Raw genomic sequence first — 69,047 nt, forward strand, 5'->3', positions numbered from 1 at the left:
CACCCGTTCAGCTATATTCAACGGAAACAGGCACATCTCTGTGCTGCGCTGATAAAATGGAGGGGTTTGTCGGATTTTTTTTTCCTTCCAACATTTATTTTCCTTAAATGTACTACTGAGTCCTTGCTATGCATTTGTTTAAAAACAACTGTACAGATATTTGGCGTATTTCTGGATTGCTGCTCATGCTTGATTCGTTGTAAACCACCTTTCCGATTTCACTGGTAAGTTAAATGAGAGGGTGCTGGAAATTCACCGGCTGTAAGTCACCAAGATTATTGCTCAGGGTCGTTATCTTACACTTCTGCAAGTGTTTGAAAATCTAATATAAAATCATGGAAACCAAGATTATGCGGAGGTTAGGAATCTAAGCTTTCAGGACAATTCCGACCTGCAGCAAGAGGCTTGTTGTTCAAGACTTCTTCGACGTCAGCCCTATGCCTCATATCTTGGTATTCTGAAAAATCTATGTTCTGCTTAAGAAAGCAGAGAAGAGCACAGGGGATAGATCCGCAGCTATGCTGAGATGTGTTCAGGGTGATACTCATTTGGGTACTCCAACCGTTATTCTGAGTCAGTGCATGGTTTACCAGCTACTTGTCGAATGGAAAGGTTGGTAGCACAAAGGACTAGCTACTTAAAATAGCGCGTGTGGCTTGTCTACGTGGTAAAGTGTGACAATACAGAACCTTATTCGAAAACTATGAAGAGAGACTGTTTGAAATCACACAACAGATTTCATCACATCCTCGAGGAGGGTTTGAGCACTCTCATAAAACACGTCTGTATCGCAGCGTATGGAGTTATTTGGATTAGACCAACTCACGGGAATGTCCTCATGTTGCCTTTTCAGCAAGATCCTGTAAGAACCCAGTTCCCTTTTCACTAAATGCAAATCCAGTCTGAGTCTGTGATCGTCCACCCAATTATTTTAATGCAAAATCAGTCCCTTAATGTCACAACAGTTTTGGTTTCCTTTCAAAACAGCTAGAAATGTGTAGTTCAAGGAAGCTGTACAAAGAACAGGAGAAATGGATGGAGCAGAGCCTGAATGTCTGCAAGGAAGCGCCGGGCCTGAATATGCATGGGAAAGCCAAGCCCAACCTAAGGAGATACCGACACCGAGAAAGTGGCAAGCTTGATCTGACGGATAATGTTGCTATCAAGCAGCAGCTACTTGTCACGAACGAGTTGTCCCAAAGGTGTCTCAGGGTTGGGGTCCTTCAGGATGGTGCTGTGCCCTGAACCCAGGGCTGAGGGCACAAGTCGGAGCTGTTGCAGGGCAGCGGGGATGAGCAGTGCCAGCAGTGCCCAAGCTCCGTTACAGACCAGCGCTGCTCCTGGGAAGTGCCAGAGAGGACAGGACCTCCTCTGATATGTGGCGGGGAGTCCCTCTGCAGACAGCAGCATTGGAGATAATTTTGGAATTGGGGTGCCTGTAAAGAGATGGGGAGCTCTGGGACCGGAGAGGCAGAGGTGGGGATCGGCCAAGGACTAGATCCCCATGGAGGAGCAAAGGAGACGCTCTCTGGGGTCTGAGGATGAAAGATGAGGATTTTCTGCTTTCCCTCCACAGAAATCAGTAGGAGAAAAGGAGGGCCCTGCCAATGTGTTTTCTCTGCCCTTCCCTTTCCCATCAGCCCTCCCCGGGCCGATGGCCGTCAGCACGGAGGAGCCAGTGCCGGGTGTCTGCCCAGAACGCGTCAGCACTGTGGGCACGTTGGAGGAGACCAGAGGGATGAAAGGATGGTGTGTTCATCGTGCCGTATTGCTAGTCTGCCAACAGTAACAGCGTGTTAGAGAGGTTTAAAGGGCAAGGTAAACATTATCTGGCAGTGCTGCTTGGCACCTGTCCGTCACTTGGACATACTTCGCTTGGGAGTTTAGCGCTGAGCTGGACTCAGCGAAAGAGCTGCAGAGGCTCTGCATTGGTGGTGGGCAGCCCGAAGGGCAGTGTGGGTGCACGCTGCTGCTCCGCCGCTCCTGGGGGTTGTGAACTGCTTCTCTGCTGCACCATCCCAGGACTCCTGCCTGCTCCTGGAGAGGACGCGAGGCTGCCCGTTGCTCCGGCCCCGACGCAGAGCCAGCGCCAGCGCCGTGCCAGGGGAAGGCTGGAGCAGAGCATCCTTTGTGATCTCCCCAGACACACGTGAGCGGCTGCCAGGGGCAGCAGGCTCTGACTCGCGCTCCCCTTCTGCCTTCGGCTCCGCTTCGTGCGGCGTCAGGCATGGCCAGCAGTTCAGCAGTCGGCCCGTGACGGACGGGGTGCGCGTGCGGGGCACGGGGTGCATGGCTGGTGCAGGGGCGCACTGCATCGCCCAGGGGCCGGGGCAGCGCCTGGTCCATCGGTGCCGCTGCGGAGGGTGGCATGGGGCTGCTGGGGCAGCAGGGACCAACGTCCCACCGACATCCCGCTGTTTGCTCTGATGGGACATTTTATTTGTTTCTCTTCTCCGCTTTTGTGGAGATGAGTCACTTGGTTTCAGAAACGTAAAAGAGGGTTGCCTGAGGAACTGAAATGCGCTTTGTTTGTTTTCAAAGGCACTTAGCGGGGTGATTGTGAGCTGGAAAAGGGGAAGAGGCTTTGAGTCACTGTGGTCCCTGCATTACTCAGCGTGCTTTAGCAAGTAAGCAGATGCCATCCCTGAGATACAGCTTACTTTTCTCAGGAAATAAGGCGAGAGCTTCCCCCCTGTCGAACATTGCTTTTTTAACTTCTTTTTTCTGAATGAGCACCACAGAGGAGGTGAGAGAGACATAAACTGTGCCAGGGTGAGTGCCACCCCTTAATGCAGAGGGGTTCCCCGTGGATCTGTCTCATTCCACTTCTTGGAGGCGAAGGATGCACATATAAAATCGTCCCCGTTGTGCTGCTGTGACATGCAACACATCTGTCCCGGTCTGTCTGCCAGCAGAGGCAGGGGGACCGCAGGGACTCGTCACATGCCGGCCACAAAACTTCCTCCAGCTGTGCGGCCCAGATGTTTTCTGACAGTGTTTCTCTGTTGCAAGATGCTGGTTTTTTGAGGGTTGAACACTTACGGTGGGAATGTACCAACATTGCAGCAATCCAGGGGAACGAGCCCCGTGCCAACGTTTTCCTGGCACCAGGAGTTCCTCCGCTCTGGCAAACGCCTTCCCGAGCCGGCCAGGAGGGCAGAGCATGGGGGAGCTCCATGGTGGAACAGCAGCAGCAGCAGTTTGGTGTAAAGAGGGAACATTAACTGGAAATGCGAACTTCTGTGGCACTCCAATAGCACTTACAGACTGAAATAGTTTGAGCTTGGACCAGAATATGTGGGTTTTTTTCCCACTGCAATTGATGAGTTTATAAATACCTGCCAAATAGAAAAATGTTTCAGTGGCCGTGTTTTAAATTGGTTATACTAAATAATAGATAGTAATGCTAACCCAGCCTTTGGCTGAAGAAAGAAACGATGTTCCTCAAGATCCCCAGGAAGATCCAGGTAGGCAACGTCCTTGAGGCAAACACCCAACCACGTCTGAAGGCTCACTGCTGGAGAGTTACAGACCCTTCATGGCAAGACATCAGGGCTGCTATGAAATGAGAATAAAACCAAAGCCCCTTTCACTATTATATCCCAAAGCATTGCCAGTGCTTCTTTAAAAGGGGAAAATACTCTTTTCCTGCCTGCTGTATCACCAATATCTCCTGCAAAATCTGGGGTTTATCTGGCTTTTGTCAGACTAGAAGTTGGCTATCAGGAAGCAGAAGTGTCGGTCTGCCAACAGTCTTGTCTTCCTGGGTCGAAAGGAAAACCCACTTCTAAAGCCAGGAGATGCGCACCCGTTTGGCTGGAGAAGCCCGTGTGAGGACCCAGGAGGGTGAGGCGCAGGGCTGGGGCCGCCCGCGGCTCGAGTCCAGCAACCGCCGGCACCCTGCTTGCCTCTTTTCTTGTCATCTGGGGTCTTGGAGCGCAGAGGGGAAAGGCTTGGTGCTGCAGATCGGGCTGATCGGTGAATGCCGTTTACCAATGGAGTTTATAGAGCTGAAATAAGCTAACGTTACTTAAGTATTACTTAAAATGAACTTTACTGAAGTAATGAGTTAGAATGGATTGTAATCTGTACAGGCACTAAGACTGTTCTCCTTTCTGCATCTATCACACTGGGTCATTGTTTTGGGGTTTTATAATCGCACGTTGTGTTATGGGGTTTTATAATCGCACGTTGTGTTATGGCTGAGGACTAGGATGGCTTGACTGAGACTCTGATAGAAACCTTCTCACTACAAAAATCTGAATGACGTATTTTTTCATGCAGCCAGGTGCTTCATGCAGATGCGGGTCCGTCAGGCTGCAGGAGGCCTCTGGGTCCATACTTCGGCTGCTTTGGACGGTGAGTGGTCAGTCTCCCCGGCAGTGGTGAAGCTGCACCCAGACAGGGTCCCCCGACAGCGTGCCAGTGGCGACTGCTGCCAGCCCAATTCTGCGAAAGTTCCTTTTCGGTGAAAATTTGTGATTGACTTCTTTTAAAAAATTGTCTGTGAGATGACAACAATGCGGAAAAAATTCTGTGATTCTCATCAGATGGAAAATCATCCTGCACAGTGCGTAACTATCTGCCTGCTTTGCAAGGAAAGTATCCTGTTCGCTGTCGTTCGTACGGAATATTTCACTTTGCTCCTAAAATTATTGGTAGTTTTGCTTGATGGCAAGATAAGGTGTCACAAGATTTAAAAAAGAAACTGGTGAGATCTTTACTGAACAACCAGTCAAACTACATTGAAATATGTGTGAAAACAGTCGTCCTTTGGGGCACGGCAGAGCACCTGGAAGGATGGGGGATGGACAGACAGACATGGTTCCTGGCACTGCGAGAGGAGCAGCCGGTGGCTCTCCTGTGCCGGTGCTGGTGCCGTCACCAGGTGTGTGCCCGCCGGCAGTGCAGGGAACGAGGGACGGCAGCTCCTCCCCAGTGGGCTGGTGCAGAGCGGGGCTGGGCAAGTAGGAGGAGGAAAATAAACTTGATGTGTCAGAAATATGATGAAAATCAACCATGTAAGAAAAAGCAAATAAACTCCCCCGCTGTGCTAGGAGTTAAATTTTGCTTATCTTTTAGCTGAATGGCCCATCCCACCGTGCTCACAGTTTTACTTTGAGTTTCTGCTGAGATCACGATGTGATCTACAGTGCTCTGCAGTCCAAAAACAGACTTGTTTCCTGTGTAAGAGGAGACACAGGTTTCTTTTTTTACATGACACTCATCTTAAAAACTCATTCTGCTTCTTTTGCAGTCCTGTACTTAAAAGCTGTTGCCTTCTCTGTGGGCGGGCGCTCGTGGCCACAGCCGGATACCCATCCCTGCGCCTCCTCCACCGCCATTTATAGAGGCAGAGCCGTTATAAAAGGCATGCAAATCAGCTCTGAACTAAACTGTTGTGACAGCACATACCAGACTGCATTGAACTTCCACAGGGTTAGCAGAGGCAAAACCTAACAGCCCTCACCCCACGGTGCTGGCTGCCCCCCTCCTCCCCGTGCCGCCTGCCCCCCTGCCCGCCTTTTCTCGCCGAGCTGGGTGTGCAAGGCACGTGTAGCGATACTTCGTAAAGGTGCATAAAAACTCTCCGCTGAGAAAACCAGATGTAACTTGTACATTTCTATTGCTTCTCCGTTTTGATAGCAATAGCCCTGCTTTTCCCTTGCGAAGGTTCAAATGCCAGCTGGGGTTAATTGTGACGAGCTCTGCTTCCTTTATACAGTTATTGTCCCCGGTATTTGTCCAGCCATCTCAACTGACAACGACAGCGTGTTTCAGGTCCCCCATCGGGATGACCAGCCTTCTTCAGCAGCTGCTCCTGGCCAGCGGTGGCTGGCAGTGCCGGCTGGCGGGGACACCGGGCTCCGGCCATCAGCTGCAGAGCTGCCTGGTGGCAGGGGTGGCTCCCGGTCCGTGTGCGTTTGGGACTTGGCTGGGGTGAGGCTGCCAGAGCTGGCAAGCTGCGCTGCCCGGGGGCTCGCCCGCGGCTCGCCGCTCCTCCTTTTGCATTGCTTACTGCGGCCGAGGGGAGTGGGGACAGGCAGCCCTGCTGCCCCCCGCGCTCGGGGCTGCTTCCCCTGCTTCGCCAGGAAACCCAGGAGCAAGTAATCTGCCCAGAGGTCATCAAAACCTAAAGGTTATTAAAAGCCACGCTGAACTGGACAACAGGTCAGACAATAACTGGAGTGAAAAAAACAAACCAGCCAAAAATTCTCAGAGTCATGAATCCTCCCAAACGTGTTTGCTGCTGGGACAAAATCCTCTGGAAGAGAGGAATCCCCTGTAAAGCTTGATTTTAGAGTGACAGCTGGCTGCACGGGTCAGTCCGTGCTCTGGCTGGTGCAGACTGGGGCAAGATCCCACTCGGGATCACTCTGCTCCAGGGTGGGCTGACCCTGGCTGCTGGCACGGCATGTCGGGCGGGTGTGCAACGCTGACGCCTTGGGAGGGTCCGGAGGGCACCTGGGGTGTCGCTGGCAATCGCGACCGCTCTGCCTGCCCGGCCAGGTGGGCACGGTGCCTGGCACCCAGCCGGGCACAGCGTGGCTGCCTTCCTCTTCACCTGCAGGCAGCTTGCGCCGTCTTCCTCCGGCCTCGGCCAGCCAGGAAAGGTGCAAGGATGATGCTTGGGCAAGGCTCTCCCTGGCACCGTGCCCCTGGCTCTGCTGAGGCAGCCCCTCGTGTCCCTTCCTTCAGGCCCTGCATTTGTGTTGCTGTTTGCTCCCCAACCTGCTTTGCTGGGTAAGTCGTTGCTCCCCACCGAAACGCAAACCCTCTGCCGAGGGCATTGCTCTGCCCTCGCTCTGCCATCTTTTCAGCTCCTACTCTCAGGCTGTTGGCATCCAGTTCTTGCTTCCCTCCCTGCAGCTGGGAAGTCACGCACTGACACCGTTACCCAAAGAAAGCGTTCTTTCCCCATCTTTGCCAGAGGTAATCTGAGCAATGCAAGGCATGCCGAGCAAGTGGGAGAATGAACAACTTGAATTCAGGCAAGTGTCTGAAGCAAGTAGTGCTTTAAGGACAAATCATTGCAGAGAGAAGCGGCTGTTCAGTGAGAATTGTTGTGTGCAGGAATGGAAAAATTAAGCAGATTTCTTTAATTGCCAAGCCTAATTCTTAACTCTCCTACAAGCACAACACATACCGAGTGCCCTGGTGATCTGCTAGAAGAGATTTATGTAACGTGCACCTAAACCACAGGTCACGTGGCTGGCTTTCCGGTCTCCTACTTCTTGATCGCTCGGAGGGGCGATTGTGTTTTAGTTTCCTCAGCCATGCCCCAGCATGTAGCAATGCCCTTTTAAACGCCCTTCCACTGACATGGCTCTAAGAAGGCTCATTCAGCAGAACCATAACGCCAACTTCATAGGCTTCGGTGCCGGCCCCGCTGGCGGCGCAGGCGGGCAGCAGGCTCTGCCGATGGACACCAGGAGGATCCAGCACCTGGCCAACACGGTGGGGACGCTGCCCCGCGGGCGCAAGCAGGTACGCGGTCGCTCCTGTGCTCCGGGAGGCTGACGGCTCCCGTCTGCCCAGAGAGCCGCTTGCTGCCCGCGTCCGCAGGTGCGAGTGGAAACTGTCGAGTTTCCCCAAGTGACCGCACAGGTTTGCTGCGGCTCCTGGTTTTGGGGTGCTAGAAGGATTACCGCTGTAAGTTTTGGGATTGCAATGAGATCTTTGCAACACCGGCAGTGTGGGAAGCTCCCAAGAGGAGCGCGCAGAAAGGCGTTCTGCCTACGGGGGCTTGGGTGCATGAAGTGCTTTTGCAGCCGAGATCCTGCCCCGGCTGTGTTTCTTCTCCATTTACAGCAGTGCTGAGTCAAAAGAGGCTCTTGCTGTCTGGGTGTTCCTTTAAACTTGCGTTTACTTCAGTATAGTGGCCTGGCTGGACTGTTCTTTGTTCTGCAGTGCTGACAGAAAGCACCTACTGTGAGTTATTTCCATCCGGATTTTGGAGTATTTTTCTACACCTGTTGGGGCTGGTTGGGTTGTCTCTCTCATCTGGGCTTTTCCCCCAGAACTGAACAGCATGTTTGTGCACATTTCTGCTGTTTGCAACTCAATTGCCACAAAACTCTCTCATGCGGTTGCTGTAAACTGCCAGCTGGGCAGTTCCAGCTTCGGTCTATGTGTCTAGCATGAAGAAGCCTAAAAGAAAATGTTTGAGACACATCATACTCTGAAAGTATTATCAGAAAAACTGGTGCGTAATATCTGCACGCTTAAGGCTTTGCTTTGTTCAGTGGTGGAAACGAGCTTAATCCTTTCCTTTGTACAAGTGTGGGGAGATAAAGGAAAGCCAGAGCCAGACTAATCTTGGGAACGCTGCTGCTGGGTGGCATCCGTCTCCCACAGCTGTGGTGGAGCATCCCTTTGTGTGGCAACCGCTGCCGGCACAGGGGGAGGCTGACAGTAATGGCCGTGACGTGGCTGTGTCTGTTAGGAACGTGTGGACATGGCACTGCGGGACATGGTTTAGTGGGCATGGTGGGGTTGGGGTGATGGTTGGACTTGGTGATCTGACAGGTCTTTTCCAACCTTAGTGATTCTGTTAAAGATGAATTACAACACGGGCCTGAGGACCACTCCGCACAGACCATACCTAACACTCGCGTGCCGCAGGGGCCCAGCAGCCCGGGCGTACGCCTGCCATCAGCTCTTTCGCCTGGTGTGTGGTTTATTATTATCATGTGGTCTCTGCCTCCTCTCCTTTGCTGTCCCCAAGTAAACGCATGTTCATGAAGTAGGCTGTTTCTATAGGTGGTCACGCTGTGGCATAGTTCTATGCTGCTGAAGCCTGAGACGTTTGGCTATAATGACTACAAACATTTCAGTGAAAACATAATTTCTTATTTGTGGCTCATTTTTATGGGAAGAACCAATGTTTAACACCGGTCCTGGCTTTTTCCAGAGACATCTTCAGGCACAGGTCTACCTAGCCTGAAGCAGGGATCCCGGATGCTCATGGCCATGACCACGCATGCATCAGCTTGGAAATGCTGAGCAGCTGCCCCAAGAAACCGCAGAGATAACTGTCTGCTGTTACCTTAATTTATGTGTACTTTCTGCCTTTTCTGACAGGCGTTAAGCTTATAAATGCCCACAGATTTTTAGGGGGAAGATACAAGAGAAAGGTGAGGACTTGGCATAACAGAGGTGTGATTTGGGCGCTGTATAGGTAATAGTTACAACGTTAACAGGAATGACGGCAATCCCTGGCCTTCAAAATCTTGGAGCCTCACCCATTTTAGCATTTTGAAGGGTCCCCGCTGTTGGAGAGATGCCCCGGTGCTGTGTGCCCATCAGCCCCTCGTCCTTCCACAAGAGCACGAGTGCCTGCGCACCCTGAGGACAGAGCAGCCCAGCCACAGCCCGGGGCACGGGCTGGCCACACGCCGAGCCACGGACCCCGCTGGCCCCTGGCTCCCCGCAGTGCACCGCAGTAAGGCAAGGCGATCAGCAAAGAAGGAATATTCCTGCTCTTATCTGAAAACACAGGGCTGCCATGTAGGTGGGGTTTTTTTAAAATTATGCAAAATGAGCCAACAGGGTTGTGGACATCGGAAGGACCAGCGGGAGGTCCGTCTCCCGTGCCCTGTCAGATGCAAGGGTTTTCTCGAGCGGTCGTGCCTCTTGTCTTTCCCGTTTCTACAGTCCTCAGAAATTATACCTCCAGCAGTTTTTGGGAAGAGTTCCCTGCTCCAAGCACTTTTGCCATCACAAAATTTTCCTTGGGATTCAACCTGAATTTTTCCACTTGTTCTCATACTTTTTCTCAGCAACCTCTATCGCCCCAGCGAGCACCTCCCTGCCTTCCCCCTGGTACTGCTGCAGGGGTCTCCCAGCCAACTTCTTCTGCCTCCAAACCTCTCCACCCCTCCAGAGTGGGTGTTCGTCAGTTTCTGAAAGCTAATTGTGAAGACGTCGAATTATCACCCCTGCGCAAAAAAGGCCTTCCCTTGCTTCATTTTATATTGGCTGGTGGTAGCTCAGCTCTCAATTTTAACTTACTGCAGGGAAGATTGGATAGCTAGCAGGAGGCCAATTTTTTCTAATGAAGTTGGAACGGGTACTGCATTGCCACCTCCCAGCGAGGGTGCCCAGGCGTTTTCTGGAGGTGAACAACGGAAAAAATATTACGATGTGCTAAGAGTACCCATGTTTTTTTTTTTATTTTGGAAATACTCAACTTTATATTTAAAAGGTTTGGAAAAATGAAAGAGCTGACGCATAGCCAGTTTTCCAGGGCTTAATTTCCAGCATAATAAAAACAAACATGAATTCCTTCAACAACCGCCTCTTGCAGGTTAATGCCATCCTTCACACCAGAATGTGTCGCAGTTGATACTCTGTCTTGCAGCAACACCAGTTAATGGTCCTGCACAGGCGTTGGTAGCAGACCTGGTACTGTGTCAAATTACTCTCTAACTCACTTGGAAAGGAACTGTAGGGTGGAGGGACGGCACAAGGAGGGAGACTTCTTGGGCAGGAGAGAGCACCTTTTCCAAGCTTTGCAGGGAGCGGTCAGCGCGTGCGGAGGTCATTGCTGTTGGCTGCTGACGCTGCCTGGGCCCGGCTGAGCTTGCTGTGAGCATCTAAAAGGTGGCTCTGAATGTGATAATGAGTTTTCTTGCACCCTGGACCTAGCTGCTCCTCCTCCTGGTCTGAAGGTTTAAGCTCTCATTTGACTGAGGGAGAGGCTGCATTGGTGCAAGCTGGTGGTGGGATGGATGCCACCAGCTGTTTTTTAGTTCTTCTCTAAACTGCTGATTTTAGCCATGTGCCTCAAAGAACGATGAACCTACTGACCCTTTTCCACTCCCGTTTCTGGTTACAGCTTGCCTTAACCAGATCCAGCTCCTTGGATGACTCCTCCAGACCACAAAGGTATGAAGATGTTCTTTTATAATCACAGTTATTTACTTATTCTGCGTGAAATGTGTGTCCTGGGAATCTTCCCATTTAGCAGCCCTAGCGGGATAAGGGTGCAAGGCAGAGACCAGTACCCAACACCGGGGCCGTGCAGGTGAAATTGTGTCATTTAGCTTGAGTAAGAAGAGAGCAAGCACCACCACTGCAACATCTGAGGTCAGGCGTGCTGATTCCCTGGTAGCACAGAGGGGGGGCAATGACAGGGGCATGATCATTTTGGTTAGAAACACGGAGTGCATGAAGCGCAGCACCTCAGCATTCACATGGAATTCTGCCTATTCTTCTTGCAGGCACCTCATTGCTATATTAAAAGAAGATAAAGAGACGTTTGGGTTTGAAATCCAGGTAAGACTTAAATGACAAGTCAATTCAGTTAAAAATAAAATATAATGCAAACTCTTAAGTGTCACATCCTCAAAATTAGGTTAAGACAGCATAGGGCAGAGAAAGATATCTGTCAGTTCCTCATGAAATCTGAAGAGCTTACAGTACTGATACAGAAATAGGATGCATTTCCAAGGATTTTTTCATAGCGAAGGTCACAGATCAGAATTTCTGGCCTTCTCACAAGTCAGAGCATTGAATGTAGGAGAAATCTCATCCAAATCCAGGTATGAAGCAATGGCAATGCCTTCTTACCTCCACAAGTGAATATTTTTTGGTAGAACTGTATATGAGAATATTTTCATATAAAAAGAAATCAAAAAAACTCCAAAAAAATACCTTATACTAGCTTTTTACTACCTCCTTTAACATATATAGAGACATAAGTATTTTTGAAGTAGATGTACAGTATTGGTATGTTTTTTAATAAATAACTGCTAAGCATGACTTTTTTGGGGGTAAATCATATAGGAAGAAAATCTGTAGATGTAGAAGTCCGTAAATCATCAAATAGGAAAACCAGAATCTTACCAGGAGTACTGCTAATGGGAGATTTTTGTTCTGTGGATTTTTGTGAGAAAGGTAACTCTTGGATCAGTAGGCCCGCTAAAATCCCCCTTATAAATAAAAAATAATCCCAGGGATAAACGGATGTTGTTTTGGGGGCAGCGGGTTGTGGCAATACTGCAGACCTCTGCCTGTTTCGTGAGGCTCTGACCGCAAGACCCTCCCATGTCGCCCCTCTGTTTCATTTACTGAGGCGGCAGGGCATCTTCAAAGCACTTGGTGCATCTCCGCACAGAGGGAAAACAGTATTTTCAGTGAAATTAGTGTATTAGGAAAAGCGTAACTTTTTCAAATCTGGTTCTGTGACTAATGAGTGGGTAAGTGTTCAGCTCATGAACAGCGGAGAGCTTTCAGAAGGGAGGATAATTGAGTCAATTATTGGGCTTTTATATAAATTGTCAGGGCAGATTTTCATTATCTGTGACATTCTGATTAAAAATAATTGTTCTTGGCACATTTTCTTCCTGAAAGTACGTTCAGCATGAGCACTTCACTAGAAAGTCCGGGCTATGGAAAGGCAGCATCTGTCTGATACAAAGGATAAGCCATTATTTAAAAGCTGTAACTTCATTACTACAAGTTAAATTTAGGCAAACCAGAATAAGATGATGTGAAACTCTAGGTCTACCATCTGCAGGGAGCTCATGAGAACTGCAGTGATGGCCGAACGCCAGAGCTTCTTGCGCGTTACCGCTTCTCCGACTTCCCACTCGCGGACCAGAGCCTGGGGGCGAGACGGAGGCCGTGCGGCTCCCGAAGTGCCTTAGGTGTTTGCAGAGCAGACGCTCTGGTAGCATGTCTCTCCCCTCCAGATGGCTCCAGTTAGGTGTGACGAATCCCATCCTGCTTGTCCAGCTCGTATTGCTCGAGCTGGCCCAATCTTTCAGGCTGGTAGGTGAGACCCACCACTCTGAAATAGGTCAAAAAACCAAAAGGCAAGTGTGACCTGCAGTGGCATGTCCTCCAAGACCCTTATGTTTCACTTGGCGCTCTTAGTTTAGCCAAAGTTTTACTGTTGGATTAAGGGCTGAAATCGCTGCACTGGTGTGATTTCGCCAGAGAAGCCCTGAACTCACCCGGTCTTCACCCCTATTTGTACCACGCGGACTGAGAGTTGACAGGACGAGAGGAAACGGCCTCAAGCTGCTCTAGGGGAGGTTCAGGCTGGATATTAGGAAAAATGTCTTTCCTGAGAGAGTGGTGAGACACTGGAACAGGCTGCCCAGGGAGGTGGTGGAGTCCCCATCCCTGGAGGTGTTCAGGGAACATGTGGACGTGGCACTGCGGGACATGGTTTAGTGGGCATGGTGGGGTTGGGGTGGTGGTTGGACTTGGTGATCTGACAGGTCTTTTCCAACCTTAGTGATTCTGCGATTCTGTGATTCTGTGAATTCTGGGAATCTAACATGACTTTGTATATCTGGGTTAGATGTGGCTGTCATAGGTTTTCAGGAAGTTCAGCGTCGGTCTTAAATTTTGGTAAGAAGATGTGGCTAAATACTGATATTTGCATGTACCAAGAAGACATTTCCTGTCATTGCAAGGTCTGGTCAGGTTGCATCGCCTACTTTTGCATTTTTCTAAATATATGTCAGCACTGATAGTCATATGATGGATTTATACTTAGAATTACTTAATGTATATTTAAATGTATAAGTCAGGAACAAAAAGCACTTTCGAGAGGCTGTGGGGACGTGTGTGGATAAGGAGTTCAAGAGGTCAAAGGAGCAAAAGTAGGTTCAACTCTTCTTGCTTTTCAGTCTCATTGCGAATCGATCTATCTGGCAGCACTAGCTGACTTCCCGCGGCGTTCACAATGAGTAGAGTCAATCACTTGAAAAGCCCAAGTCACACCCTGCCATGCTGTGGCCAGGAACATGAAGTATCCTTCCAGAAAGTATCTGCATCCATGCTAACAGATATTCTCGACTGAAGTTACTGAGTTTTTGACAATGAATGACCAACTTGCTTTAAAACTAGTTTTTTGCAAAAACAACATACAGGCACCTGCCAGGTGTCTGCTGTTCTCTATCATAAGAATGCAATTTCTGATTGTTAGGTTATAACATCTTGGTGTTCTCACATGCATGATAATATACCTTGCTCACCACAGCCTTCTCATTGAAAAAATGTGTAAAAAGACTACTAATTTTTAAATTGTTTTCATGGCTTCCATATTGGTAACACTGTCCTTTGGTATTAACAGACTATCAGATTTCCGCACCAAAATGATTACTCCCTGGAGGTATGCACTTGCGTCTGCAAAATTCAAGAAGAAAGTCCTGCCCATCTTTCTGGCCTTCAACTTGGTAACTATTCATGGTTTTTTCCTGCTGTGGGTGGCTTTATCTTGCTTTTCTCCCAATTACTTTTATGCAGAGCATGCGGAAGGTGTGCGTGTGCTGCAGATGCTAATTTTTGCCTCTGTGTATCTCTAACAGGAGATATTCTCGCCAGTATCAACGGCGTGAACACTGATGGCTTTAGTCACAAGCAAATAGTAGACTTGATAAAGTCTTCGGGGAACTATTTAAGGTAGGCATCCTTCAAATGGTTTTTAGCTTAGTAGTATCTCCCGTTGGAAGCCAAGAAAGTTTCTCATGCCACCCCACAGTCCTGCGCTGTCTCAGAGGCAGAAATCCCTGTGGATTTGGTTGTGCAGAGCCGCGCGCTCACTGCAGCTGAGGGTTCGGGAGGGAGAGAGGAGCTTTGGGAAGGTGCCCCAGTGTTGTCCTCCCGACCCTTTTTCTCTCGCCCCCGCGGCTGCTTCCCGAGGACCCTGCGGCACCGCACGCTGCACTGCGCCATGGTGAGCTGCGGTGCGGGGTCCGGCAGCCCTGGCAGTGCTCGGTGCCCCTCTCCGCTTCGGTGCTGACATCGCCTGTTCTTTACAGGTTAGAGACTGTCAACGGGGCCATGTTTCTGCGGAAAATGGAGCTCGAGACCAAGCTGCAGTTGCTGAAGGTAATATAATTAATTAGTTAATCCATTGTCAAATGCAGAGTGCTGTTGTGGGTTCATTGCTAACGGGGGTAGGTGGGTGTCCGTGGGGCTGGGTGTCCTGGCAGGGGGCAGACACCCGTGTGTCCCCTGCTGCCACACCCCCAGCCGCGGTACCTGTAATATTTCCTGTGTATTTTTTTTGGTAATATTTTCCCCCACAATGATTTCTGTAACTCTCTAAATATTTCCATCTCTGGCTGTGTCTCAGCTGTGCCCAGCTAGTAGGCAATCCTCCCCTGTAAGAACAGAACAGCGTATTCTAATGTATTCTGCATTTAGCGAAAAGGGAAGGCAGCTTTCACAAGCAGAGCTCAGGCTCATTAGGGATGGCACGCTGGCAGCACCGCCAACTTGTAAAACTACTGTTCCCCCAGCTGAGCCTGAGGGGGCTGGCCAGGAGCCGGTTTTTGGGTGCCGGCACCCCGGCGTGCCTCTGTGCTCGCCCCACTGCAGCCGCAGTGCCGCAGGCGCCAGAAGGGCCAGGGCTTTTCCAAAGCCGGGACTCGGTCGACCTGAGTGAGAGGTTTTTCCTTACGGCAACTCCATGCCAAAACCCTCTGCACAGGAGTATGGGACTTTAAAAAGTGCATTAAAAATTAATGTGGCTGGAATAAACCTCATGCCAAATGGGTTAGGCTTGCCAGAGCTGAGCAGCAGGGACAGCGTTTGCCATATGTGCCGTTGCCTATAAAATGTAAGTCCTGCCACGGGGGCGATTTCATGTTTAGTATTTAGCATGTTTAAAACAATGTTTATTTAATTTGGTTCGTGCTGCCTTTCTGAGAGTACAGCACAGGGCATTGTAATTTTCTGCATGAAACTGATGCTGTAGGTGATGAAAACGGTAGCCGGCGGGGCTGGAGGGTGAGGAAAGGGGGGGGGTCCCTCCCCACCTCCGCTGGTCTGTGGCTGGGGGGGTGCCGAGGGCAGTGCCTGGCTGTATGGGCGATATCTTGGTCACCGTCACTTCAGCCTAGAAGACGGGCAGGGGCGAGGAGACCAGGGCGAGGCCCCCATGAGCTCAATTTCCCCTCCAAGGCTCGTTAAACTGACGGGGGCTATGGAGGATGCTTTTGGAAACAGCTGGGATGGTTCTAGGCCAGACCCCAGAGCCAGACAGTTCATCACTATGTTAATGAGAATCCAGCAACAGGATGCTTCCATCCTGGCCATGGTCAGTGCTCCATGGCAAGCCATTCACAGAATCACAGAATCCCTACGGCTGGAAAAGACCTGTCAGATCAAGTCCAAACATCAACCCAACCCCACCATGCCCACTAAACCATGTCCCGCAGTGCCTCGTCCACATGTTCCTTGAACATTTGGTCTGGTCCCTTAGAAATCTGGATGAAATAACCAGTAAAATCACCAGAAATGGGCCACCCCCCCACCCCGCCCCTTTCCAGGGAAATTATAAAGCCAAAACCTCAAAATCTGCTGCGAAAGGTTCTGTTTCGAGAGGGGGGTTTTTAGATAACAGCTGTTCCCCAGAAGTGCCAAACCCCTGCGACAAGCGTCGTTACAGAGTAAAACACGGGTGTGTGCCCGGCCCTGCGCTCTCACGCCAGCGTGGCTGCGGTGGAAAGAACCTAATTCTGTTTATAACTGTCTCTGGTGCCTTACTGAAGGGTGTGCTCCGTTGCTGCAAACCCTTGTAACCGCAGAGAGACGGTGATGTGCCTGCGAGTGCTGAGCGTCGCAGGTTTGGACCTGCAGTCACACAAGCATGTCCTGCCCTCGGGACGCAGCACGAGCAGAGCAGCCCGTGCGAGGCACCGCAGCTGGGACACGCACCCCTCTGCACCCACCGCCGCCGTGCCAGTGTAACGGGCATCCTGGCAGCCATGCGTGGATGCCCGCTCTGTGCACCAGTTATCCTGACAGCCCTGCCGCTACTGTGGTTTAATTAGATGGGAGAAACCAGGACTAGGAGGTGGTTGCTCTTTTGGTTGGGTCTGGATGGGGGTAAAGCAAGTCTTTGGACAACTCCCCAGCATCTCTGGCATACAATTTCCTAGGTTTAGTTGAATTATAAACTTCTAAAAACTACTTTATTCAGCAGTATGTTGAGACTGTAGGAGCAAACTTCTCTGGTCTAACTATCCTTAAAAGCGGTCATTGCTCGCATTCTACAAGTGAGCCTGTTGTAGTGCTGTAGGAAAGGCAGCTGGGGGGAGCTGGAGCCAGCCCGTACCCCTGGTTTGGGGAAGGCTGCCCAGCTGAGGGGCGCCTGTCAGACCCGATGCACCAGCACCCCACCAGATCACGTCCAAATCCGCTGGGAAGGGATTCAGCATGAAGAGCAGCTGGGAAAAGGCGAGTTTCCCGGTGCCCTCGTCAATGGCTCCTGCTCAGTGCATTGAGGGAGCCCCAGGAAAAGCCTCCGTGCTGCCCCCTCCTCCTGCTGCCGGGGGCCGCCTGGCCTCCGCGGGGTGCCGGGGGCTTGTCCTGCGGGAGCTGCCGTGGGGCATCCCAGTGCCTCGCCAGCCTGCAGCCGGGCCGTGGTTTTCATTCTGTGATTGGTTTTTCCGAAATGTGGAAAAGAGAAAAAACGTGAGTGCAGTAAGAGGGTTGCCCACGCAAGCTTAGCCTGGCCAGCTGCGGGGTACAAAGGCGCGATCTGCCAGGCGGCACGGCCGCGGGTCTGCGGTGCGCTGGCTTCACGCGGATTACTGGGGAAGCATCTGCTGCGACTGCCTCCCGGCAGAGGCTCACCTGGTGGTGTGGGGTTTTTTAATCAACTACGCAATAGTTTATTTTTACACCGAAAGCTGACCTGCAACAGAGGGAAAGAAAAACGTTGCTCGCTGTTGGATGGCACGTAGCACTCGGAGTCTGTACGGGTGCCCAGGGCGGTGTGTTCTGAACACAGGCTCAGGATGGTTAGCTGTGCCAAGCCCGCGCTGTGCTGCCGGACCCAGGAACGAGGAGCGGGCTGCCCGCTCCCGGCTGGTGGGCTGCGGGGCTGCGGAGCTGCGGAGGGCTGGAGGAGGGCAGCCTGCGGGCTGCTGAGGGGAGCTGGGGTCTCCCTTCGTAGCTGAAGGCAAGACGCACACCCTCCAGATTTCAGGCTGCTTCTTTCCAAACCAGATGCGTACAGTGCCTCAGCCAAAGCACAAGTGGACTTGTGCTTTCTGGAAGAATTTGCTAAACTCCAGGAAAATTGTCTCGGTGAAAAGAGTGCTTTCTGTACGTGACCTGTACTTTCTAGATAGAGAGTTTTCTTTTTGCAAGTGTTTTATGCTTCTGCAGAAGGGTGTGAGTGACAGAGCCCTCTTTCTCCTCCACAGCAAACTCTGCAGCAGAAATGGGTGGAGTTGCGCTCCCTGCTCTTACAGGAACAGCGCTTGCTGCACGGTACGTCCTCGTTTCCGGGTAGGAAACCGCAGCGCTGCCGAGTCCTTCTGCGGAAACGCTGTCTGATCAGTAAAAAGCAATTCTTTAACCTGATTTTCATTTGCTTTCTTTCTCCCATGTTTATGAAGGCATGGGACTGGCCCTGGGAAAGCTTTTTTCCTGGGAGTAATGAATTTGGATGCTGCTTGACTAATGCAGACCACACACCCTTTTGCATGACTTCTAGGAAAGGGGTTGTTGTGGGTTGCAAGGTTTTTTTCCATTCTTGTTTTGGGCTTCTCGGAGGAGAGTTTTGTTTGTCTGTTTTACGGGTTGCCCAGGGAGCAGCTTTGATTCTGCATGGGGGGGACGGCAGGGGCAGAGAGCACCCCACAGCCGGGGAACGGCTTCCTCCGAGGGAAAGGGGCTGCTCCCTGCGCAGGGATGCTGGGCATGACGTTCCCGGTGCCGCCACGGCACAGGCGTCCTGCTCTCCGGCCTTGAGCAGACGCCCGTAAATAACGCTCCTCTTTGGCTTCTGCTTCCAGGGGAGGTGAACGACAACGCGCTGCTGGGCGTGCTGGAGCTGGAAGAGTCCAGCTTGCTTGGTGGCTGCAGCACGCCGGGACCCCTCTTTCCGATGAAGCCTCGCTTCTCCAGCGAGAGCAGCTCCCGCAGCCGGCTGAGCTCGATGACCGTGGACAGCGAGGACAGCTTCTACCAGAGCGGTGCCTTCGAGGATTCAGCTGCAGAGAGCCTGAGCCGCCAGTCAAGCATGGATGACGACTGCTTCTTCCCCCGGGACGGGGACGGCGCTGCCGGGAGGTCCTCCCTGCAGAGGAACCGCAGCATCAGCCTGGCCAGCAGCGGGTCCATGTCCCCGCTCTGGGAGGGGAGCAGCTACACCAGTAGTTTCGGGACCCTCCCACGGAAAAGCAGGAGATCCAGTGTCCGAAAGCAGCTTTTGAAATTCATTCCAGGCCTTCACCGGGCGGTGGAAGAGGAAGAAAGTCGGGTCTGACATCGCACGTGTCATCCTTGACGTCTGGGGCTCGGCACGTGGGACTGCTGCCTGGCCTGGGAGCGAGGGCAGCAGCTCACCCAGAAGCACGCAGTGGGTGAAGTGCGGTGGCACTGCCTGGCAGTCCTCCAGGCAACAGTACTGATGATATTTAAAAAGCTCTGGGTTTTTTAATTATTTTAATTTTTAATCAGAGCACTCTGTGGACCTCTTCGTTAACGTGAAAAATGACTAACTCTGACATGTGAAGAACCTTTGCAGAACTTCCTCAGCATACTTCAGTGTTAATAACAGTTTTTAATTGAACGCAAAGTTGATATAGCTATTTATTTCCTGTTACCGAAGTCGTAGTCTCCCAAAGGTCTTTAATAAAGCAAGTGCTTCTACTAGAACCAGTGACAGAGTCCCGTTAGAAAGAGGCTGGAGCCCAGAGCGTACGGCAGAGAGAGACCCGGGGCAGTAACGTTTTGCAATGAAGGGCAGAGCTTTACCTGTGGTTTGCAGTGGGTGTGCTGGAGCGGGCCGGGAGCACACTTGCCAACTCCCCCGGCACGTGTGTGGCTGTCAGGACCCGTGCCGGCTCTTTCGCTGTGGGGCTGCCCACGCCGGCTCCCGCTGGCTGTGCGAGGCTGTTGCCCCGAGACGCTGCGGCTGGAGGACGTGCGCGCTCGATCTGTGCGTCAGAAAAAGAAAGGGTGAACTCCACAATCCACTTCCCAGTCTCCAAAGCAGGGATCGCCTCCTCTGGTCAGCCGTGCTGACAGCCTCGATAGACAGATTTACAAAGTAAACGCCAGCTGCCGTCGCTTTCGCATCTCTTAGCAGCTGTTGTATAAGCCCTGCAGAAACCTGGTTTATTAGTTGTGATCTGACCAGCTGCAATCTCTGTGGGTAGCCAATATCCCATGTCCTGCCAAACCTGTCTTTTTCCAGGGGATTTGGAGTAGAAAGGACCCTCCTGGGCACGCACGCAGCCCCGGCTCTTCTGCTGTGCCAGTGCACGGGAAGCCGGTGATGTGTGTGCGCTCGTCGCCCTGGGCAGCTCCCCGTGTCCGGAGCAGGGTGCACTGGTCACCACGCGCCCGTGTGGGCTCCTGTGTCAAACACGGGAGGAGCGCAATGGAGAGCACAGGCAGCATCGGGCAGAGGTGCGAACAGGCTGGTCGCCCCCTTCAAGAGAGCGCTCCCCAAGGAAAAAGGGTGAGGAACGTAGGTCTGCGTGGTTCAGGAGGGAGGCAAGGGGCAGCGGCTGCCGTGGGGAGGGTGCAGGCGGCGGGCAGTGGGGAGCCAGCGAAGGGCAGCGGGTCTCCGTGCGTCTCCTGCTTCCCAGCGCAGCTCTGCAGTGCCCTGCCGAAGCTGCGGCACTCCTCTCTGCAGTGCCGGCCAGCCTTGCTAGAAACAGCGTTTTCTGCATGGTGTCAGCTCGGCAAGAGTCACTGGGGTGCCGGGGTCTCACTGCACCCCGGAGGGCACGGTGCTCGGGTCGCCCGGCCGGTTTGTTACCAGGTTTGAGAAAATGTCTGCTTACAATGTTGTAACTGTATAGCTCAGCTTGATTTGACCTCTTAAGGCGAGAGAAGTAAAGGCAGAGGATTGTCCTGCAGGGACGAGCAGGATTGTTCCGTGCCTGGATGCGGTGGCAGGTCACGGGTCACGCTCCGGGGACCTCCTTAGAGGGCTGTGCCTGGGAGCCGGTCCCTCTGTGGTCCCGGGGGCTGCAGGAGGTGTTCGCACTGTGCGTCGGCAGGAAGATCATCAGCTGTCCACGTTTCTTCAGGAGCAGAGACTTCAGGCAGTAAGATTAACTGGATAGCTTATATGAAGCGATTTAATAAATACGGGCATAGAAGTGAAGAAAAAGAGAAATTTTATTTCCCTCTCAGGCAACACAGAAATAGGCTGTTTGTTCAGCCCAAGCAACCTAATTATGTTTTTCAAATGCAATTGGAAGAATTTTAAATGTAATTTAAATACCTTGTGTGACTCATTCATCTTCTGACCGAGCAGACCATGCTGTTGTTTACCATTCAGGTACTGCTGCGGCAGGATTTCCTGGACTCTTCAGAAACCTCAGGCTAAACCCAATAGCTTCCCTCCGAGATGAACCCCAAATAAAAACAACCTGTTCCCGATACTTCTGTAATTAATGAACGTTGCTAAGCCAGCAGAATCTGTACTGGCGCCTGTAATTTCTCCTAAAAGGATTAAGTAGATGGTATTATGGCAAGTCTCCGGGAGAGCTGGAGGGCAATCAGGAGAGCAGCTCAGGAGTTTTTTACGTGTGGGAATGATGTTCTGTCCGCGCTGCTGAACCGAACACCTGCAGTTCAGCCCGTGAGCCCCTCGGCTGTCGGTTCATCCCCCAGCCCCTGGGGCCGGAGGTGGGCTTTGGTCTGACACCTGCCAGGAGCCAAAGCCGATCTGTCAGCCCAGGCTGGGGCATTTCAGGTGCTGGTCTGGGCTCTGGAACTCATTGCTAGGCATCAAGTTCTTTGCCTGTGATTTGCTGTCTCAAGATAGAGTTTTACTTTTCTTTGCCAATAACAGTAGCTGAAAGGAGAAAAAAAAGTAGAGATTATCTCTATCTGGACAAACTGTGGGGTTAAAGGCGGATATACGGGTGTCCGAAAGCAACTGTTCGCACAATAACCAGAAAACCTGGTGAAGGTTGTCGTAGTGCCCCAAAGAGAACAAACAGCTCCAGCACTTAGAAAGGGACCTTAAACTCAGTCACACGTTGCAGTTGGGACACTGCGCCCCAGGTGCCAGACCCACGGCCGAGGGAAGAGCGGTGTCCATCACGCTCACTGGCAGGAACACGGGGCCGTTTCCAGCCGAAGTCCGGCGCGTTGCTGCACGTGGCCGTGGGTGGCCAGTGGTGCCTGGCTCCTCAGGAGCGGGAGCGCTCCTCTCTCTACCTGGCCAAGGCGTATTTGGACCCACGACTCTTGCATGCATTTGTGTCAGAGGACAAAGTATTCCTAACCTGAGGTGGGTTGAAGCTTTGCCCACGGGCTCTTTCACTTGCGTGAAAATCAGTGCACGCCCAAAGCCAAGCCAGAGCTCTTTGCCTTGGAGCGTGCAGGCTGACTGCTCTGCAGAGACCCATAAAGATGCGTCAGCCTGACCGGGGCCTGCTTCGCTTTTCCCCCTACAGCTCCTGAATTAAAGTCTCTCTTTGCCTTCATTGCAGCTGGTTTATAGAGAACCGGTGGCAGAGGTGGGGCTGGACAGGGTGCCTTGGTCACAGCCTACATCCTCCGCCTTGTTTTATAGAGGGGGAAAAAAGGGTATTTAAAACACTGTATGAACTCTACTCCCTAAGGCTGCGTCTCTGGTGGAAATTAGTGCAGCTTTATGGTCCAAAGCAGTGATTCCTTTTGGTATGGAATGTTAATTTGACATACCTTGAGAGATACCTGCTTGCCTTTAGCGCAGAAAGGCTGAATGAGGAAAGGCTGGACACCCAATAAGATTAAGAAAGCCCTTAAGAAAGACCAAATAAATGATGCTCTTCCAGCGGCAGCAAGAGCATGCTTTGGTTGCTACAAGACGACAACATGACATGTTCACGGCCATGACCAAAACAGGATGTGGGTGACAGGCGGGCTCTGCGGGGCCGCTGCAGCCGGCGTCGAGCTCAATGGTGCCCCAGCCTTTGAGGAGAGGAAGGAGCTCGCAGCCAAACCAAATAACTCAGAGAGCAACATGAAGGAGAAACCTCTTTTAAAATGGCATTTCTCCTTGCAGAGAGCCATCCGGAAGGATCCCTGCTCCGCCTCCCGGGAGTCGGGGCAGGAGGCGGGCGGGCGTCTGGGCAACGCTGCACGGGGACGCCGTGGTTCACGGGGTTGGGGCTCCGAGTGGCGTGTGTGGAAGGTGCTCTGGACCTTCAGCAGAGGAGGTGTTCTCACTGATCATGGGGTCGTTGAAGGGTTTGCTTATTTTCCTAACGGCCAAGGGATTGCCTTCTCTCCTTATCCCCCGTAGATAAAGGGGGCAACACGAGTTTACTGCCCAAAGAAGTGTGGCTGCTCTGAAGAATGCAATTCCTTTTTAAACTTAAAACTTTAATTAATTTGCTGAATGCTACTGAGCCTGATCTTGTAAGGGTTCTTAACCGCTTAACCGGGTCTTGCCCAGTGCCCAGATCTAGACAACCCCTTCCTGAACTCAAGACCCTGCGTCAAATACAGGCAAGAAGACACAGTTGTGGCACTCAGCCCTGGGTTAGCAGTAAACAGGCAGAAAACCCACTTGAGGTGAGCGGAATATTTGGGTCCTAAATCTTTTGGCTTGATTTAGTGTGGCACAGGGTGAGCTGAGGCGTCTCCAGCGCAAGAGCTGGCAAAACCTATTTGCTTTAGCAGCGCAGCCTCGGGGTGCTGGCTTTGCACCGGCGAAGGGGCAGGTGTCGTCCCGGGGGACGCTCGGCTGCTCCTGGGGCGCAGGCATGGCCCCTCTGCCGAACGCGCTGGTTCCTGCGGCTCCAGCACTGATCATGGGGCATGGCAGCATGTTTTCCAAAGGGCCTAGAAGTGCCTCTTCTGCTGCCCGAGACCTATTCACCTCGTTGACGCTGGCTTGCAGCTCTCTAGCCAGCCTTGCCCTTTTTTCATGACCTTTGCAGTACCTCAGGGGTTTTTTTTCTGGGCTCTCTTGGCCTGTAATTTCTACCGCCGAAGTTTTTTTCCACAAAACCATGAAACAGGTTGTGGCTTCTGCTGGGAACATTTCAAATCCAGTGGAAAATCATTCTGGCGTCAAGGCTGTACTACCCTGCAAAAATCCCCTCGCAGATTAAAGGTCCGGCCCTGGAAGCTGTGGAAATACATGAGGAGTTCCTGCATTTCTCTGGCTGACCCGTGTTTCTGCGTGTCCTGGGTTTCGCTCCATTTCAGTTGCGCTCGGAGCAGGTGGCCATCCCTTCAGCGACCGCTTCCCTGTGCGCTTTTCAGCGACGGCTGTGTTTCTGCCTCCCCGCGTGCAGTTCTGCTCCGCTGACTTCTGCTCTCGTACCCAACGGTTCCTTTCTCATGCAGCTGTTTTAGAAGTTCTCGTGTGTAGCAGCTGCTTGCACCCAGCTTTCGCAGCACTGAAAAAAGATCATGAAACGTAGTTAGTGCGGATGATGGAGTTTGTCCTGCCTGCCGCTGCCAGGCAAAAGGGACGCACACCTTACACATATAGAAAGCCAAGAATTTATTGCTCTCCTCCCACCACAGACCAGCTGCTTGTTACTGCTGTCTGCATAAAACGATGGTTGTGCCACACACAGATAAGCATAAAGAAAGCAAATTCTCCACAGGCACCTGGTCAGCCACAGAAATCACCGTCGCAGCGAGACCAAGCCAGCGAAGCCCAGACAGAGCCCGTCCGACCAGCCCCCGCGCTGAGGCCTGGCAAACTCGGTGCAGAGCTGATGGCCTGTGAGGGAGGACAGCAGTGCCGCGTTGCTGCCATCGGCAATGCCAGGCTGCACAGCCAAGAAGTGCCCCGGTGGCACCCGTGGGCGAGTGGGGACAGGAGCTTCTCCAGCACAGATGGACGTGTCCGGGAGAGCAGAGAGCAGGGCTATTCTGGTGATGCTCCGCTCGGGGAAAGGTCCGCAGCCTGAATTGCTTCCGTAAAGTTTGGCTCTTTCAGTACAGGCTTTTTCTTTCTTTAAAAGCCTGAAGAGGCAGAAATCATGCCACCTCAGGTTTGTGCAAATGAAACGTTTTCAGAGCCTTGAGAGGTGGTTTCGCCCAGCTCTGCTTATCAATAGCTGCCTGCGGAGGGAGGAACTCGCAGCCGCTTTTCCCTTCTCCGAGCCCAGCTGTGAACGCCGCCTGCTTAAAAATACCCCTGGGGATGCTGCAGCACCCGAGCAGCCTCCGGGCTTTCAGCCACTGTGATGACCTGGGGGTGGCGGGCGGCCCCGCAGCTCCTGGGGACGGTCTGGGGAGACCAACCTGTGCGGGCAAATGCCTCCAAACAGGCAGGAGCTGCGCTCCCCTCATCAGCCTTCCCTTTGGGCTCCGTGCGCAGTGTTTGCCAGGAGGAAAGCAGCGGCTGCCTATTTTTAACACTGTCAAAACTTGAATTACCCTGCGTGTGCCCATGGTTTGTAGCTAGCGTGCCCTTGCTGCATCATGCTGGCACGTAGTCCTGTTTTTCAGAGGAAACGCGCTGCTCCTCCTGCAGCTCCTGAAGCCAAGGGAGCATGGGGGCAGCAGCAGCAGCATCCCGGCCCCGAGGCCACGCGAGGGCTGGCTGGTGCCCGACATGGGGGAACGCCCCGGTTTCCACCTGTCCTTTCATTCCTCCGCTGGGTGAAAAGTTAAAATTCTGAAATTTTCTATAGAAGAGGAATCCCAAGGTATGTACCTCATAAACGTATTTATCTTGCTGACAAAATGGAAATGCTTGATTGTAGTTTGTTGACGTGATCCACAGGAGTTTTTCTCTGGGTGCTGAAGTGAAATGTAATCCCTCCTGGCTGTGTGCAGCGGTGGGAACATTTGTCTCGGGTGGCACCATGCCTGTCATCCTGCCCCGGCTTTCGGGTGGCAGTGCATCTCCTGCGCTGACCGCAGGTTACGTGGCTTCTGCTCTAGAGCTGCTCTGGTGACCGCGTGTGGTGCACGTGCCCCTCCGGGCAGCCAGGTACCTGCACAAGCTGCTCCTGGAAACCTGTGACCGGAGCAGAAACTGGGGAGCCGCGCGTTGACGACAGAGGAGCCTACGGAGCTCTGCGAGCACCCTGCCACGGTGGTCTCTTCCTATTTCTGGAATGAATTGGAATTGCTGTAGCTGTAATGATTTACCTCACCGACTTTCAGATCCCTGTTGTGCCCCAACGCCTCCGAAATCCCAGGTGCTATTTCTGAAATTTAGCGAAGGATAGCTCGAATGGAAACTTCCTGCGCTAAAGGTCACACGGAAAATGATTTATAATAGATGCATGCAAATCGTGTTTCCACCACGAGGCGCTCATTTGGGAAAATGTGAATTGTCAAGAGCTGGTTGTGTACCCAACAGATGGCACCAGGAAATACCAAAAATTGTTTCAATATCTTTTTGCAATCAAGAAGTCAGGCAGGCAGGCAGGTTCCTGGGGAGATGGGGACAGGACCTGTCCCCGTCCCTGTCCCTGTCCCGGTGGGAGGGCCCCCCGCTTGTCAAGCCTGGTGCCATGCTTTCAGCTTCGGGTTATTTCAAGTTTGAAGCCTGGCCGGGAGTTCACCTCATGCTCGAGCCCCGGTGCAGGATCTGTGCTGGCTGTGCCAGGCAGGGTGCGCTGCCCATCCCGGGGTGGCCGTGGCCCCTTGCCCCCCTGTGATGGCCGCATCCCCACTCTGCTCTCGCGCCCGCCGCCAGGTCAGTCATGAGCCAGACTGGCCCGTGCGGGGCCGGTGGGGGACATCCCCACGATTCCCTGCCCAGGGGTGTGGGTCTGCACAAAGCGAGGTGTGACGGCACGGATGGGCAGCGCGGGTGTCTGGCTGCGTCTCGGCTGATGCGCCCCAGGTCGGCGCTGCCTCTGTCGCCTGCAGCTCCTTGGTCTCACAGGTACCTTCACGGCACAGCCCTGGGCTGACGGTGCAGCAGGGATGCTCAGGTAAGTCCCAGCCGTGAAGCCTTTTTCAGCAGTGTTTCCACACTGAGGGAAACCCTGTGGACAGGACCTGTCAAACGAGAAAGCACCTGCAGGGTCCTTTGTATTATCTCAGGGACATGGAAATAGCTTGATAAGAATAGAAAGTAACTTTCTCCTCTCCAGCCACCAGCCCGTGCCAGGTACCCAGCCTCTCCTCCTGAGGGCACCTACTGCTGTGTGTTGTCAACTCACTTTCAAATCTCATCATCCATTTTTCTTGGGCAAATTTTTCCAGCGTAGGATTGATTTTATAAATCAATTACACGAAACTTATATGCATAACAATGACAAAAAGTTGATTTAAAGATGCAAACTCACAGCTGACCAAAACCAGTGGAAAGGCTTTGGGTCCATTTCTAATCAAGGTCTGAACTCGACAAGAGGATTTCCAAATCCTAAAGCCCAAAGATGTCAAAAATGTTGTATTGTACGAACATAAGAAGTCATTCACAGCAGGAGATTACACTCTTACGTAAACCTGGCTTTGGGCACCGGGGTTGAGATGAGTTCAGCTACGGTCAGAAAATGCCCCGCTGCTGCTCGGGTGATCCTCCTGCTTCCCCTGTAAAACGTTCCCCTTTTGCTCTTGCTAGCCTTAGGTCTGACTGATGATTACTGACGTAAGCGCTAACCTCATCCCTTGCCCCTTTTATATGCCTTTAAAGAGCGTTTCTACTGCTGTGGCCAGAAGCTGCTTCTGCAAAAGGGGGGTGTGCGGTGGCTCGGCGACCTGCCACCTCGGTTCACATCTCGCCACGAAACGTCACTTTGGCTCGTGCTTTTGGTCTTCATCTTCCAGTTCTGTCCCTGCGGGCCGAGCCCTTGAGATGCATCTCGCTTAGCAGGTAATTGCAGATGCTTGGCGTCCGGCGGGACGTGGCCCTGCCTGTAAAAGACACGTGGCCGGGCTAAGGCTGTGCCGCAGAGGAGCGGGGCGTTGCGCCGTGTGCGGGGCATGTGCCCTTCCAACCAGCCGGTTTGTTCCCTGATGAGGACAAAATGCGTTCATTGTCCGGCCAGCGGCACGGCGAGGTTTATCGGCGCACAAACCCCATGGGGAATGTTAAGCGGGTTAGGTGGCAGCAGCACCATGGAAGGTGGTCACCCTGCGGGGATTAGAGGTCAGAACAATCCTCGTCCCTGTGACCAGGCGAGACACAAAGAGCCATTGTGCCGAGAGTACAAAATCTCTGTTTATTACCATGGGGCTGACATGCTGAAAGACCCGCTCTCCCTGCCAGCACAAAAGCTTTCTTGCTTCAGATTGTTTGTTTATGTAAATTAAAATGGTGCGTTTAATTATGCAACGGGACAAGCCCCAGCAACAAGCGAGGTGCTGATTGGGCCGCCCCATGGCCAGAGCCCGCTGGCAAGCCCTCCGCACATCTGATGGTGCAACTGCGGACCCGGCTCTGCTGCAGCGCCCGCGGGAGAGGAGACGCGCGTTGACCGTCCGAGCAGGGGAACAAAATCCCTGGGGGAAAAGGGGTGAGGCGTAGCGCTCCCCACCCCAGGAGCGGGGCCCCCAGAGGTGCACGGCCCCGGTTGGCGGGCACGGCACGGCCCTAAGCATGACAGAAGAAGTCCCAGCAGCATCCAGCATGCCCGAGTGCAACGGGAGCGTACCCCCGGAGAAGGGCCCACTCCAGGTCATTGGTGTCATCGACGAAATAGCAAAATCTATCGGGACGGTGCCTTACACAAATGCAGAAACGAGCCTTGACGCGCCACCTGCGAAAGAGAATCAGGAGGAAAATAGAAATTCGTTGGCAGAGGACATAGTTCGTGGGGATTTTGATGGAGAGAAGCAGTGTGAAGGTAAAGTACAAGGCTGCCTTTAAGTGTTTGGAAAGAAAAGCTCTATTTTATGTATAGCTTTATGAATAACGGGATGTACTACGTGTGTTAGTCAAAATTCCTAACCTATGGTAGCTGTAAAAATGGCTCGGAGTAATTCAGAGTTAGGAACAAATTTGAGCTAGCAGTTACACAGGATGCGATGAAAACTATGTAACGAAAGAAACAAGCAATTTTTTAGTCTGCTCTGAAAATCTGCTGCCAATCTGCAACCCTTAAAACCTAGTTATCGTCACTAACTGCTCCATCAGTCCATTTTTTTTGTGCTTTGTATTTCCTAAAGAAAAGCGAGAGGAAAAGGATGGGACACTACAGCAGGGATCAGCTGATATCCAGGACACAGGGACCGACAGCCAGGGATCGGAGGAAGGTAATGGAAAATGCTGTGTGACATGAAGTTTTCCTGAAGCATAGCAATGAGTAGCCTTCAAAGACAATGACATACAGGTGGTTATTATTTTTTTTTTTAACTTGGTGAGACCCTTATATTCTGGAGAGCAGTGACTCTTTTCTCATCTGTAGAGTTGCCGCACCTTAGATAACACAGCCGGTATCTTTCTTCCTGAGGTTCGCGTGTATCTCCATGACCATGGGGTATCGAAGCACCGTGGGGTCTTTGACCAGGAGGTCTCCAACAGCTTTGTGAGGCTGGGAGATGCTTTATCTTCTGCTCCATGCAGGGGAGCTCAGAGGATAACCTCGGGAGGCTGTCAGTCAAAAATATGTGGCCTCAAAACCCAAACTCTTTTCCTGCCTGATTCACCCTAAATCCCCTTGACACCCAAGTATCGAGCAGAAAATTGTCTGCTCTTCTAAAAATCTGCTCCTGGGTGTCTCTACTTGTTCCTAGGGGAAAATGGTAAAAATCAGTTGGAGCCGAGGCTGGATCTCGCATCTGCCTCCCGCAGTGAGCGGGGCTGCAGCGGGGTGCTCGCTGCCCGTCCCCGGCGGCAAGTTAAAATGTATTGAATATATATACACACATAGATTAACATATTTAATTACACTAGACAAAATGCAGCCCCTCCTCCAAAAAGGAGGAGTATTTTATTGAGTATTATTAAAGGAGGAAAGCTACGTCTCTCTGTGGGTGGGCTTTAGGCATCGCTGCCCTTCCATGTTTCCCACCCACGGGCTCTTGCCTGGCTCACCAGTCCTGGCAGCCGCGGGACGAGGGATGGCTGGGCCGTGGGCTGCTGCCGATGTTCCCCCCGCCACTGGCCCGGGCCACAGTGGGGGCGCAGGACTGGTGGCTCTACCGCACTCCCCGGCACCCAGCCGTGGCAGTGCTGGATCCCTCTTGTCATTTACACATCCACCTGGACACGATAAGTTGGTGTTTTCTATATGTCAGCTGCCACATAAATATGAAACCCCTCCTCGGAGAAGAGCGGATTAACAACCCAGAGTAGCTGTTGCGGTGCTGGCCAAGCTAGCGTCATTGCACATAGCTCTAAAAGATGTCTGGGCCATGCCTTGTAAACAGAAACTTTACTTTGATTATGAAAAGAAAAGAATATATGAACGTTTGTCATGGGCGAGATAATATTTCATAGCATCTGCAAAGGTTTTGAGGAGGTGAATCATGATGGAGGCTTTCCCACTTAGAGCTGACATCCATATTGCAGCTGTGTTGCTTTGTGAGTGCACAATAAAACCTATTAAATGATCTTGCACAGCCCCCCCACATTACACCCCCCCGCATTACACACCCCCCCATTACACACCCCCCGCCCCAGCCAGAGGCATTTTATCTCTAAATTGCAGGCAGCTTTTTAGTACCTAACCAATTTAGTCTAATTAATACTCAGGACCCCACAGGCCAAATCTTGAATAGACCATTTGTTGTGACACTAAAGCATCATTTAACGCAGAGACGTGCCACACAGGACAAATAGGAGATGGCCATCTCAGCCTGGTCAGCCACCGCTGAAGGAGGGACGCGTCCCAGGAGGGCAGTCTGGGGTCCCGCTGCATTACCGGCACAGCTGGGCGCTGCATGCAGAATGGCTCCCTTCCCTTCCCTTCCCTTCCCTTCCCTTCCCTTCCCTTCCCTTCCCTTCCCTTCCCTTCCCTTCCCTTCCCTTCCCTTCCCTTCCCTTCCCTTCCCTTCCCTTCCCTTCCCTTCCCTTCCCTTCCCTTCCCGCCCCACACGGCAGGCAGAGCCAGCACCGAGCTGCGGGGAGTCGGAACCCTCCGGTCCCATGGTGGGGTCTACCCCGCGGGGACGGGGCAGCAGCTCCGGAGTGGGGAGTTTGGCTACTTGAGTCCGGCACCTGCCCAAGGCGATAACCAGAGAGCTTTGGGAAAGCCGTTTGGAAAGGCACCACAGCAGGGCCCTGCAGTCGGGTGTTTGCCAGCCGTGGATCCGAGAGGGCAGGAGCAGATCCGGTGCATGCAGGGAGGCAGTGCCTCTGGTCCTGGGGCGCAGGGGGGATGCTGTGCTGCTCTTCCCGCCTCGAGGCTCGACCACTGGCATCTGCGTTGCCTCTCCTTTTAAAGGAGGGTAGTGGGGAGGGCTCCGTGGGAAAGGTCACAGAATCACAGAATCATTAAGGTTGGAAAAGACCTGTCAGATCATCAAGTCCAACCACCACCCCAACCCCACCATGCCCACTAAACCATGTCCCGCAGTGCCACGTCCACACCTTCCTTGAACACCTCCAGGGATGGGGACTCCACCACCTCCCTGGGCAGCCTCTTCCAGTGTTTGAGGTGGTACAAAAGAGGCATTAAAAAATGCAAGGGCAGGTGGCCTTAAGCAGTGAGTTTGAGAATGTATGAAGCCTTTCTAAAGCACGTGCAAGCATCCGTGGTGATGGGGGGTCAGCCTGGAGACGTGGGGCACTCCTCACCGGGCGGTCTCCAGACGGGTGCTTTGGCGGCAGGAGCTGGTAAATCGCCAAGAGCGGTGCTGCATCAAGAGCATCTCAACTGGGACGTGAAGGCGGTGCTGAGCCCGTCCCCACCCGCGCTCCCTCTGTGTTGCTGCAGGGCCGGGCAGCGAGGGGACGCCGGCGGGCAGCGGGGAGCGAGAGCTGGCGACGGCGGCCAGCCCCGGCGGGGAGGCAGCGGAGACCCTCGCAGCCAGCGCCGACGGGAGAGGGAATGCAGCCGAGGAGGAGGAGGAGGCAGAGGAGGAAGAGGAGGAGGAGGACACTGAAGAGGATGAAGTTCAGGTGATTGAAATCAAGAAGGAGAACAGCGAGGGGTCCTGTCTAAAGCAGCAAGACAGCGGCAAGGAGGCATCTCCCCCGGCCAGCCCCGGCTGCAACTCCCAGGTGGAGAAACCAGGGGAGCAGCCCAGCCTGGGGAAAAAAAATGATATCTCCAGACACAGCTATTCCAGATACAACACAATCTCCTACCGGAGGATTAGAAAAGGAAACACCAAACAGCGAATCGATGAATTTGAATCCATGATGCACTTATAAACTGAGGTGGAGAATTGCTTAACGAGCCAAGTGTTCACTCTGGTTTTGGTTTTCTTTTTTGTTTCCCCCAAGACATGTCTCTTCACAGAACGTGAGGTCACTGCTTTTTTCCCTTTTGTATATGATTTCATAATTCACTGCGAAAATTTAACATCTTTGCTTTGACAGCGGGCGGAGACATCCATAGCGCAGGAAAATAAATAATCAGTTTGCTAAGTATAATACCATTTGATTTAAAGTTTATCCTCCTATTTTCTATCCAACTTTTGTAACCATATTCAAACAACAGGATGTCTTGAACTGCCTGGGGCTTCTCTAGCTGCCGACGCACATGTGAGCCACGCCGTCAGCCGTGCTGGTAATGAGTTGGCAGCACAGCAGCTCCAGTTAACACTGGCCGGGGCAGTGTGAATAATAAAAGAGACGACTGTCTGCAACCGCAGCACGCTCTGTTTTGCTGTCCATCCGTGCTGGCGTCTCATGGTGCACTGACAGTCGCCTCCTGCTAGCGACCATCCATTTCCACCTTGTGCTGGTGGGATGGAGGGATATTTGCATTCGTGGGAAGATGCTGATGTGCAGGAATTAAAAAAGATGGGAAGGCGTCAAGGCCCCTGTTCCCCCCACTGCCATCCCTAGCGTCTCCCACGGGTAGCTGGATTGCTTATGCAGCACTGCCTTCCAGCCTGCCCGTTCTGGGCAGCAGCGTGAAACCGCGGGTGCAGCCAGCCCAAACCGCTGCCGCGACAAAGCAGCTCCTCTTCCCTCCGCCTTCCCCCCCCAGCCCCGCTGCCGGAGACCCCCGCCCGGCCAGGGGCAGCTGTCCTGCGGGGCCGCGGGCAGCGCCGTCGGTGGTGGCCGGCCGCGGTGCCCGACCCCGCCAGCCCGGGGCAGAGGCACCTTTGGGGAGGTGGTACCAGTGAGTGGTGCCGTCCGCAGCGGCACAGCTGGGGTCTGGGCCAGCCTGGAGGGCAGCGGCTTACACACTGTGCGTGCAGTCCACGGTGCGTGCTTCGCTGTTCACCTGGCAAAACCAGACACTACCAGAAACCTGTATTATCTGAATGCCACCAGTTTAGACTCTCTTACATGTAATTCTTCTTGATTTTCGTGCTATGATTAGATGCAAAATTTTAAAGATTTTTTTGTCAAAGCCAGGCACGTTTTATGCATAATTTGGTTTTGTGTCATCTGAACACAACCTTGCCACATTTTTAAAAACCTTTGTGTAGCTACAGTATTGTTGATGCAGTCTTTTTTTTTTAAACTATTTTACAGACAGATTTGTCTTGATTTGGGACTAGGCTTTGCAAATGTCATCCCAGAAAGCATCTGGGAAAGTTGAGAGCAGCTGACAAAGGGAGAGGAGGTAAGAACGAAGTTAGACTCTGACTTCACCATGAGGGTGGTGAGACACTGGAACAGGCTGCCCAGAGAAGCTGTGGATGCCCCATCCCTGGCAGGTTCAAGGCCAGGCTGGACAGGGCTTTGAGCAACCTGGTCTAGTGGAAGATGTCCCTGCCCATGGCAGGGGGGTTGGAACTAGATGATCTTTAAGGTACCTTCCAGCCCAAACCATTCTATGATTGTATGATACAGCAGCAGTGGCCTCCTTCAGCTATAAGCACTTTTTTAAGGATTAGTTTTACATCTCTAGCAGCACTGAATATTGTTTTGACTTTTCTTGTTCTACATAAAGGCAATTATTTATTGGCAATGTGAAAATAATAAATGGCAATTCTGTATTGTACAAACCAGACACAGCCCTCATTGTGCTATTCAGACTTGTTTATTTGCTCGTTGGTTTGTGGAAGTTCAGAGGTTTGCTTGTACCAATTTATGCTGCGGGTTTGTTTGCCTGCTGCCAGCTGCCCCGCGTCGCTCCTCTCGCAGCGGTTCCTGTAAGAGCAGCACATTTCTCGTAAAGATGTGACCATTGCCTGGGCTTTCGGTGACTTGCTGAGGTTGTGGGTGCAAAGCTGACCAGCCCCAGCTTCAAGTACCTGCACACCCGCCGAGGTGGGGCTGGTGAGCACTGCCTCCTCGCCACGCCAGCCGGCCCCATTTGCGCTTCAGAATGTCGGTAACAAATTTGCTTTACTGCCATTAAAAAATGCAATAGGGAAGAAAACAACAAAACAACAAAAAGAGCTAAAGTGAGCAACTTTGTGCGCTGCTGAGAAGCTGGAGTTTTTAAGGCATTATATGGCGGTAAGGCCAGGGGCTGACAGGCAGTATCTGCCCGTGCCCATCGGGGTCAACAGGACATGTGGGTGCCCGCGCCCGGCTCTGGAAAAGCCGCAGAGGCTGGACAGGCGGGATGCGAACACCCGGCTGGTGCTGACGACGCAGCTGGCTTTCAGCAGCATGAGACGCCAGGAAAAGCTGTCCGTACCACAGCAAAAGGCATGGGCTGCTGTAGCAGGTATTCTTTGAAGAGGGCGGAGAGATCAGCACTGGGGCTGAGCGAGGGAAAGTCCCAGAACAGTGCAGACACCCGATGGGATGGAAAGCCAGAGTTTAAGTACTTCCCCCTGCTCTCCCGGGGTGAGGAGAGCGGTAGCAGGAGAGGCAGCAGCGTTTTGTGGCCCAGCCATTTGCTGTCACGATTCCCATCTCCTCCCCGGAATCGGCTAGCCGAGCCCTCAGCGCCCGGGCGCGAGGATCAAGCCTTTTGCTGGCTGGGCAGACACCCTTCTGCTCTCTCACATGGCTGCACGGGCTGGCTGGGCTCCGTGCTTGCTTTAACAAAAGGCAGATTTTTTCCTCCTTTTATCACACGTCTGTCTGTAACAGTTTTTAACATTTGGCTTGTACCCTAGGTGACAGTTAAAACACAGTTTCCAGAGTTTTTGGGTAAGTAAGTGCAGGGATGAGATGCTTGGTGTACTGACTGTGGGCTCGGGTTCCAGCTAAGTGTGGAGTCTTGCCGAGACTTTCAAGAAACTTGGACTAGTTTTTTACCTTCCTTGGAAAGCAGTGTTTGATCAGCTGAGAACTGCAACTCCCTCTCTTGCTTTCCTTGGTAGATGGAAAAATAAAATTAAAAGTCCTGGGATCCTCTAGGGACCTGAGGGCCTTTCCTACAAACACACCACCTCTTGTCTAACCCTCAGGGTGGGTAGGTGAGATATGGAAATCAAGGACCGTACAGGCAATAAACGGGCAGCAACCACGGCTCATGCTCTCCCGCGGTCTGCTTGTCCTCGGCACTGCAGGCAGCGCGCAGGCAGCACCGCCAGCCTGCTCCAGGGCACTGCCTGGGCTGGGGAGACGTGGTCAGATGTGGCAGGAGGACAGGGCAGGGTCTGCAGCCGTGGTCAGTGAGTTGGACAAGGCGCATGGAGAAGCCGGGCAGAGAGCTGTCTGCTCAGCACATGAGGGGAAGGGACACCCAGAGACCTGAAAATTTGCCCCTTGGAGCAGAGGCATTTTCAGGCAGGTGGGGATGCCGATTAGGACACAGTAATTACAGACCCAGCCTTAGCCTGAAAATAATTTCTCACCGTTTCCACAGTGAGTGCTGATGGCAGGTAAGTAAGAGGTGGACCCTTTTGGAGGGTCCTGATGCCAGTCCACCCTCTCCGGACAGTGCCGCGTGGTGCTGGCTCACCTTTGGGAGCTGTTTTTAGCAGCGCTGTACGCTGAACTTGAACGTGAATCAAACCACTTCAGTGGAAACTTGCCAGTTGCCACATCTGCAGCAGCTGTGGGGCACAGCAGCCAGCTCTGGCTATTGCCATTGCCTGCACTAACAGCGCACTAAATGAGAATCCAAAGCACAGCCATAAATCAGGGGAAATTGGTAGTTTAAAGATTCTTCCTGGGGTGATGTTTTGCGGTTCAGCTTGGCAGTAACTCGGGCAGGAAAGCCCCTAGAATGGGTCCAAGTCGGTCAGAAAAAGAGTTAACACACAGGGCTCAAAGGAAGAAGTTTCATCTATTATCATTTATTCCCTTTTTTTAAACTTCTTTTTTTTTTAAACAAACCAAATGGGGCCTCCAACCGTGGCCACTTCGATTCAGGGTACTTATCGATGGAAGCGCAGCATGACATGCCCTGTCCCTCCCCGCCACAGCGCAGGAGGCATTTGTTCTCATTTGGAAAAGCTGCGCCTGTTTCCCGTTGCCGACACAGGGGACGACAGCGGCTCCCATCCCCAGCCCGAGCGGTGGTCCTTCCCACCCGTGCTGCCTTCCTCCCTTTCCTTAACGCTCACAAAGCCTGCACGGCCCCAAAACCTCCGAGCGCCCTGAGGTGCGATGCACACCCAGGCGCCGTCAGCAGAGATGGCAAAAGGAGCGTGCAGCTCACCGGGGAGGAGCAAGACGCCTATTGCCACATCTGCCGAGCGTGCCGGAAAAAATGCTCTCGTTTCTGGCAGACTAGGCTGACTGGTACAATCTGAACTCAATATTGTGTAAGAGCAGGGCCACAGCTCACTGCCAGCAGCCCCGAAGGCACGCTCCAGTCTTTAAGCAAAAGATACCAACATGGAAGTGAGCATTTACACAAATGGGGAATGGGAGTGCAAGTGACAAGTCTGGCAATGGGATGTGACTGTGACATATGACCATTTGGTGCCTACTCAGTGACAAGTGATTGAATGTCAGCAAACAGAATTTGATGAAATTCATGCTCCTGATAAAAGATGACTGCACAAACAACAACTGTGTCATTTTTTTGATGGTGACTGCAGGCTAGCTGTGCTGAAGGAGGGAGAGAAAATCGGGAAGACAGTTGGAATAGAAGCCAACTGGGAAAATCTGTTGGGCCAGTCAGTATTTTGGCAGACTCAGCCTGTCGGACGCTGTCAGCATTGGTCTGCCACATGAGAGGTAACGTTATGCCAGGGCCTTCTGAAAAAACAAAGGTATGAGGGGTTTTGTGAACACGGGATGGTGGAGGCTTGGCTGTGGTCAACAGCAACGCGAGAACCAAGTGCGATGCTCAGCTCCGCATATCCCCAACAGCTTGTGCTGGAGAAGCCCCTCTCCCCAGTGCAGGGCAGCAGGGCAGGAGGAGAAGTGCTACCTTCCCCAGCGACACCACAGCTGTACGGGGAGCAGCCTCGCACAGCAGGAACTTCCTGACGGAAACGGGAAGAAATCCTGCCTGGGACGCATTGGTGTTCTATATCCTGGATGTCACTGTCCTGTCACAGCAGAATTTATTCTCCTATCAAATCTGTCCCTTCAGAAACTGGTGATGGCTTCTGGAGATAAGAAGTTTCACAGTAAGAAAAAAACGTGCCCGTGACAGTAAGTTCAGAGGGACTGTCGGTGTGTGGAGCCTGGCCACCCCATGCAGCCCAGGCTGTGTGGCGGCTGGTGCTGGGCGAGGTCTCATCACGCTGTGTTCACCTCTGCAACAGTTCCCGTGAAACGCACGTGCATGCACACAGACTTGTCTTCTGCAGCCCTTTTTGAGGAAAAGCCCTCACTGAGTTCAGCGGGCATTTTCATCCATCCTGAGCACTAGCAGGTAGAAGCTTTGGGTTGTGAGATGTTCTGCCAGAGGTCTCTGCCCTCCCTCGAGCGACAGCGGGGGGATACTGCGATGGGGAGAGCTGCCTGGCCTGCGCTGCTGGTGGGTAAAGCTTTCCTTGGGAAAGCCCTGGCAGGAGCAGGGCAAGCCCCTGCTTGGGGCTGCACTGGGCTCTGGCACAGGCACCAGTGCGACCCAATGCCCCGGTGCCATCCGGGGGCCAAGGAAAGCGGCAGTGGTCCCGGGGGAGCCCCGAAAAAGCCATGGGGGCTCGGGGACACGGCTGGGACCTCGGCAGCCCCAGGGTGGGGACAGCCTGGCCACCCTGGGACGAGGTGCTCCCCAGCTGGCCTCTGGTGCATGCCACTGGCAAGAAGCAGGATAAGCCCCCGGTTTGCCTCCCTGGCAGCTTCTCTCACCTCTAAGCAAAGCAAGGCACACATGTCCTCGCTGTCCACAGGGCGGGGGCAAGGCGTGCTTGCTGCTTCTTCCGCAGCCCCTGTTTATCGACCCACGTTTGCCTCCCATTATTAAAAGAAGGCTTTTTCGACAAGCAATCGATTCCTAACGGAACCCTGATACTTATCTGTCAGAGGCAACCGGTCCCACAGGGCAGGATCCTGCAGCCAGACCCAGCACGGGCATGTTGGATGGATTTTTTTTTTTAATGCATTGGTCAATAAATTTCCATTTTCTGTGGAAGAATAAGCAGCCCTATTTGCTGTTTACAGACTACAGAGCCCTGGAAGTATTTCTGTAGCTTATGCTGTTGTCCGGGGGGAACTGATGAAGGTTTGCTTATGGCAGGATGGGGGACTTCAGAAAATATTTCCATTTGATAATACAAAAAATTATTTGAGTTTTTGCCAAAGTCTCCCACAGTGAGGGAAAAACACGCCTACCTGTTTCAGACGTTGTTAAACCAGATGTGCTGCTCTTGGTATTCTGATCTCTCAATATGCTGGTTTAAATTATGGATTTCAATTATCATTTGGAAATGAACTTCCAGTTTTGTAATTGCTGTCACAAGTCGCACAGATGTCCTTGCTGAATTCACAAGATGAAAACACAGCGTTTCTGGTTCAACTGTGTTCCCTTCAGTCTGCATAGTAATTGCCAAACTGCCACTTTTGATAAGGATTTGCAGAGTCACAGGCATTTACCCTCAGGGATTTGTCAGAGGGATCCACTTCCAAGCATGCCGGCTGCTGGAGGTGCTCTGAGACGATGTGGTCTGTCTGCAGGGGAGAGAGAGAGGGCTTTAGGTAGCAGGACTCATGCAGCAGCAGCTCTATTTTTCCACCAAGAAAGCTTGATTCTTTACAGTGTGCCCTTTTTTTTGCATTTCCCTAATATGTAAGCTCTCTTTGCTAACTTACAGGGATTTTTGGGTGGGATCCACAGCCTGCACCTGTTGCTGAGCCAGGATCATACCACACCTTCTGTGCTTCGTGGCTTTTCGTTCACTGGAAATGGAAAAATTAGTTCTCTCGCTGTGTGAGTGGTAATTACCATGCGAAAGAAATCACTCCAGATGGTATTTGCAATATAGGGGAACGTATGGCAGGAGACTGATTTTAGTAATTTGGAGTTTCTCGGCCGATGAACTCAAAGCACGTTTACTGTGCTGAAAAGGATATTAGGTAATTCAGCACTGAAGTTCAAATGCTGGGGCAGTAAATTGCATTATGAAAGAACGAAGAGTCTGATCTCCATCCTTTTGCTTTTCACATCTGCCCGGCTTTAGCTGCTTAACCCACGTGGCCAGCAAGGCGATGCTGCGAGTGCTGCCAAAGTTAAGGGTCATTTCCGTGTCACTGCTTAGCACTGCAGCGTTTCTTATGACCATTTTGCTAACACCTAGATGAAATAGTCCTGAAATGACATGTAGAGTCTTGTCTGGGCAAAAGTTGGATCTTTGTGCATATAGTAAATGCACTTCACATCAATAATACAACACAATGACTGTGACATCAGAAGGTAAAGCATTGTAATTCCTTTGGTCAGCGTTCACCAGCCATTGAGCTGTTCTCTTCAGACTTCCTGTTGCTGGCACCAGTAAAGGCTGATGCAACCATATCGACCGAGGCTGCCTGTCCCAGGGAGTGTGTCGGTGCCCGTGCCTTCGGGTGGCCAGACCCATCCCCTGCCGCGGCTGGGAGCATCTGCCTGTGCCCAGCCCCCTGTTCTGGCAGGGACCACAGAATACATCTAACGCATGGCTCGAGGCGAGCTCAGGCTGGAACAGGAGACAAAAACTGCCTGTGCACTAATAATGCTGTCTGGACTCCTAAGTGGATGACAATTTTCATGTATTTTTCACAAAACACACAAGGTAAGCCTTGGCCCTGCAGCGTTCTGGCTTTGAAAGATTTTTTTTTTTCAGACTAAAGAGGAATGGGAACTTGTCGATATGATGAGTGTGTAACTTAGCTACATTTTTTCTTTCTTAAATTAAGAGTCTGTCTTTCTTAAAGTATGCCATTTCATAGCATTTTGGACAACTACTTACACCAGGCTGACAGAGATACAGTCGCGACTCTCTTTCTTTTTGCAGTGCAGGTAATAAATGTAAGCATCCATTCTTTTCCTTTTCATAAATGCTTTCTTTCAAAAAACCACTGTGAGCTGAATGCCAATCAATATCAAGTAATCTCCATGTAAGTGCTATCGACAGTTTCTATGTAAAACCGGGATGTTTTGCTACTGCTGCGCAGGCAGCGGCAGAGCCGTGCCAAAGCGAATGCCTTGGCATGACCAGGGGCTCCCCAGCCCCTCGGCACGTGGCGTTGGGGTGTCGGGATGCACGTCACTTGGACGGATGCAACCTAATGGCAGGGCGTGCGTCTCTTTGCCCACCAGGAAAGGCAGCGGTGCCAGGGGACTAACACTTAACTTCAGGTGAAGAGATGGCTTTGGCAAAGCCAGGACCAGAGGGCCAGGGTACACCCCGCACCTTGCACCGGGCTGCAGCTACCCATCGGTTTGCAGGCTGGCACGCTAACCCAAACCAGGGATCACGGGCCGTGGCAAGGGCTGTCCTTGCCAGCGCTTCACTTACCAGCTCTGGCTGGAAGGCGGCCAGCGACCGGTGCAGCCACGTCAGGCTGTGGCTCCTGCCCTCGCAGCGGTGCAGGCCCAGTGCGCCTGCAGTGCCGGCCGGGGCGATGCAGAGCTCTCCGTGCTGGATCAGCCTCAGCCAGGTGTAGTTGAACTTTTGGTTCTGTGGGAGGAGACCGGGGAGAGCTGTGACTCCGCTCGCCTTCCCCCCGGCGGGGCTGGCTGCTCAGAGAAGGCAAGCAGCTGGCAGAGGCTGTCCTCGCCTTCCTCCTGCCCTCACCCTGGACTGGGGGATAAGGAAAGCTGTGATCTATGGGAAGACTCTTCCTATGGATTTGCAGAGCTAAAAGGCTCAGGTCAGCTGCAGTGCAGGCTCTGGGAGTGACTCCTGCCGCAGCAGCCCGGATCCCAAACCCAACTGCTGTGCATTCCTCTGCGCTGCCACCTCCCCTGGCTGCACCCTGGTGCTGGGGTGCAAACGGATCAATCCCCGCACACGACAGGGCCCCGAGCCGCACGCTAGCCTGTGCCAGTGGTGAGCGGGGAGCTGCCTAAGAAACACTGCCTGTAAAGGACAGGAGAGGTTGTCCACAGCAGCTGCGTCCCATCTAGTGACAGACTGCAGCTGGATGTTTTGCAGCAGCACAGCACAAAACACAGGCTTGCATTTACATGTTTTTCCCCATGTTCACATGCAGGCTTATGGCTTTATCAAACTTTCCTACTCCAGCTGAATTTGCTGGTTTTGGGGTTGTTGCTTGGCTACAGGCTTTGCAAACAGAGGCAATTCCTGCCCCTCGCTGCTCCCAGGCATCGTTTGGCCATGTCCCCCAGCGGGAAGGACTCCATCAGCTCCTGGGGAGAGGGCAGGTCACCATGGGGAGGTACAGGAACTCTATGCCATGCACTAAAAATAGTATTACATACTCAGTACGCAGGGTATCCTTACCTTGTTGTTAACATCGCACGCCTCAAAAGCTAGAGTAGTGTTTTCCACAGTGATGCATCTTGCCGTGGCTACGTTAACAAGCTAGAAAATAGCACCAAAATGCAAATTTAGACATAAATTCCCAAGAAAGAGGAGAGGCTGTTACACTGCAATCATGGGACACTGATTAATACTGTCCACTTAACTGAGGGAAGCAGAGATGATGTGTCATAGTCCTTAGAGGGGTCTGTAAATGCACATGTGGTCCACTACATATGTTTTTCTACTGAGAGAAGCTTGAAACTAGCCCTTTCCAGAAACGTTCAAGGCTGGATGAGACATGTTCTTTTTTGGCATTTTTTTTGAACATAGCTCATGTTCCTGTTCTGCAAATCCCCAAAACAACAGCTCCCAACAATAACAACTGCAGAATCCCTTCCCGTTACCACATCGTGAAGGAGGCGAGCAGCTACTGTGCGCAGCTGATGTAAGCGCCCAGCGGTCCCATCCCAGCTCCGGACAGTCCCATCCCAGCTGGGGCACGGGGCCCTGGGCTCCGGCAGCCTGCCACGGACCCTGCGGCTGGTCCCAGGGAATGTAAAGGATATACATCAGTATATGTGATGTGCTTGGTGCCTCACCCCGAGGTAACTCTTCCTGTTTTCCACCCAGGTTGGTTGTCTTGGTACCTGTCATCAATGCGGAAATGCAGCTGTGGTCCCCCAAAGTGGGGAACCCCGGCAGGCCCATCATCATTAAGCTGTTTTTAACTAAGCTGCTGTTACCTTGTGCTGGTGGGGAGAACGAGAGGACGAGTGAGCACTGCACCCTAGGCAGTGCAGACCAGATCTTTCTCTAAGTGAGCGTATGCGGCCCTCAGCCATCTTCCTCCTCGCCGCTTGCTGCGAGGGAGCGTCAGGCTCTGCTCCTCCGCTCCGCTTCTCTTTGCTCTTTGTCCCTGCAGCCATCCCCCACCGGTGAGCCGGCACCCCACCGCCTGCATGTGTGCTCTGCAAGAGGCATTTTCTTAACACTGTTTGTACAGCGTGTTCCGAGGATGCTCAGGAGTACGGGAGATTATATGGGAAAGCTGAAAACACGGGACTGAGCTCTGCCAGCCCCCTCTGGTTCCTGGGCTGAAGCCCACCGCATTACAGGGACTCACGGCCATGGAGGGCTTGGTCGGCTGCAGTCTGCAGGCACCGGCACTGGCTCCTCAGATGACCCCGGCGGTGCTTCAGTCGGGGCTGCTCACATCTTCAACTCCTTGCAAATGCCGTTCCTTCTCCTTCTTTCAAAACTTTTGAAGAAGTTACGAATTAATCCCAGTGAATAAATAAGCTATTCAGAAAACAGTTCTCAAGTAACTTTGGATAGCATTCAGCACAGCTGGAATTTGCAGAGCTAGCTGAAAAACAGATTTTCTGCCCTATTAAGTTTTGAGAACGAAGATAAAAGAGTGATTCAGGTGGCCTGAATCAGGACAAAGCAAGGCAACATCTTGAAAATTTTCACAAACACCCCTAAAAAGGTGAGGTTTTGGTTCAGTTGAAACAGAGGTCTCTCTATATGGTCTAACTGCTTTGCACTGAATTTGACATTACATTTTATTGCTCTGATTGAAACAAAAGAGCTGAAAAAGTGAATATTTCTCAAGAAATGCCTATTTCTTTACATTCTCAGGACTATTACTGCCAATTCTTTTTACAAAATGTCACTTAAGCTGATGTTTCTCTGAAGCCTTCAGTCTAATCCAAACGGTGCTTTCTAGAAGGCAATGCAGGGATGCGGGCTTTCAGCCAGACAAGTTGCGGAGCGGCTGCCCCAGCAGACAGCCCTCGGTACGCGTGCCTGCAGCTGCTCTGAGCAGTGAATGGCCGCTGCTGCCACGCCAAGACCAACAGACACATCTGAACGGATGCACAGCTCTTAATCCGCTAAAATGCCCGAACCCAGCAGTTTCCTGTAGCTTTTCCGTGAGTGCCAAGAGGTCACCCAGAGGAAGCACGGTGTCCCTCCCTGCGCTCTTTGCAGAGCTACCCTCCCACACTTTCATGGCTCGATCATAAAAGTAACGCACCGGCTGCGGCTGGCAGAGAGCCTGACTTGATCCCTAGAGATCCCTGGGACGGGGAGCCTTCACGTTACGCCCTTGGCCCGCAGACAAGCCTGAAATGCGACCAAATGGTTGCTGGGCTTTTTCCTGGCTCCCGGACTGGCCAGTGCAGTGAGCGGAGGCCGTGCGCCCTGGCAAGGACGGAGGGGACAGGCAGTTCTTGTTCTCGCTCCCCCGGCCGTGCCAGTCCTGTGGTCACCGGCTCCTGGCCACCTCCGCTTGGCAAGTGTCGCTCCTGCCGCAGCACTGGGGGACGGGGATGGGCGGCGAAGGCAGCAACCCCTTTATTTTTCATTCCTGGCATCGCTGTAATTTTTCTGACAAACCAGATATTTTACTTCTGTTATTGCAATTATAACGGGTTTGGAATCAATGTTGTATCTTTTCTGGGCAGAGCTTCCAAGGTTTCTGAACGTTCAAAGCAGCAGCTGATACTCTGCTGAGGCTCAGGGCTGGGCCAAATTCAGAACCCGCGTTTTGTTCTTGTTTAATTCACCTTTTCACAGAATCACAGAATCACTACGGTTGGAAAAGACCTGTCAGGTCATCAAGTCCAACATCAACCAACCCCACCATGCCCACTGATGTCCCGCAGTGCCACGTCCACGCGTTCCCTTTAGCGCTGGAGAGGCGGCACTGACCACCCGCGGAGGAGCTGCACCAGCAGGCCCCGGGGCCGCAGAGCCCGCGGGTTCCCCAGGGAGGGCGGAGGAGGAAGGCCGCCTCACCCGGCTCCGCTCCCCCTCAGCCGGCACGGGGCTGGCGGGGCGCAGAACCGAGCCCACAAGGCGCTTCAAGGCGCCCCCCGCCCGCCGGCCCCTCCCGAGGCGCCGGCCTCAGCGGCGCGGGGGCACGGCCAGGCCTCTGCCGGGCGCCCGCAGGCAGCACCCGCGGAGCGGCGGGTTTCTGCTGCGCTCTGCTGGCGGCTGCGCGCCGGTACAGGCCCTGCCCGCGCCCCGCCACAGGCCCTGCCCGCGGCCCGGTACAGGCCCTGCCCGCGCCCCGCCACAGGCCCTGCCCGCGGCCCGGTACAGGCCCTGCCCGCGCCCCGCCACAGGCCCTGCCCGCGGCCCGGTACAGGCCCTGCCCGCGCCCCGCCACAGGCCCTGCCCGCGGCCCGGTACAGGCCCTGCCCGCGCCCCGCCACAGGCCCTGCCCGCGCCCCGCCCGGGCCCCCGGAGGCACTCCCCCTCCCGCCGCGGCCGCACCGCCCTGCAGGGGGCACTGCCCCGGGGGCACTTCCCTGTGCCGGGGCTGCTCATGGGGCGCTCAAACCGGCTCTCCCCCGGGAAACCGTCCCGTGGAATTGGGACCTGTTCCTTTACAAAACGGGGAATCCAGACCACCGCCCACACTAACTCTTCAAAAGCGCTGCCAAGCGCTGGGGAAGCCGCTCAGAGGCAGCACACCGCGCTGCCACGAGACCCGAGCCAGCCACCGACCACGCGCCCAAAGGAAGGGCGGCGAGCCATGTGGGTACGCACCAGCCCGCTGGCCTTAACCAGGGGAGCCTCCAGGTCCGGGTAGACGTTCTCCAGGTACCACCGGAAACTTCTGCACTGAAGCTTCTTTCGCAGTTGGATTTGTTGGGTCAGGTCGCCGACATCCAGGTTTTTCAAGACTAAGTGGTAAGCGTGGCCGTAGAACAACTCCTTGTACTCGTCCAGCCAGACCTCCGCGACGCGGGCCAAGTTCCTCTCCACCGTTCTCACCCGGTCTTTCGGGAAGGAATAAGGATTGTCGTTCCTGAAAATATGCCCGACTCGGGAGCACGGAACAATCTCAATCTCTCCCCCACACATCCAGACCTGAGAAACAGAGGTTGCTTTGATAGAACCACGGGCAGATGTCAAGTGCTGGCTTTGGGCAAGCCAGAACAGAAGCAGAGAAGCAAGTGAACTGCCGCAAGGGTTGGGGTCTCCAGCACGGGGCTGCCCCAGGGAGACCCCGGCTGAGCCCCAAGCACCCGAGCCAGGCCGGCAGGGATGCAGGCGTGTGGGCGCGACATACCTTGAATGAAATCTCCATGTTTTCACCTCCCCAAACATCCAGCCCTGGGTCATACATTCCCAGCTCAAAAAAATACTTCTTATCGATGGAAAACAGGCCACCTGCCATGACCGGGCACCTGGGAACAGAGAAGCCACGCGGCATGTCAGCTGGTCGGGAAGTGGTCGTCCCTTTCCCCCTGCTTTGACGAGGGAATCATTGAGAAGCTATGGGCTACTAAATGCTCAGGGACGGCGCCCGAGCCTGCACTTACAGAGGCAGCAAGGACCATCCGATTTGTCACTTCACTGCAGGCTGACAGATGCAACATTAAAATAGATGATATTTGGGTGGCTTTACCCAGTCTGAAAGCCGTAATGGGGCACGGAAGGGAAAAATGCAATGGTACATTCCCCCAGCCCTGGCAGCACTGGTGAAATTCCAGCAGTGCCACAAGAGGTGTGAAAAGCTTGCTGGGCTTTGCCCATCTCTGACGATGCGATTGCCCACAGTGTACCACTGCCTCTGTTGTCCTTACAAGCAAAGAAACATTTGGCCTCGATGGAGCCTTTGTTGTTAAATTATTAACAAAGGAACAGGTTGGTCCACAAAGCTCTCACATTTGCTTTTTTTTACCTTATTATATCAGTTTCCTTGATTTTATTTTTCTCGATGACCTCTTGTGGAATCTGCCTCCATCCAAAATTCATTGGCCAAGTAAAAATCCCACGCTGAAAGTTGTCTACGGTCATGTAACTAAACAGAGAAAAGATCGGGATGACTAATTCTGAGTCACATTCCTGATTGAAATGTCACCCTTAATGAGTGAAGATGAGTATCTGTACATAATTATAACAGGATTTTAACAAATTTCATCAGGAATCCTCTTCATGTACTAAAAGTCATGAAAAAGGGAAAAGGTGCGTGCAATAAATGAAGGGGCCACGTCCACTGCTAATGTTAATTTCTGGTGTACAGCAATGTTACATATCCCTTGCGAAACGCTGCTGAAGGCCAGTTAGGATGTTTGGACCTGTGTCTTGCTATAATTAATGTGTTGGTGGTCCCAGTAAGAGGTTTTGCTCAAGCCGCTGGCATGGATTTTGGGTTTCCCGGGGGCGCGAGCCACCTTACCTCATGTCTTTGTCACTGATGACCTCGATGACGGGGCAGGCAACCTTGGCCCGGCTCAGGCGGACCCTCTCCAGCAGCGGCTCCAGCCACCCCACGTTGCACTCCACGTGCGAGTCCAGGAACGTCAGGACGGCACCTGCGGCAGAGGCCGGGGCAGCATCAGGCCTCAGGTGCCCTGACCCCTCCCACGCCGGTCTCCCCGCGGGCTCGGGGTGCTGCTGACGGTGCCACAACCCCCCCTGGCTCCCCAAACCCTCCCAGCCATAGCCCAGAGCATGTTTTCACTGCTCGGCCATCGCGGCCCGCGGAGTGAAGCGGGGCAGCTCCCGGCAGAAATGGGTTTCGGTGCCGACACAGCCCAGCCTGCGCAGGCCATGGAGCCGGGGCAGAACAGCTGGACATCCCGACTGCAGCTTGCCAGGGCCGTGCTGAGGTGCCGGACAAGCTGCAGCTCACCCCCTTGTCAGACCCTTGTGCTTTGCATAGGGAAAAGATGCCCTTAGTTCATGAGGAGGGGACTAAAACTCAGTGCTGGAGATGGGCTTATCGGCACCGCCGGGGGGGCCCAGACAGCGCTGCAAAATGTCTTTCATCCTACCTTTGGCGATCTCCGCTCCCGCCAGTCTGGCCCGTATTAGACCATGCCTCTCCTTGAGACGGAGGATCTTCACTTTTGGGAACCGCGACATGTATTTGTCCAGCTTCTCCTTGAGGTACTCTGCAGAGAAGGAGAAGGAGAGGGCGAGGTTGACTTCCCCCTTTCACACCTACTTCCAGGGGTGAAAAGCAGCAGGCAGATTTTCTCTGGAAGCACCTCCAGGACACGCAAGGGCCTCACTGGTGCTCTTTGGTTTTCTAGCTGTTTGCATTTCAAAGGCCAGTTAAAAGCTTTGAAAGGCCCCAAAGATGAGACATTTGCGGATAGGTTTGTAGGTTATTGCTGCTGCTACGTGGATTACAGCAAGAGCACAGCTCTCCGTAATTCACCCGCACTCACGAGGTTTCGGTTGCAAACCCAGCGTTTCAGATGTTCACTGGCTAACGAGCAGATACAAAGGGAAGCCACAGGGAGAAAGTAAAGAGGAAACTTAAAAAGATGCTTTTGAGGGGAAATGGTATGAATATGTTTTAATGATTATTTTAAAAATTAGCAAACTGAGTATTTTTCCTCCTTTTTGCACCTATTGTCTTGTTGCATTGTAGGGTCTTTGTATGCGTGGCATGAGCTCTGAAGTTTGTCTGAGACAGCACTTTCCCTGAAGAACCAGCAGTTGGAAAATTACATCATTCCTAAATTTTTAAGGGCTGAAGTCAGCAGAGAGTCAAAGCATTACAAAGCAGAGGTTCAATATAATCTGAAATGCCTGTGAGCATGCATGCAAAGCCACTGTGCACGTGCAGATGCCCGGCTCACCACCGCTTTTACTGCAACTACCCCGTCCTCTGAGCAAGCTGGGAAGTGCGTGCTGTTCCTCCCCTGCCGCCAGCACTGAAAACACAGGGCACTTGTCTGGAACTGCACAGAGAAGGGTGACACTGTCTATTTTATAAACGCACAAGCCCTCAAGCCAGGATGCCCTGAAGATGCACGGGTTGGGTGCGACCCAGCTCCCTGGTGCTCCTGGACCGCAGTGCCTCCGGCAGCCTCCGGCACACGTGCGAAGCAGCGCACGAGCGTAAACTTAGCGATGCGCAGCTGTAAATGTAGCAGCTGTTTAACTGAGTGAACTGGGATGGGAGAGACGTGAATGATAAAGTCTGGCAGAGTGTTGGGCAAGAGCCGCAGCTCGATCTGCCACAGCCACCCCCCCCAGCGCCCATCTGGCCTCTGATCCCCCGCATCTGGAAAGATCACAGTGCAGACTGGGGACGCAATTCAGTACATCGAAAGGAGAAAATGCGATTTCCTTCTGCTATTCAGAATTGAATTACAGAGAACAAATTGTATTTTGGCCTCAAGTTATATTGGTTTCATAAAGGTAGAAGAAGCTTCACCTACCTTTAGTGCTGAAGTCGTCCACCAAAATGACTTCTTCAATCAGGTGCGGAGGAGATCTGCTGAGGACGCTGTGAACGGAGCGGAGGAGGGTGGACCACACTTCATCCACGAAGCACATGATGATGGTGGTGGTCGGGAGGTCGTCATGAACCCACTGCTCGGAGCACCTGGAACGGCAACACGTGCTCACAGGCAACGGCCGGCTGCACTCCTGAAAATCTCCAGGGTTTGTTGGGAAAATACGCAGGGAGGGGGGAATTGCCAAATGTGAAACACAAAGGCAAACCCCTGCAATGGGATTTTGTCGGGAGAGGGAGCAGAGGGGTGAGCGGGGGGTACTCCCCACACAGCCCTGGGGCCCCTCTCGTGGGCAGCCCTGTAGGATAGGATGCACTCACTCCTTTCTAACAGGGACTTCTTTTTTCCTCCCTACCCCCGGGTGATATCTCCTTTCCGTGAGCAAACAGTGCAAAGACCCCAGGGAGCGAGACCAATCCCAGCTCTGCACCACTGGCCTCAGGGACTCCTGCAGGGAAAGGATCCCCGTGCGCAGGGTGCCCTCCCGCGATGCTCTGAGCACCCGCAGGGCTTGGGATCCCAGCCTGCGTGAGATAGCCTCGCTGGAAAAAAAGAATCAGTATTATGTTCAAAATGCAGGGAAATGGCCATTTCCATGAAGGGTCACTCAGCACAACAACTTGTCCAACATGCAGAGAGCAAGGAAAAGTTGCCCAGTCCAACTTCTGCACCTAACTCAGGGGACCGTGGAGGATGGGAAAACACTCAAGCATCCAAATTTCACGTAAGACAGTACTGGCGGGTCCGCTCCCTAAGCACCCCATATCTCCCATCCTGAGTGCCCACACCTCCCCAGGGACGCCCCGGCCCGGCTGGCCATGCCCCGAGCCCATGAGCAGGGGCTCCGAGTGGCGCCTGCTTCCCTCACAAACAGCCAGCGATAGGCATCGGCGGATCCGAGGGGGCGATAAAATTTCTCCTGTGTCTATGAGTTTGCCATTTTATTCTGTGACAGCCAAAAAATGCAACGGCTGGGTCAGGCCTGTGTCTTCAGTGTTTGAACAAAAGGTCGATGAGCAGCTTTTCTCATCTTCCATTTGCAATTCAAGCACCGCTTTGCTGCGTGCCTTGGGGAGCAGGGCTCCCTCAGCTCTCCTATCTCCGAGTGGATCTCCCGGCTTGCAGAACGCCTGGCAGTTTCTCCCCCTGACCGGACGGTTTATCCCAGCATACCCAGGAACTGCTGGGATCTGCTTTCTCTCTCTTGTCAATAAGCTGATAGCAGGTTTTTCTCTCTTGTCCTTCCAGAGCAGACCTGCAGGGAGGACAGGCACCAGCCTATCTGCGGGTGCAGAAAATTAATTTCTCGGTGATGAAAACACTGTTCACTCTGCTGTCAACAACAGACAGAAAACAGGGACAGTATATGGGAGCATATGGAAAATTGACTTCTTTTTCTGTCTCAGTGAATGGGCCCTCGGGTTCCGCTGGTGCCTCCTCAGCTGCTGACACCAGGGCACTGTGCAGCTCAGAGAAGAAAATTCAGAGGTATTTCAGGGCTTTGCAGCTAATCAGAAGCGCTCTGGGTAAGTGAAAATAAGCTCAGAATTACTCTCTGTCACAATCCTTGGGACGTGTCTTTCCTTCTCCTTGCCTGCTTCACCTGTGCAGTGGCCAGGGCTGGCTCAGCCAGGAGGTGACATGCTGTTTGATACGGTTTGGTTGGAAACCCTAACAGTGTTGGCCCGTGGAGATGGGACCTCTCTGCAGCGCAGGGGGGTGGTTGGGGCATGCGGGCAGGACTCCCGGGGCTGATGGAGAGAAGGCAGGGCCTGAACTGCTGGGGATGTCGCTTGCAAGAAGCAGACAGATCAACAAGGGACAGCAAAACTAGGAGAAAAGAGATGAATTTGTCATTGCTCTCTACAGCAAACCCAAGGAGGCAGCTCACAGGGGGAGGAGGGACAGAGGCCGTGGATAAAGCAGGAGACACCTGCCGAGCACAACAGCTTTCATTGCATGGAGAGAGGGATGCGAGAGCAGCTGAGAAAACGCAGCTGAGACCCAAGCCGTGAAGGCTGCGTGCAGTGAGGCAGTACCTGTTAAGAGGACTTTTCTATTTAACCCCTTCGTTAGCAGCAAATGGGCTCTTGGACAAAGCCTGTGTGTACACCCGGGCAGCTGGAAAGTGTCTGCGCGAAACCTCAAACTGAGGATCTTTTTCTCCCTTCTTACCTAAAAAAGGAGGATTTCTAGGCAGAGAGCAGTGGGTTTGTTATTGTTGACCCCCAGCTAAAGATATTTCACAATGTCCTGTGTGAGTTTGGGCTCCGTTTCTTTCCTAGCTATATACATATATGTAAATACACATACATTTTTTATATACGCGTATATAATACTTAATATATATAACTATGTTAAGCAGAAGTTAAATCCTTTTGAAATTCCACCGCTAAACAGGCTTTTAAACAAAAATAGCCAACAGCCTTTACATTCTGTTGACATCACCCTGAAAGTCAGCAAAATGTAGGCTCTTAAGTTGCTAAAGTTGCTTTGGGAAAACGTCACCTTAGATCTGCTGCCCCGAGTTTGGAAGCAGCCTGGCCCTGAAGACCTGAGCCGCAGGGGTGCCCAGCCCCGTCCTCTCCCAGCTGGTGGACGCAGCTGGGGTCCCTCCCCATGCCTGCCGGCACGGGTGCTAACTTACCCAGACCGTACCATGCCACGCAGCATGCGACATTTTTTTTGCCAGGCCAGGAAATCTGTGTCCCTGTCTAAACCCGGATAATTCCATTGTCCCAGAGAAGCATGACGGTAGCTTGGAGAGAGGTCAGAGGCACGCAGGGACCTTTGCTGCTGCGCTGCGATGTTGGGCTGAAACGGGGTCCAGGGCTCCTGAATCATTTAAACAATCTGTGTGGCTTGCCCATCTCACTCCTCTGGCGTGGGACTTCCTACACGCATTTCTGCAGAGGCGCGGTGCTCGGCAAGCACCAGCATGGTAAGTAAAGCTCAGAAAGCAGCAAGCATTGCACACAGACAGGCAGACTGAAGGCTGCAACAGGACAAGTTTCCTGTTGGCCCGATTTCAGTGGTCTAGTCCAGCACTCCAGCAAGGATCACAAGAGGAACTGGAGTCTAAACTAGGAGTGACTGGAAAACTCCAGCAAAAAAGTAACGTGCTGTTTGATCACCAAGAGTTGCCAACAGCCGTTGCTGTGAGCTGGTCCTTACAGCCCAATTTCTGCTGTGCCAACAGGCTGCGGGCAGAGCCTGCACAGGCTCTGCCAGCACCGGGCACCCAGGGGAGCTCCCCACGGCCCCGTGCCCCAGCGCGGCAGCACAGTCCCCAGGCAGCGCTGTGAGGGACGCGCCCCTGTTTGGCCAAGGCGTTCCCTGTGACTCCCCGGACAGCAATGCCGTCTCCTCCCGGGCAGGTGTGTGATTCACCGGAGGCAGGCAGGCTGTGCTCAGGGGCGCTCCTGGGGGGTGGGTTTCTGCTCCACAGCTCCAGGGCTTTGCTGTCAAAGACCAAACACAGTGCTGGCTTTGAGACGCCATGCCTCTTTTTCTGTGCACAGGTGGCTTCTGTAGCTGGCATCTTCTGCCTACCAGAAAGCAGTCCTCGTTGCCTCCCTCCTTCCCTGCCCCATTCCTTCCCGTGCAGGGCCTCACCTCGGCTCACAGGCAAGCACCGACAGCGCTGTGAGAATGTCTGCGCAGTGTCCTGTGGGACGGGGGACGACTCACAGCACAACTCCCATCCCACCGCACCCGTTGTCTGCGAGCGTGGGAAGAGGGACACGGGAGGGTCTCTGCATGAGGCGGGTCTCTCACCTGCCAAGGGGCTGAGAGAGGTTTGCAGCAGGAAAAGCCGAGTACAAGACGAACCTGCCATTTACCTGAACTGGCACCCTCCCTGGACCCTCCCTGCAGCTGTCCAGGCACAGCAGCTCAGGAGAGGGAGCCCCTCCAGCCCCTGACCCCTTCCTTCGGCAAGGTGCTGCCCACACCTTACCCTTTACTTTTCTATGGGGACTACAGGGAGGGAGTGTCTTTTCTCAAGTGCAATACTGAGATTTGCAGAATCAGCTACACATTTCGTGGGGACAGCTGTAACCGAATGACAGTTTTCCAAATCAAAATGCCGTGTCCCTCCCCACGCGTGCCCACACGCCTGGGTTCCCCGAGCCACCTCCGCAGAGCGGGTACCGACCGCAGTGCTCTGCGGCACAAGGACAGCGGTGCCACTGGTCCACAGAGAGAAGCACTCCCAGGGGCGTCCTCCAGACTGCCTCGACTGCAGGCCAGTGTGTGCGCTGTTTAACCAGAGCTCAGCACGTGGCTTTATCTCCTGCAGAGGCTTTCAGAGCCCCAGAGGGCCCTTTGGGCAGGGGAGGCCATTGGGGTGCCTCTGCCTCGAGGGAACGGCAGCAGCAGCTTGCAGGTGTGAGAGCCCCTCAGGGTAGGGGGGGCTTCTGCTGCTGAGACAAATCGATGGGGTGCAGGAGCACTCCAGGAACCAAATGCACGAATATCGAAACCAAACAGTGCTTGGTGCTGCACCTGATAAACCAGGTAGAATGAGCCCCGTTGCCTGCCTCGTGTGCCCCAGCCTCTTTGGACAGCCGGACTTTGCGGGTTACGACGACCTCCAAATTCTACCCAGTTTTACATTTAATAACAAGCTGCTCTTACCTGGAAAGGCAAAAGCCGTCTCACGGCTAGCATGCACGAAGCGAAGGCCTCGGTGCGCCCAGCAGCCCTCCCCGGGAGCCACGGAGCAGGTTCTCAGGGGTGCGGCACAGGTATTTGTGCAGGGGAAGCAGATCTTACCCGGCAGGCCTGGTGTCCACTATAGCTCGGTCTACGGGGATCAAATCGCTGAGGTAGACATTAAAGTTTCCTTCTTTCCATCTACTTTTTGCTTCTTCTTGTTTATCGTCAGGGACTGCAACAGGGTGCCCAAACTGGCCGGGAGCTTGGGGGTCTCTCGGGGCAAGCGTTGCATCCACGGACAAGACCCTGTGTGTGCCGGGGCTGCTCCCGCCTGCCTGCTCCTGCCCGTCCTTGCCAGTGGCGGGTGCCCCGGGAGCTGCTCCTTGCGTCGCACCCAGCGTCCGGCTCCGGCCATCCAGCGCCACAGCCCCGGTGACGGCGTTCGCAGTATGGGCACCATCGCCGTTTTCGCTGGCGAGCTGCCGCTCTGTGCGCTTTTCTTGGCTCTTTGTGAAGTTCCCCGCAGAGTCGGATCCGGGACGCGGGACTGCCGGGCTGCCGGGTTTTAGCCCCTCTTTGCTAATAAGGACGAAGTGGTTTTCGGAGGCAGTTTCTTTCTTTCCCACCTGTGTTTCCTCCTGCCCGGGCAGGGCTCCCAGCCCCGCCGCCCGGGGCGGCAGGCCGGCTCTCCCCGCCGTGCCCGCAGGCCGCTGCCGGCTCCCCTCGGCGGCGTGTCCGGCTGCCGCCACCACCGGCTGCCCGGCCCCGGCCCCGGCCCCGGCCCCGGCCCCGGCCCCGGCCCCGGCCCCGGCCCGCCGTGCGGGCTCGCTGCGCCCGGGAGCCGGCGGGGCTGGGGAAGGGGGCCGGCTGGGAGGCCGCGGGGCGCCGGCCCGCCGCCCGGCTCTGCGTCCCGGGGGGTCTGTTACAAACTCCCCCGCTGCCTTCGACGGGGGGTTGCTCGCTGCCGGTGCCGCTACGGCCCCTGCACCGCCGCTCAGGCGGACAGCCGACCTCGGCGGGGGCAGCCGAGCCCCCGGGGGAGCCGCGGGGCGCTCCTCGCCGTGCCTTCCCCGCTGCCCCCGGCCCCCGCGGGCGGAGGGCGGGGGGCTCGGCGGCCGGGGGGGCTCCCGGCGCCGCCCGCGGCGGAGCCCGGCGGGGTCGGGCCAGGGGCTGCCCGCCGGCGCCTCGGGGCCGCGCCGCAGCCGCGCCCGCTCCTGCCCGCGCCCCTGCCCGCGCCCCGCCGCCTCCTTCAGCAGCCGCCCGCCGGCGTCGCCGAGCGAGAGGCGGAGCGCGGCCATGTCGAGGAGCAGCCAGACGACGGAGGCGGCGAAGACGAACGCCAGCGCTCGCCCGCTGCCGCGGAAGAGCCGCCGCAGCCCGCTCATCCCCGGAGGCCGCCCCGGGCGGGCGCAGAGAGCAGCCGGGCCGCCGCCGCACGCCGTGCCCGGAGGGAGCGGGGAGGCGGGCCGGGGCCGGGGCCGGGGCCGGGCCGGGCCGGGGCTCCTCCCGCCCCACCCAGCGCCGGGAGCCCGCGCTGTAACCCAACACCGGGGCAAACCCGCCCGGCCCGGCCCCGCGAGCTGCGGCCGGCGCTCACCTCCGCCGCCGCCCGCGCCTTAACCCTTCGCGCGGCGCCGCGCTCCCCGCCCGCGGCAGCGCGTCCCGGCGGCCCCGGCGGCCCCGGGCAGCTCCGGCGGCGTTGTGTGCGCGGCCCCGCGCTGGGCTGGCCCGGGGGCGGGCGCAGAAAGGCTCAGGCGGGTTATTCCCGGGGGAACAGGGTGCGAAGGGTCTGTTTTCGTGGTGCGGCGGGGCTCGGGGCGGGGGGCAGGGCAGCCGGGCCAGCCGGGCTGGGAATGCGGATGCAAAGAGGGCTCCGGCTCACAGGGACGCTGCACGCAGCCGGAGCCGTGCGCCCGTAAGTGGTGTACGTGGCAGTTCGCAGAATCACGGAATCACTGAGGTTGGAAAAGACCTGTCAGATCATCAAGTCCAACCACCACCCCAACCCCACCATGCCCACTAAACCATGTCCCGCAGTGCCACGGCCACACATTCCTCGAACACCTCCAGGGATGGGGACTCCACCACCTCCCTGGGCAGCCTCTTCCAGGCCTGTTGTTCTGCCCGGTGTGGCAGAAGTCTGCAGGTGAAGCCTCTGCCATGTACATGGCTGTTTTTCACATACCCGCTTCAGTCACAGGGCAGAGGAGCCACGGCTGAGAGAGCGGGAGGCGAAGCGGGGCAGCCACCGCAGGCTGGGCCAAAGCTGGTTTAAAAAATTAGACCGGGAACACCCGTCCCATGCCTGCCCCGGATCTCCGGCTGAGACGTGGCGGGCTGTGCTGGCAGCCAGGGCCGGGGGCCAGGCGACGGCCCCGGTGTGCAGGTGGGCTTGGCAGGGAGCCCTAGAAACACCCCCGGGCAGCCCCACTGCGCCTGGTCGCGTCTGTATGGCTATGGTAGTGGGTTAACACCTGGGTGCAGTGACCCCCAGAGTCCCCCGGTGTCCCCTGGTGTCGGGGCAGCAGGCTGTGCAAGGGTGGAACCCGGTGAGTCCTCAGCAGAAGCTGATCCTGCAGACATGGTCGCACAGGGCGGCCCGTGCAGGGTTAGGATGTATGGGAGATGTTCTGCGCAGCGTCAAGGTGCATCAGTCATGGTGAGCTCCGCATGCCAGGGCAGTCACACAGGACCCCCATGGGTGGATTGCGCCAAGTGAGCAAAACCACGGCTCAGGGAGTCAGGAGCCTTGCAGTGGAGACCCCGTCACTGGCAGGCACCGGCCCACTGCCCTGTCCGGGAGACTCGATTCCCCGTGCCAGGGTCCCCGTCAAGCAGCTTCCCTCCGTTAGTGAACGCTGTACAGACCGCGAGTGGGGACAACGTTGCACAGTCGGTGTGGCATCCGTGGCACCTGCAGACGTGGTCGGGTTAAGGAGCTGTAAGATCAGTTGACACGTGTGGGCATCAGTTGTGAAAACTCGGGGTGCGGGCACTGAAGTGAAAGAGGAAAAAGCCTGAGCTGGTCAGTATTTTGCAGCTCTCTCAAACTCTGCTATTAATAAATTTAAAAGCAATGCATGGTATCCCAAGTCACAAAGCAAGAGATTTTTTTAAATAAAGGGCTCCAACCCACTGCAGTGCCTGTGAGTACTGAAAGGAAAAGAAATGAGGGGAAAAGATTACATTCATATTCATACTTTAAAAAAACAGTAATTTCAAAGTCCAGTCTATGGTTATATTGTGAGATTGAAAACATGTCTTTTTAAAAGAAATGGCAATTCTGTTGTTTTTCCAAGGCTTTTCTTTGTAAAGCAAACTCCCTTCAGACGTGGCAGGCAGTTCTGATTTCAGCAGGATTTGCGTGTGTGGATGGTGCATGCTTAAGGACTTTCAGTAAGAGGGAGTGAAGGATAAGATTACAAAAGGACTGTTAAAAGGGGAAAAAAACTGAGTAGCTGTTTCAGAATAAGGAAGCTTGGAGTCATGATTAAACTTAAATGAAATACTATCTTCAGTTTAGAAATGAAAATTTAAGATAAACCACAGACTGTGGGTTCATTCACCACGCTGGCACCAGTTTTTCTTTTTTATTTTGCTTTCTTCCCTTGCTGTTTCTGAGTGTCTCGCCCAGAAGCGGGAGCGCTCAGGAGCCCACTCCAGCGTGATGTCCTGGCGTGGCCAGTGTCCCCACTGCTGTCCCCCCACCGCGCCCGAGGGCTGTGCTTTGGGCGCTCGGTCGGTGCGAACCCCTCCAGGAGCCAGCCCAGGGGTGCAGCGCGGCTCAGCTGCAGGTGTGCGGAGGGACCCGGCAGTGCACGGGAACTGAGCCCCCCCGGACCTCGGTCCCCAGGAGCTGCACATTCCTCTGCAGACAGGAAAGGTCAGCCAGCCTTCTTCCTAATAGCAGGGCACATCACCGGCAAGGTCCAGCCCTGCGCGGGGCAGGGAGAGAGACCCGAGACGTTCCTCTAAGCTTCGGCTTCACGCTTACAATTTATGACAAAGTCATGCTGTTCTGGTATGGTCAGGCATTCCCTCTGCTAACTCTGTGCTTTGGCTCTCCTCCTTGGCAAGTACAAATGTTCCAGACAGTTGAACAGATTCCTTGACACAAGACAGCTGCTTTTGTAGGGAGGAATTAATTTAATCAAGGCTACTCCATCATTAAAATAATCTGAAGTCTCAGATGGAAAAGCACAGAAGCAAGCTAACTTGAAGATGAAAACTCAACATTTTTTCCAGCCAGAAGTGTCCCAGAAGATGAGGTAACATTATAATAAGTCACTCTGGGTCTCTGTATAATATTTTATTAACGTAAAATAAATATTGTCCAAAGAGAAGTCAGGAAGGAATGATCTCTTGCTAAATGCTGGCTGGCTTGATAAATTGTATTTCTTCTCTGGAGCATAAGAGACCATGCAGAGTTGAAGACAACACAGTCGTCCACAAAGGGCAAGATTAGACATGCTGGCAAAGGGCAAGATTAGACAGGTTGATCCTACCATGGAGAATACAAGGACCCTTTTGGCTGAAAATAGCAGAAAATAGTGCAAACGGTAGTGCAAAAAGCCATCAAGCTCCTCCTCTTCCCACAAGGCAGGATCTGCTATATCTTAATTACTTGATTACTTAATTACTTCTCCATCACAGGGCACCACAGTGTACTCCTCTTGGGCAACCGACACAGATATAGACACAGGCTCTGCATTAAGCAAATCATGTTGAAAAAGGCATTTGTTTAAAGAAACCTGCTCTGTGCATAGAAGGGGACAGCAGGAAAGTAGACATATTTAAGCACAAATGCAAACAGAAGAAGGAGAGACCTAGCAATTAAGGGTCTTACTCAGAAATTGGTATATGACCTTGCCATCTTAGAATATTCATAGAATCGTTTAGGTTGGAAAAGGCCTTTAAGATCATCAAGTCCAACTGTAAACCTAACCCGGCCAAGTCCACCACTAAACCCTGTCCCTAAGCGCCTCATCCACCCACATGTCTTTTAAATACCTCCAGGGATGGGGACTCCACCACCTCCCTGGGCAGCCTGTTCAGTGTCTGACAACCCTTTCAGTGAAGAAGCTTCTCCTAATATCCAATCTAAACCTCCCCTGGCACAACTTGAGGCCATTTCCTCTTGTCCTGTCGCTTGTCACTTGGGAGAAGAGACCAACACCCACCTCCCCACAACCCCCTTTCAGGCAGTTGTAGAGAGCGATGAGGTCTCCCCTCAGCCTCCTCTTCTCCAGACTGAACACCCCCAGCTCCCTCAGCCGCTCCTCATCAGACTTGTGCTCCAGACCCCTCACCAGCTCCGTCGCCCTTCTCTGGACACGCTCCAGCACCTCTATGTCCTTCTTGTAGTGAGGGGCCCAAAGCTGAACACAGCATTCGAGGTGCGGCCTCACCAGCGCCGAGTACAGGGGCACGATCCCCTCCCTGCTCCTGCTGGCCACACTATTTCTGATACAGGCCAGGATGCCGTTGGCCTTCTTGGCCACCTGGGCACACTGCCGGCTCATATTCAGCTGGCTGTCGACCAACACCCCCAGGTCCTTTTCTGCGGGGCAGCTTTCCAGCCACTCGTCCCCAAGCCTGTAGCGTTGCGTGGGGTTGTTGTGACCCAAGTGCAGGACCCGGCACTTGGCCTTGTTGAACCTCATATGCTTGGCCTCGGCCCATCAATCCAGCCTGTCCAGATCCCTCTGCAGAGCCTTCCGACCCTCGAGTGGATCAACACTCCTGCCCGACTTGGTGTCATCTGCAAACTTACTGAGGGTGCACTCGATCCTCTCGTCCAGACCATTGATAAAGGTATTAAACAAGACCGGCCCCTGTACCGAGTCCTGAGGGACACTGCTTGTGACTGGCCACCAACTGGATTTAACTCCATTCACCACAACCCTTTGGGCTCAGCCATCCAGCCAGTTTTTTACCCAGTGAAAAGTGCACCCAGTATACTATGTACGAGCAACTGTATCAAGTTTCTACTCAACTGTGTATGTCTATAAAATTTAATAGTAAAGGTGACACTAGAATGGATATATAGTTGACTTGTAGTAACCTGCCAAAAGACCAGGATACCTTTCTTTGCTGGCATTGCAGCCATACACATGTCCACGTTTTGCTGGGGGAATGGCCACACACACTGGTTAGGTGTGACTGCTCGGTTTTGTGACTCCAGAGGGGCGGCGTCCCCGTGGTGCCAAGTCTGAGAGCCGAGCTGTGTCCCTGCGTCCCGTCCAGGACAGGGGCAGCTTTTGGCAGAGTGACGCCTGCTTTCCTGATGGGCTGCAGTAGCTCAGGCTCCTCCGTCACGGAGTGCTTGAGGGCTGCCCACAGTAACCAAAGCTATTTTAAATGAAATACATCTCAGTAGTTTAGATCTTCCTTATGTGACTTTTCACTAACTTTAATGCTTCCCTCCTGACCACAGAAGAGCCAAGCTTTTTGCAGCCTGGCATGATGTTCAGGCAAAATCTGGCAAATGATCCCTAATGAAAGCAAAAGATACAAACTGGGAAATCCTGATGGAAAAACAAGCGAGGAGGTTCTGGAGAAGAGACTTGCACAGAGAACATCTGCATGGGCTCTTGCAGGTTAGCAGTCTAGGATGCCTCCATGCACTGCAGGCATCGAGGTGTCCATTGTATCGAGGTAGTTAAATGTTGTTGGGCCCGTTGCCCTCCAGCTGGGACAGTTTTGTGGCTGTGGCAGGAGTTAGGAGAGGACTTCTGCCCACAAAACACTGGTCTCACCGTTGGGCAGGGGCCGGCCGCTGCTCCAGGCAGCGACTCACGCAGCGGGAATCTGTGAGCAGCAAGGATGGATGCACGGATGCTGGCCATCCTTCCCCAGGAGACACTGGCCAGGCACAACCCGGGCAGCCTGTGACTGTGGCCACGACGGCTTGTTTCATCACTTTCTGGAGTCCTAGTTAATAATGCAAATAATTCCAAATAAAACCTTAATTCTACCTATCAGGCATTTATTACTGCTGGGAATAATTCTTTTTGTCCATTTGGTGCTACAGCTGGGGTTGTATTTACATGCAGCACTGTGGAAGGTCTCAGACATGGCAGCCTTCGGCCAGCACGAAGCCATCCCAAGCCTCTCAGGTGGTGTGGCGCGCATTTGCCTCCCCGGGCAGCGCTGCAGGTGCCAGAAACCTGAACCGCTGAAGTTTTCCAAGTGAGCCTTGGCAAACGCCAGCCCTGCAGTGGGGGGCAGAGTCGATTACTTGTGTGTCCTACAGTATGTTGGCAAATCACAGATAAGCCTCAAAACCTGAATTGAGACTGGGTTCCCATGTAACTCCCAGGAGAGAGGAGTTTCACCTTCACCGTGTGTTTCGGTGGACACCGAACAGCCCGGTCTGTAAGTTACTAACTGTAACCTCTGTGGTGGGTTATCTTATTTTTCTTGCTATGGAAATTCAGTCAGTAAAAACTTAGGAAACACTGAATTTAGAATCCCCTGGTAGTTCATCTGTACTGCCAGGGTATTTGGTGATTTTCTTGAAGTCTCCACACACAGCAATTATACAGTCAGATGAGAATGGAAACGTTGGCTTTGAAAGAAAAGTTTATGGTCGTGTTCTGCAGGAAAACCACAAAGCTGTAGATGTAGAAAACTGGGAAATATCGGGCAGTTGTGTGTTGGAAGCTTAAAAATCTGAAGACTAAGAAAATAAAGTTTACATTTCTATTTTGAAAGGTTTCCGGATTTTCAAGCTGACCTCATTATTCTGGGGGCGGGGTGATTTTCGGTGGTGATGGCGGCAAAGCTCTATTTTTAGATGGCTGTTTGCACAAAGTATGATTGAGGGCAGCTTTCCGCAAAATGGAGCTGGTTACGTAATGAAAGATTAGAATAGCCATTTATGTTTGGTTTTTGTTATAAATAGTGACCTAGATTCACTGTGGCTCTGTGAAACACGCCACCGCTGCGTGCGCTGTGACACACGAGGGGCGCGAGGGTGCCGGCGAGGGTGGCCGGGGTACCCACGTGAGAGAGGGAGCGCGCCGGAGCGCGTTCACCGGGATTGGGAATGGAAATAGCAGCGGGGCTCAGTAATTTGCATAGAGGTCATGTTTTGCTAATATGTGTCTTGTAGAAGCAGACAGCATGTAAAAGAGGATGGTTAAGACCTGACCCAGCAATGTTTTTAAATTTCAAATTACGCATAAAGTATGCGTTAAATTAATTAGGGAATTCATTAAGAAAAGAAGAGTAAAGAAACTAGTTAGCAGTGTGCAACATTTAGTAATGTAAGCCATTTTCTATAATTGTTATATATAATTTGTCTCATAACATTATCCTTTGATAAATTATTGCAGCATAGTATGATATATGTAGCTTATTAACAGTTTCATTAATTACTATTAGAGCAAAGACACTCTGAAATCTGGTACACATAAGAACAAATGTTGAAGCAGATGGTTGAAATTAGTGAAACGCAATCGGTTGCTGAACTCTTTTACCTAATTACATTATTACATCAAAATAGTTAAACTAAATTTGTCAAGTTGTCGGCAAAGCGCTGGGATGCTTGGAGCCGCCACCACGGTGCGGCGATCAACCCCGGGCCCCAACTCCCCACGGGGTGCAGGGACCCTCCAGACACCCTGCACTGGCTCCCATGCCCCTGTGCCCTCCCCGGACCTCCCGGCAGACCTCAGACCTTGCCTCCCTCGCCCCTCATCCGCATCCTGGGTCGGCCTCCTCCTCCTCCTCGTGGCCCTGAAGAGCATTGTTTCCCTCACCTTTCCTGGGCAGCCTCGCCGTGCCTGGACACATGTCCCCAGGACTGTGCAGGGACAGGTCTGGGGTCGGCAGCTCTCGTGGGGTTTGGTTCACTTTCCAACTGGCTCCTCTGCGGCGAGGAGGAAATCTGTTCGGAGGGAAGTGGAGACACTGAGGTGGAGTGAAAGCGGCTTTTGCAACGCCTGGCAGTACCAATGCAAAATGGGTTTGTAGCCTCTTTGTCCAGCCCAAAGCACACTGCTGGCTTTCTTCCTTTTCTTGACACAACCCTGAGAGTTCCTTTTTTTTGGACCAGGAGCCGTGAAAGAAAGTTTGGAAGATAAAAGCAAAACCAAGAGCTGGACAAACAGCACCTAGGTCTGTTGGGGTACGTGAAATGAAAGCCTTTGCCATGAATGCAGACAGGACAAATACCTGCATTAGTGTTTGCTGGGAGCTAGAAAGCTTCACTGACAGCCCGTCACAAAGAAATTTGTATAAATAGGTTATATGTGCTGCTGCGAGCATAAGAAGTGAGGGATCCCAAGTGTGGCATTAATGCACCAAATATACTTAGTTCCGTAGGTCTCAGACACTGAATACACTTACACAGTATGTTTCTGCTGGTGCAAACAGATTTACAGCAGCATTTTTTTAAGCTTCCTGAATTCTTTCCTTTTATACCTGACTAAATCCAAAGAAAGACGAAGCACATAACTTCCCTGGGCTGCAGCCCAGCTCTCTTTCTTGGGGTAACACCCCTCGGAGGGTACCCTTCCTCTTCCCCCAGCTAAAGCGTTATCCAGGGTCTAATCGTCCCGTGTTTCTACTGTGCAAGGGCTAGCCTTTCCTCGTCTGGACCGGCAGAGCTTCCTAGAGTGGGAAAGTTACCTTCTACAGAGGATTTTGACACTTCAGCAACTATGAGCTGAAATTATTATCAAAAGTGTCCAAATCTGCAAGAAAATTCCAGAAAAAAATAATCACTTAGAATGACTTCAAAATAGGGTATTTCATACAATGGAATATAAGATAAATTACTTCCAGAATTGTTAAAGGAGGAAATTTAGAAAAGAAACAACGTTGCAACAACAAGGACACGAGCGTGTGTATTTTGATAGAACCGTTTTTCTTTTTTCTCTACACTAAATTTTAGCAAACGTGCACAGCTTCCGAGGATGGGGTGGACCCTGCTCCCCACCTCTCCATCCCACCCACCGCAACAATTCCCTGGGCGATTCCCACCCCGGCCCACCAGTTAGGGAAACCCAGTCTTGCCCCAGCCCTTCCAGCAGCTGTCTGTTAGGCTCCTCGAGGGGGAACCTTCCTGCTTTGCCCAGGACCCCCCCTGCATGCCCCCGTGGTCACCAGCTGCCCTCTGCCCTTCTGCCCTCTGCACACCCCCCTCTCCAGCTCTCCTTCCCAACACTCCATTTGCAGGGTGTACCCCAAAACAGTGTTTGCAGCCCTGCGGCGGGGTGGCTGCGGAGTGGGGGGGCCCCCAGCCCTGCCAGCGGGGTGGCTGCGGAGTGGGGGGGCCCCCAGCCCTGCCAGTGGGGAAGACCCCAGCTGTTTGCTCGGAGCTGCTCCTTCTGCATGCCGAGGATGGCGGCCCCGCCATGAATGCATTAGCAGGAGAGCTCAACCTTTCATTCCCAGCCTGATTAATGCATGGACGGATCCAGATTTTTGTAAATATATACTTCTGTATGTGCTCAGCTCACAGGGCAGGGGGTTCGAAGCCTGTTCAAAATAATTATTTAATATTTGAGGTGCTTGACAGCTCACCATAGCTATACATTATTTTCTCTGTCTCCTGCCTGAAAGGCTAAAACCATTAATAAAGATATCACAAGTGCTGGTTCTATAGAATGAGTTATAGGTGTGCAACCATGTACACCTTCGTTTGCCGGTGACAGTGGAAGTTAGAACCAAAGGCAGCTTTCCTCTAATATTTGCACGAGCAGGACCGGGCACACATATGTTAGTGAACAGCAAATACGAGAGGACCGGGACATGGCTGACCTGTACCGCCGGCGGGAACTGCGACAAATGTCTCCAAACACTGTTTTGGGGAGGGCTGGCTGGCTGCAGGCACACTCCACCCTGCCGAGGCACTCCTGCAGCTCCTTCCCCGTGCAGCACCTGAAGAGATGCGGGGAGCCTCAGCGGGGGCTCTCCTGCCCGCTCCCCCCTCCCAGCGAGCCGGGGACCTGGAGTTTTGGTGTGCAGAGACTCTTCTCCCACCCTTTGATTTTTCCCCTGGCGTCCGAGTGATGTTGGATGACACTGGCAAAGCGTGTGAGTAAGGCAGGGTGTGAAGTCTGGGGCCGGTTCCTGCAGGTGGGGAAGAACGGCCTGGCTGCTCCCCGAGTACGTGCAGCCCCTTGCCAGAGGTGTGGTAAAATAAGCTTGTAGCATTGCTTATCTTTATCAAAGTAAAATCAAAGATAAGGGTCTCACTTCTGAGTCTCAGCTTACTCCTTCAGCCCTCTTTGAGGGATAATGTTTTACTGTTTGGGGACTAAAGCTGCTGGGGAAATATATTAAAATGAATCACTTCTTGTATTAGTCTCTGTACAGAATCTTTTAAGAAAAGAGGGATATTTTCTTCAGTACACAGGTGCGTGTTGGTCCTAACTCCCGTGTCATAGCGTGGCCGGAGCAGCTCCCCGTTCATGCGTGAAGCAGGTAGGTGCGTAAGTCTGACTTCTCCTGCTCTCTGCACAGCATCGCTTTTCTAGTGCAAAGTGAACATTTAGGAATTCGTCATTTTTTTACCATACATATTTCTGGGAAATGCTCTTGAAACGTTTTGGTCATTGATCTTGCTAATCTCTTCAACTAGGGCATTGGCAGAAGTTAAAACTATCAGGGAGTTCAAAAGGGTTAGTCAACAAACCCAAAATGATTGGGTTTGGATGTTTTTTCCCCAGTACCTCCCTCTCTCTGGAGGTGGGCAAAGGTCTGAAAACCCTCTATGACATATTAGAGCCCCGTGCAGTTACTTGGAGCTACCCGCGCTGTGAGCATCCTCCCCCAGGGAGGAGATGCCGCCCTGAGCGCTGCGGGCAGGGCAGGGCAGGACGCCTCTGCGCAGGTAGAGAAAGCGCTGCTCTGCCTGAATGTGACCCCGGCTCCTCCGACACTGACTTAACCCTGCCCTTTGAGTTACCCGTTTGCCCTTTGAGTTACCCGTTTCATTCCTCCTGGAAGACGCCCGGCAGCGTGTGCTCTGTAACCTCAACTGCGCGTGCAATACATTAATATTTAAAAAGCGCTGTAATTGGTAAAGCAACCAATAGCAGCAAATGTATATTCCTTATATGTTATTTTAACATGAGTGATCACAGAAACGGGTTCATCTAAAAAAAACCTCCCATGAAATCCAGGGTAACCAGGCGGTCACTGTGCTTGGCAGTCCTGTCCTGAGAATGAGTGACGATGTTTTGGTAGTTTGACGGCCATGAAACGATATGTCATGTAAAGACTGCCAGCACGGTTGCCATAAGGCAGTCTGTCATTGTCTTGCTGAGCAATTCACATGCATGATGCATAAGAAAGTAAAAATAATCAGTAATCTATTGCAAGCCAGGGAAAGTAATCAGTAATATCTAATGTACTCTCCTTGGGCTTGCCAATCAAAATGGTTTCCTAAGCAGTTTCAAAAGCCCGTAAGTTATTTAAAAACTAATTCCGGGTCTTGTTACTGGTGTGTCCAAAATCGAAATCAAGGAACGGGCACATCAGGCTGCCGCTGCTGACCCCCCTGCTTAGAAAGGAAGAAGCACAAGTCTGATGAGGAGCGGCTGAGGGAGCTGGGGGTGTTCAGTCTGGAGAGGAGGAGGCTGAGGGGAGACCTCATCGCTCTCTACAACTGCCTGAAAGGGGGTTGTGGGGAGGTGGGTGTTGGTCTCTTCTCCCAAGTGACAAGCGACAGGACAAGAGGAAACGGCCTCAAGTTGCACCAGGGGAGGTTCAGGCTGGATATCAGGAAAAATGTCTTTCCTGAGAGAGTGGTGAAGCACTGGAAGAGGCTGCCCAGGGAGGTGGTGGAGTCCATCCCTGGAGGTGTTCAAGGAACGAGTGGACGTGGCACTGCGGGACATGGTTTAGTGGGCATGGTGGGGTCGGGGTGGTGGTTGGACTTGATGATCTGACAGGTCTTTTCCAACCTTAGTGATTCCGTGATTCTGTGAAATAACCGGGGCTTGGTATTTTGAAGCTGAAACTGAGAAACTGGTCCCTCCCTCTGCAGCTGGTCAGGGCATTGTAGGCCACGGACGTAACGCGGGAGGTGTTTTTTGGGCGGCACGGGGCAGCAGCGGGCGCGAGGGCAGGCTGCCTCCCTCCCTTCGATGGAGGGAAACCCAACTGCGGCTTGAGGGAAACTGAGGCAAGCCCACCGCCACCGGCTTGCCTCTCCTTCTCCTTCACGGCCGGAGAAGCCCGAGGAGCCGTGCCTGGCTCTGCCGCCGCCCGGCTGCCGGCAGCGGCCTGGGGCAGGGGCTGCCCGCGGGACCGCGCAGCTCCGCGCCCTCCCCGCGGCCCGGCCGCCCTCGGGCGCCCGCCGGGGTGCTCGCCTGAGGCAGCCCCGCCGCACGGCCCGGGGCTGAAAAGGCGGGAGGCGGTGCGTCACCCGCCTTCCCCCGCGGGACCTGCCGGGGACGGAGGGCCGCGGGGCTCGGAGGACTCGGGCTCACCCTGCACCGCCTCGGGGCGGGGACGCCGCGCCCCGCCGTTGAAGGGGAGGGCGAGGAGCGCCTCCGCGGGCGCCGGCGGGGCCGAGTGCCGGTGCGGCCGGGCGCCCGCCGAGCGCCGCCTCCCCCGCCGCCGCAGGGTGGTGCCTTTGCCCGCCGCATGGCCGGCGGCCGCCGCCGAGCCGCCGCGGGCCCGGCTCTCCCCCCCGACGGATCCCCAGGCGGCCGGGCACTCGCTCCGCGCCCTGGCCCGGCCCTTGCCCCACCGCACCCCGCGGGAAGGAAGGGGAAGGCTGGGGCGAGAGCGGAACGCCCGCCCCCCGCCCCGCTTGTCCCCCCGCGGGGCAGGCCGCGCCGGCGGCGAGGAGAGGCTCCGCGGCGGGCGGGGTGGGGGGGGCAGCGCCCTGCAGGCCGCCCGCCGGCCCCAGCGCCTGAAGGCGTTTGTCACAGAATCACTGTGGTTGGAAAAGACCCATAAGATCACGAAGTCCAACCACCACCCCAACCCCACCATGCCCACTAAACCATGTCCCGCAGTGCCACGTCCACACCTTCCTTGAACACCTCCAGGGATGGGGACTCCACCACCTCCCTGGGCAGCCTCTGCCAGTGCTTCACCACTCTCTCAGCAAAGACATTTTTCCTGATATCCAGCCTGAACCTCCCCTGGCACAACTTGAGGCCATTCCCTCTTGTCCTGTCGCTTGTCACTGGGGAGAAGAGACCAACACCCACCTCCCCACAACCCCCTTTCAGGCAGTTGTAGAGAGCGATGAGGTCTCCCCTCAGCCTCCTCTTCTCCAGACGGAACTTTCACTTTGTCGGAAGCGCAGAGGAAGCAATTCCCCGGGCTGGCGGCCTCCTCCCCGGGGGGAAGGCCTGTCACAAGTTCATCGTGACTCGGCCAAGGTGAGCCGTGCTCTGCAAACGGGAACGAAATGCGTTTCCATGTGTTCTGTCAGCTGCGTCAGAAAGTTTTGTAGCAGAGGTGTAATTGCGTATCTGCAGGACACCTTTAAACACCTACCTAAGTGCTGTCGTTCCCTACTCAACACTACGTGAGCTGTTTCAGGCACATTTTACCCACCAAGGCACAAGCGCAGCAATCCCGTGCCTCGTCCCTTTGCAGAGGCGTGCCATGCTGCGCTGGAGCAGGAGCTGCTTCCGTCCCTTTCCAGCCTCGGTCAGGCAGAGGACATGAGGACGCACCCAGCTTGGGGACGCAAGGACCCGTCACACGCCCTGAGAGAGGTTTGCCCCTCCAAAATCCCCGCCGGAGCACCCCCTCCCTGCCGCTGCCCCAAGCGCTGAGTTGACCCCGCGCCCGCCCCGCTGGGGTCCAGTAAGGGTGATGCTGGCGCAGAGGCTGCGGTATGCAGCCACGGGCTGGGCAGGCTTCCACCTTTTTTTGGCTTGCTCTGTCCAAAAACATTAAACAGAGTGGAAATGGTAGTGCTTTCCTCTTCTCACTTGCCCTAAGTTTAGCGATCTTTATGTTTTTCTAAGGGTTTACTATAATTTCATGTGCATTTTGCGAAGGCTCTGGCTCTGCCGGGAGGCAGATTTGCGGGCTCTCCCAGGTGATGGCTGGTGCCACTTCCCAGCGGTTGGCTTAAAGGGGATCAGACCGTTTTTGCAGAAGTTACTTTCAAGAGAGGTCTGAGTGCTAAAGCAGGGTGTGGAGCCCCAATAGCTTATTTCCATGCACAAACATTGTTAAAATCTGTCATTGGCCCTCCATGTGTCTCCAGCTAATATACCACCAGCGCTTAACGCCCTGACTCTTTATCCCCCCATTATTTTCCTGAATTGCACATCCTGAAGATGGAACTGGTGGCTTTGGAAATGATGTTCAGTCATCCGTCCAGGACGCTGAGGATTTCTGCTGTTAGTTCAACTCTTCCTGATGTTCACATCCAGCGAATGATTCCCATCCTCCAGAGGTTGGCCAGGGTGGAAGAAGCTGATGACC

The 69,047-nt window shown here is 53.6% G+C and overlaps 3 protein-coding genes across 3 annotated transcripts; 2 read left to right on the forward strand and 1 right to left on the reverse strand.

Annotated features, from left to right (window-relative positions):
- The first annotated feature begins 7,275 nt into the window (after nt 1-7,275).
- CYTIP (cytohesin 1 interacting protein) lies at nt 7,276-19,246 on the forward strand. The gene is made up of 8 exons (XM_059820679.1): nt 7,276-7,488; nt 10,841-10,890; nt 11,226-11,280; nt 14,093-14,195; nt 14,328-14,421; nt 14,781-14,850; nt 18,180-18,246; nt 18,774-19,246. Exons 1-8 carry the CDS (start codon nt 7,324-7,326, stop codon nt 19,244-19,246), a joined length of 1,077 nt encoding a protein of 358 aa, XP_059676662.1. The 5' UTR covers nt 7,276-7,323.
- Nucleotides 19,247-28,459: 9,213 nt separating this feature from the next.
- Nucleotides 28,460-32,179, forward strand: ERMN (ermin). Its single transcript, XM_059820719.1, has 3 exons — nt 28,460-28,706; nt 29,029-29,115; nt 31,740-32,179. The coding sequence occupies exons 1-3, from the start codon at nt 28,460-28,462 to the stop codon at nt 32,177-32,179; spliced, it is 774 nt and encodes a 257-aa protein (XP_059676702.1).
- A 6,574-nt stretch (nt 32,180-38,753) lies between these two features.
- On the reverse strand, nt 38,754-55,015 carry GALNT5 (polypeptide N-acetylgalactosaminyltransferase 5). Its single transcript, XM_059820494.1, has 11 exons — nt 54,795-55,015; nt 53,748-54,209; nt 48,894-49,060; nt 47,493-47,612; nt 46,895-47,030; nt 46,397-46,516; nt 45,782-45,899; nt 45,256-45,579; nt 41,677-41,757; nt 40,725-40,890; nt 38,754-38,901 (listed from the first exon to the last, which is right to left on the reverse strand). The coding sequence occupies exons 1-11, from the start codon at nt 55,013-55,015 to the stop codon at nt 38,765-38,767; spliced, it is 2,052 nt and encodes a 683-aa protein (XP_059676477.1). The 3' UTR covers nt 38,754-38,764.
- Between the last annotated feature and the right edge of the window lie 14,032 nt (nt 55,016-69,047).

Source organism: Gavia stellata, chromosome 8, assembly GCF_030936135.1.
Source record: "Gavia stellata isolate bGavSte3 chromosome 8, bGavSte3.hap2, whole genome shotgun sequence".
Lineage (NCBI taxonomy): Eukaryota > Metazoa > Chordata > Aves > Gaviiformes > Gaviidae > Gavia > Gavia stellata.

Bases quoted from the DNA above. Each gene is read 5' to 3' on its own strand.
- CYTIP (XM_059820679.1), top strand. From the start codon at position 7,324: ATGGCTCTAAGAAGGCTCATTCAGCAGAACCATAACGCCAACTTCATA. The intron at 7,489-10,840 runs GTACGCGGTCGC...TTCTGGTTACAG, and splicing joins TGCCCCGCGGGCGCAAGCAG to CTTGCCTTAACCAGATCCAG. The intron at 18,247-18,773 runs GTACGTCCTCGT...TTCTGCTTCCAG, and splicing joins GGAACAGCGCTTGCTGCACG to GGGAGGTGAACGACAACGCG.
- ERMN (XM_059820719.1), top strand. From the start codon at position 28,460: ATGACAGAAGAAGTCCCAGCAGCATCCAGCATGCCCGAGTGCAACGGG. The intron at 28,707-29,028 runs GTAAAGTACAAG...TATTTCCTAAAG, and splicing joins TGGAGAGAAGCAGTGTGAAG to AAAAGCGAGAGGAAAAGGAT. The intron at 29,116-31,739 runs GTAATGGAAAAT...GTGTTGCTGCAG, and splicing joins CAGCCAGGGATCGGAGGAAG to GGCCGGGCAGCGAGGGGACG.
- GALNT5 (XM_059820494.1), bottom strand. From the start codon at position 55,015: ATGAGCGGGCTGCGGCGGCTCTTCCGCGGCAGCGGGCGAGCGCTGGCG. The intron at 54,210-54,794 runs GCCCGACCCCGC...CGTCCTTATTAG, and splicing joins GCGCCGGCGGGCAGCCCCTG to CAAAGAGGGGCTAAAACCCG. The intron at 41,758-45,255 runs GTGCGTACCCAC...GCTATTTTCTAG, and splicing joins TGGTTAAGGCCAGCGGGCTG to CTTGTTAACGTAGCCACGGC.